The following is a 72089-nucleotide window of genomic DNA, read 5'->3' as shown; positions in this document are numbered from 1 at the left end:
ATCACTGCAATATGATGTCGACCCACCTAACTTGTACACTTGGCGAATGGGTAAAAAGATTCTTCTTCCTTGCCCGATATACGTCTTCTTGTGGATGTGATAATCACTCCCAAAAATTAAACTTTTCACACGAGGGAAGACTTGAACGAAAGACCTCTCGTTCCGCAGCTGCTCACGCTAACCACGGGACCACGGCGCTCCTGAGCTTATGTTGTCCTTGTTGTTGCATATCTTGCGTATGACTACTCAGTTTGTATATTTTGCTTATTTTTTTCATAGTTCCACGCAACTTCTTCCTGTTTTCTCGATTGATCTGTGTTCAGTTTATCAATGCCTATCAATTGTGCCAACTTATAACTAAATCTGAGGGGGGGTTCGATGGGGAGGTTCCCTTGTTAGAAGAAGCGGTGTAGAACTCACTTCTCAACTCAACTTGTCAGAGTATCGCTTACCTGCCATATTCTCATGAATTCTCCAGTCTTCGGTATTTGAATTCACGAAATTTCCACGAATAAGAGATGTGCCCCACCAAGTCACAGACCCCTTCTAGTTCTCTCGAAATCGCATCATGTTCCGACAGCACTGTAGCATCGGCTAGAAGACTGTCTAGTCCTCTACCTGTCACTAACTAGGTAGAGAGCTACCACAATGAGAAAAATATCATATTCACATACAGGATAAAATTCACAATCACACAAGGATATTTGTAGAGCACAAAGAAATTTAAAGGTGTAGCACCTACAAATCGTCGATAACAAATGATTGTCTGTAAATATTCCTCTGTACATGCCCTAATCTCCTTTATCGGATTCCTATGGTTAATGCGCTAGAAATACGACAGTGTAATTGTGGCAGAATCCTTGTTGAGAGCATAGTGTTTCGTGAGAATTACATCACCTTTTTTTCAAATTGAGCACACCTCCATAATACGAATCTAACACTATCACAGAGCTTCCAATACGCTGTCCATTGAAACAGCGCAACAGCCTTACAGCTACACACATAATTCAGAGCTACTGCAAGAACAAGGGGATATTAGGGACTTAATCACAACATTGGTCATTTTTCATCCCCACATCCCCTCCCTTTGATCTTGTATAATGCTAGTTATTTATTTAGAAGCAACTATCACACATCCAGAGCCAATTAATCAACAAGTACGGGCCGGAGCAAATCAATGTCAATGTTTTCTCCATCAACAGCAGTCACCATAGTACTTGTTACAGCTCAATCTGTAGCGCAACAGTCTCAAGGTGATATACTTGCCTCCTACACTGTCACATCTTAGTGGGCAGATCATACCCCCCTTAAAAATTCATGCAGATGAATTTGAGCTTGAGATATTCTTCTACGTTAGCTCGTCGTTTTTTCTCAGTTCTTAGTGCTCGTGTTGCGTCCCTTAAGATTCTAGCAAATGAATACGAACCCGACATATGCATTCTACTACAGCTTGCTCTAGAAGCTTACTGCTAGGCATTTTTTTTTACGGCAGTTAACGCTTCCGATGACAGTGTATGGGATTTCTAGTCCCATTTATGTGTAATAGATTTAGTTATGTTCAGGTCGACTACCAACTCCACCATAGGACTTCCCACATGCTTGCAGACAGCTCCATTACCGACGAACATCCCACATTTAAAACAAATACGCTGCAAGAGACTGTACATGGTGGAGAGCACATCACATCAGTGTCATCCGTTACTCACGTACCCTTATCTAACAAGTTGATCGAGTAAAAAATTGCCTATATATTTCCGTGTGTAGCCTAATCCACTCCTATGTTTCAGAGAGAAATAAGTCGTCTTCCCCAGGGATATTCTTCCGTCTTGTATTCAAATGGATTATGGCAAACTGTACGATCCTAGCAGCATCCACACAATGCTTTGCAGATCAGTCACATAACACGAACAGATGTAGGCTAGCAGGATTGGAGACAGGGACTATGTAGTATTATGCTGTCAAATCGATGTTATTGTTCACTGGTACGTATTTCTATCACAGAACATCGAAGTGTAGTATTAGATTCCGAGCCACAGAATTGTTCAAACATCGCCAAATGCTGGGAAATTTACAGAATGAAGTTTCCACTTAGACTGCGACCATGAAGCACTGTACATCCAATCCCAATAAAAAGCTGAAATTTTTGAAGCAGTCGTTAAATGAGCTGAAAGAATTCTTTGGAAACTAAATCTAACGGTCGACGAACGTAATGGATCCTTTCATGAACAAGAGTTAGGATAGTGCATTGCTTGATGCGAATGGCGGCAAACGATTTAATATGATGCATAACTTTGGCGAACGTTGGAACAATATTTTGATCATGATACCTCAGAAAAAATGACAATGCACGTTGCAGTCTTACACTACTGCTGTGAAGTTTATCCAGTGTCCATACGTAACCATATACTTTCTCCCCGTAGAGGTAAACAGTGTGAGCCCTGAGTTTCTCGTCACATGTACAGTGTTCAAATAACTTACAGAAGTTCGGCTGGGCGTCATAGTAGACAACTGTCGATATTTCAGCTCTTATACCTAGAAATGGTGGTTTTCGTTTAAATTCTGGAAAGAATCCTGCTCTCTCCAATGTCTTATCGATAACTTCTGACTTCGATCATCTTTGGTCTCTGTGATTGCACTTGTGTTTATAGAGTGTGTGTGTGTGTGTGTGTGTGTACGTGTGTGTGTGTGTGTGTGTGTGTGTGTGTGTGTGTGTGTGTGTGTGTGTGTGTCTTTCTCGAGTTTTCTGTAAACCGAGATTTTAAATTCTCTTGCAGAGCGTTTACTTGCTGCAGTTTTGCCTTGAAAGAGGCAGAATATGTTCCCGTCAAAATGTCAGGCATTGTTGACGTCACCCAACTGCATTCCTGTAAGTTATTTGAACAATTTATTTTCAGTCACTGCATGTGCATTTTCATTGTATTTATCACTTCAACAGCAGATTTTCGAGATTGTTATTATTGAAGGTGAGCAGAATATAGCTATCGTCACTCCAGACAGTTTACCTGGAGGTCCTGAGAACCACCTTGACATAGTGAAGCAAGTGCTGATACAAAGAATTTTCTGATGGTGGGAGGAATATACTACAAATACTATTTAGACAAATAGAAGATGAAGATCCCATTTGGTTTCAGATAAGGGACTGGTAAAAAACGAGCCAAACAAGAAGTGCATAGCTCTTTATATTCTCAACCAATACCAGTATGTATTATTTTATGGGAGAAGAACTAATGCAGAGGAATGGTTAGTGTGCATTGCTAAGCAAGCTGAAAATAAATTGATTTGACATATGAACAGAAGGCTTGAGATAAAGAAGGCTCTAAGTGCCAAAATCATAAATTTGAGGAAAATGAGTTTTAAGTATACTAGGTAATTAACAGTCATAAGTGCACTATTAATATGTTTTATTTGAAATTTAAGCGCAGTATATATCTAGTTTCGAAATAAAATTACAAACATTGTAATACAATAACATGAAAAACTGACTGAAAGTGGAAATGCAATGAAAAGCTCTAAGTGCCATAGCTCAGTATTCAGCAAAAAGATAGTAAAAGTTCATTCTGCTTTTGTAAAACTGTATGTGGTCACTACTTGTCAGGTACTACATCATTTCAATCATACTTTTATTATTTTCTTCACAGATGTGACTCGTAACATCGTTAAAAACCTTTACTCAGAAGAGGAATACCTTCCCAGGCCACAATTACATTTAAGCTTCTCCTGGTCTTAATGAGCCTCATGTTTGTCCAACCACAGCTGCTGTACGTTGGATATCTTCAGATTTGCTGAGTTTATATTACTATTTGCTGCTTTCTCGAAATATAAGAACTCAGATATGATAAATGACTTTCTCTTGAATGTTGTATCATGTCCTTTACTCCCTCTGGAGCAATACATTTGGTAATTCAAGAATAAACGTTCTGTCCAGTTATTGTGTAGGTTAGAGATCAATAATGAGACTTACACTCTGTGGTTGATGATCTTTTTCAGGAACTGATGTATTCATTTCCTCCATTTTTCAGCTTTTGCCTTCTTCCTGCCACATTACCTTTTCCTTTAGTTCGTCGCTTCTTTCGACTCAGATTGTTGCAAAAATCAGCTGCCTCAGCCATTGTATCTAATGCTGAGGAGTAAACGCATAGAACACAGAGACTTTCATTTGTTAACAGCAGTAGCTGTTAAACTGCATACTGTCTCTTGATTGTATTTGGTATTACATTTTCGTTTGTGGCCATTTTAGTCTTTTACATGTTATTGGGCTTGGCATATAGATCCCATTTCACACAAAACATCAAAATTGCTTATTATGGTACTTAGAGCCTTTGTTATTAAAAGTCTTCAATTATGCACAGGGACTCTTTAGTATAGGGTGACAATTATTGAGCTATATGAAATCGTCATAACGGTTTGTGTATGGTTGTGTATGGTTGATCGAGGGGCATGATGGGAATTAGTATGCTCTGTATGTTTTGGTTTAGCAACGAAGTCAGTAAGCAAAACTGGAGGATTTGGCGGACTGAGAGTCCGCGTTTTGCGTACGAGAAGTCTCTTCACCGTCAACGGGTGACTGCATGGTGTGCAACATCTAGTCACAGAATAATTGGTGTGATATTCCTTGATGGCAAGGAGACTACCGAATGGTATGTGAAGGTTTTGGAAGATGATTTGATCCCCATTATCCAAAGTGACCCTGATTTGGACAAGATGTGGTTCATGCAAGACGGAGCTCAGCCCCATTGAAGCAGGAGAGTGATATCCTGAAGAAACACTTGGACCGTATTCTGATACTGCAATAACCCTATAAGCATTGCTGAGATGAAAACAGCCGTTCAGGAGGTCATCGACATCAATGATGTTCCAACACTTAAGCGAGTCATGCAGAATTTTGCTATTCGTCTGTGCCACATCATCACCAATGACGGCAGGCGTATCAAACATATCAGAACCTAAATCCGAATATCTGTAGTGATGTTTACGTATTGAATAAAGTTCAATTGAATATAGTTCAATAATTGTCACCCTGTATTGTTAAATGCACTATAACACTTAATGATAACTGCTACTTCCATAATGTGCTTACAAAGTGCAGAATGTCTTCAAATCTTGTTTACTGTGACAAAGAACAAGACAAGCAATAAATGTAGGAAAGCGAACTAAATTCTTATATCCCTACCCAACTAACACATAAAAAAAAGTTTTGCATCACCCAAGTTCCCAGATCTCCTGAAGACAGACGTTGACCTGTGGATGTTGTATCACAGACACAATCCATTTGTCTGTTCAGAGATGTCACTAAACCTGCCTCAAGATGTGAACAACCATGCATGAGCAGCGCCTATTAGACAGACGGGGTCCGACAGCCGATCAGTTCCAGTCATTCCACCAGGAAGGAGGTACACTGCTCGTGTTGTCTGTAATTCAACCATGCCTAGACGGTCAGTACCGCTGTTCGATCGCGTCCGCATTGTTACTTTGTGCCAGGGAGGGCTCTCAACGAGGGAAGTGTGCAGGTGTCTCGGAGTGAACCAGAACGATGTTGTTTGGACATGGAGAAAAGACAGGGAGACAGGAACTGTCGATGACATACCTCGCTCAGGCCGCCAGAGGGCTACTACTGCAAAGGATGGCAGCTACCTATGGATTATGGCTCGGGGGCACCCTGACAGCAACACCACCATGTTGAATAATGCTTTTCATGCAGCCACAGGACGTCGTGTTACTACTGCAATAGGCTGCATGATGCGCAACTTCATTCCCGACGTCCATGGCGAGGTCCATTTTTGCAACCACGACACCATGCAGAGCGGTACAGATGGGCCCAACAACATTCCGAATGGACCACTCAGGATTGGCATCACGTTCTCTTCACCGTTGAGTGTCGCATATGCCTTCAACCACACAATAGTTGGAGATGTGTTTGGAGGCAACTCAGTCAGTCTGAACGCCTTAGACACATTGTCCAGCGAGTGCAGCAAGGTGGAGGTTCCCTGCTGGTTTGGGGTGGCATTATCTGGGGCCAACATACGCCGCTGGTGGTCATGGAAGGCGGCGTAATGGCTGTTCGATACGTGAATGCCATCCTCCAACCAATAGGACACCCATATTGGCAGCATATTGGTGAGGCATTCGTCTTCATGGACGACAATTCGTGCCCCCATCGTGCACATCTTCTGAATGACTTCCTTCAGGATAATGACATCGCTCGACTAGAGTGGCCAGCATGGTCCCTATCGAATGTGCCTGGGATATGTTGAAAAGGGATGTTTATGCACGACGTGACCCACCAACTACTCTGAGGGATCTGAGGGATTTACGCCGAATCGCTGTTGAGGAATGGGACAATCTGGACCAACAGTGCCTTGATGAACTTGTGGACAGTATGCTACGACAAATACAGGTATGCATCAATGCAAGACGACGTGCTACTGGGTATTAGAGGTACCAGTGTGTACAGCCATCTGGACCACCACCTCTGAAGTTCTCGCTGTATGGTGGTACAACATGCAGTGTGTGAGTTTCATGAGCAATAAAAAGAGCAGAAATGATGTTTATGTTGATCTCTATTCCAGTTTTCTGTACAGGTTCCAGAACTCTTGGAACTGAGGTGATGCAAAACTTTTTTGATGTGTGTATATAATTGCTCTGGATGTCTATGATGCTTTAGCAAAAGAATAAGGAGGAGAGAAATATGCTTCTATGCATCTGAAATTATGCACTACAATGACTGCAGTCAGTATTGTGATAATAAAACAGGACAGAAGTGACTATTTCATGGATGTTGGGTAACCAGATGCTATATTATCAGGCAATGAGGGTCAATTTACCTGTAGTCGATGGCGAACTTTCAGTCAGATTCAGATGTTAGAAAAAACCTTATTTCTAACTTTAATTTGAAACCAAATCCAGTGAAGACACTCTCAGGGGAAACTCATTACGAAAGTTGGAAATCAAATTCTTCTATCAAATCACAGAAAGTCATCACTCATAGCGATGTATATAAGACAATGGGAAGTGTTGTATACAGGACCATATAATTGCTCACAAAGCGTATGCAGTAGCATATTTACTAAGTTATTTAACTTTGGAATGTATTACAAATACATATGTACTCTGCAAGCCACCTACAGAGTATTGCAGTGGTACTTTGTACTACTGCTAGCCATTGTCTTTCCTGTTACAGTGTTACAGACAATGTTTACAAAAAAATCTCAGTATACACTGCTACATTCCACTAAGTGGTGCCAGACAAGTATAAATATGTGTTATAACTTTCTATTATAAATGTTACCTGAATTGCTTTACTAAAAAACTCCTCTACTTGCCTTTATTCCAGGCTCTGTGATCGAGTCAAGACAAGATGTTTCAGTGCTGTCCAGAAATACATATACTGGGCTCTGCTGGAGTCCAGCTGATGGCTAGTGGGCAGTGCACTACCAGGGAGGCAATTTTGGGGCTGATTTTGATTATTAAAACGTGCTATTAAATAAATGAAATGATGAAATTGAATTGTCTAACAGGAATATTAAAAAGTGGCATCCTTCTAGACATGTGTCTGTTGGTGTTTCAATGTACATAAGAATTCCTCAAAAGAAGTATAGTGGTACCTCTAGCAACAGAGATGCAAAATAGATAAGAGAAGATAATCTTCTTAGTCAGAATCTCTAACAGTGACCTTTATTTTCGATAACTGGCTTCTACAATCAATGTTACCATCTCCATATCTCGACATATCTTAAAATAGCAGTAATAGTACTTTTTCTCATGAAGTGGCAGGTATGTGTCAGATTAGAAGACACATCAGCATGTCAGAATTAAAACAAGTATATACACAGTTATTCGCCACATGCACATGTCTTGTACCACTCACAATGAGCACATCATTGCAGCCAGGTCATTGCTAGACAGCAAAATGATTCAAGTCTCATCTGTCTAATAGGAAACAAAGGATGTCAGTGGGAAAGAGTCCTGTATTAATCTATTAGGCACCATCAATCTGTGTACTGAGTACAATTGGTGTCCAAGAAGTTTCCATCTTAGGGCACTTACTCTTTCTTTTCTGTATCAATTATCTTTCACCAAAAACTTTAACAAATGCTTAATTTGTTTTGTTGACAGATGATACAAATATTGTAATAAATAGAAAGTAAAGAATATTTTGGTAAGACTGGTTAATGAAATTTACATGGCCATTGATAATAGGTTCCTAGACAATTATTTGTCACTAAACTTAGAAAAAGCGAGCTATATGCAATTCAGAAATATAAGAGTTCCCTCCCCCTGCCTCCCAGTGTACACCTAAAATATGATGACAGACAGATAGAAGAGGCTGACAGTATTAAATTCTTCGGTTCAAAAATAAATTCAGCTAGGAGGAGTATACCATAGAACTGTTGAAGCGTCTAAACAAATCTTTATTCGTAATGTCGATGTTGTCAGGCATAGGTGATACAAAAATTTTAAAAAAGCCAGTGTACTTCACTTAATTTCATTACTTAATGTCATACAGTATAATTTTTTGGGGTAACTCATCAAGCCACACTAAAGTTTTCTGACTCAAATATGTGTAATATGAATTATGTGCATATGCTTGCCATTACCAAGTTGGGGACGAACTAGATTAATGTATAAACAGAAGTATTGTTATTATACAGCATTTATTATGCTGACCAGTTTCAACAAACCACATTGTCATTATCAGATCTTTTGCAGGACAGTTCACTGAATCTTGATAAAATGCATATTATACCATGTCGTATCATAGAATGATACTTTATGAACATGAGAACAATAGTATATCAGCAAGTCAAGCATAAAATAACTGTTACATAAAACAGTATACATATTGCACTGACTAAACAAGCTCACATTCATACATTAGCAAAATGCTTGACTTGCTGATATACTATTAATTTCATGTTCATAAGGTATTGTTCTACGATTTGACATCTTATAATAAGCATTTGATCAAGATTCAGTGAAGTGTACAGCATAAGATCTTGTGATGGCAATGTAGTTTGCTGAAACCAGTCATCACAATAAATGCTGTACAATAACAATCATGGCTGTTTGAAGTTGTTCTTCTATTTATGCATTATTTGTGGCGTGAACTCAAGAAAATCCTTCAGAGGCCTATTCAAGGAACTGGGGCCACTAACAACTGCTTCACAATATATTTATTTCTTAATGAGTTATGTCATAAATAATGCACTTCTTTTTCAAACTAACAGTTCAGTACATGGAATTAATACTAGAAGTAACAATAATCTTCACAAAGATTTAAAATTATTTACTTTGATCCAGAAAAATACCATTAGTCAGGAACATATATTTTCAGAAACTTTCCAGTAGCTATAAAAAGTTTAACTACCCTATTAGTGAAGTTCAGTATAAGGTGAGCCTAAAGGGTCTATTGGCACTCAACTCATTCTACGGTTCTGACGAATTTCTTAGTAAGACTGACTAATGTTTGTGTGCTATTAACAATATTAAACAATGTAAGTATATGTACATTTTTCATGCAATGGTGCTTCAGCGTAAGAATTACCATATGCATCTCAGTGTACTGAATATTTACATATTTTGTGATAGAGTTGTTTTCACCTTTTAAATAAAAATATGTTTATGATTTATTCGCTTACTCCACATCCATGAGGAACCTTTCAGCTGGGATCTATAGAAGGTACATCATCATTTTTCCTTGTAAATGTGTATTATGTATTCCTCGTTTTCTGAAATATTCTATGTCATTGAGGACCTCCTCACTGTGTACCTATGGATCGAAACGTATATCTTATCCAATCTAATACAGGATATCCGTAAAATATATTTACAACTTAAGACTTTAAACTTTAAAACTATACTAAATATTGACAAGTGGTTTTCAACATGTGATAAGATAACTCATAAATTTTTTAACCTTCAAGATGACACAATTTTAACCCAAAATTGAACTTAAAAACCTGATAAAATATGGACACCACAATACAAAGCTCAGTGTGTTGTCTGGCTCAGACAGATAACGTCTGATAGCCAAGTACAACGAAATTTTCAAAGAGGGTATGGAAGGCAACCACCATTCTGACCAGCTATTTGGTTTTGGCTTAGACCGTTTATGGAAACAGGTTATGTTCTCCACAAAAAGGTAGGAGGTCGCCCATCTATTTCATATGCCAATGTGGACAAGGTGAGGCAGACACTTGCAAGGAGTCCAACAAAATCGATAGGTACAGTGGCCAGAGAGTTAGAAATGAGACAACAACAGTGCACAATGTTTTGCATAATCGGTTATGACTGTATCCCTACAAGGAGTAGCTGCTTCAGGCATTAAAGTATATGGACAAACTTCAGTGCAAACAGTTTGCAGTGGATATGCTAGCAAGACTGAGGCAAACAATGAATTTCTGGAAAAGATTTGCTTCTCTGGTAAGGCAACATTTCATGTATCTGGCAAACTGAATCGTCATAACGTTTGTGTATAGTGATCCTAGCATCCTCATGTTACCTGTGAAAAGGAAAGAGACAGTCCAACAATAGTGGTATTTAGCTGGACATACACTCCTGGAAATTGAAATAAGAACACCATGAATTCATTGTCCCAGGAAGGGGAAACTTTATTGACACATTCCTGGGGTCAGATACATCACATGATCACACTGACAGAACCACAGGCACATAGACACAGGCAACAGAGCATGCACAATGTCGGCACTAGTACAGTGTATATCCACCTTTCGCAGCAATGCAGGCTGCTATTCTCCCATGGAGACGATCGTAGAGATGCTGGATGTAGTCCTGTGGAACGGCTTGCCATGCCATTTCCACCTGGCGCCTCAGTTGGACCAGCGTTCATGTTGGACGTGCAGACCGCGTGAGACAACGCTTCATCCAGTCCCAAACATGTTCAATGGGGGACAGATCCGGAGATCTTGCTGGCCAGGGTAGTTGACTTACACCTTCTAGAGCACGTTGGGTGGCACGGGATGCATGCGGACGTGCATTGTCCTGTTGGAACAGCAAGTTCCCTTGGCGGTCTAAGAATGGTAGAACGATGGGTTCGATGACGGTTTGGATGTACCGTGCACTATTCAGTGTCCCCTCGACGATCACCAGTGGTGTACGGCCAGTGTAGGAGATCGCTCCCCACACCATGAAGCCGGGTGTTGGCCCTGTGTGCCTCGGTCGTATGCAGTCCTGATTGTGGCGCTCACCTGCACGGCGCCAAACACGCATACGACCATCATTGGCACCAAGGCAGAAGCGACTCTCATCGCTGAAGACGACACGTCTCCATTCGTCCCTCCATTCACGCCTGTCGCGACACCACTGGAGGCGGGCTGCACGATGTTGGGGCGTGAGCGGAAGACGGCCTAACGGTGTGCGGGACCGTAGCCCAGCTTCATGGAGACGGTTGCGAATGGTCCTCGCCGATACCCCAGGAGGAACAGTGTCCCTAATTTGCTGTGAAGTGGCGGTGCGGTCCCCTACGGCACTGCGTAGGATCCTACGGTCTTAGCGTGCATCCGTGCGTCGCTGCGGTCCGGTCCCAGGTCGACGGGCACGTGCACCTTCCGCCGACCACTGGCGACAACATCGATGTACTGTGGAGACCTCACGCCCCATGTGTTGAGCAATTCGGCGGTACGTCCACCCGGCCTCCCGCATGCCCACTATATGCCCTCGCTCAAAGTCCGTCAACTGCACATACGGTTCACGTCCACGCTGTCGCGGCATGCTACCAGTGTTAAAGACTACGATGGAGCTCCGTATGCCACGGCAAACTGGCTGACACTGACGGCGGCGGTGCACAAATGCTGCGCAGCTAGCGCCATTCGACGGCCAACACCGCGGTTCCTGGTGTGTCCGCTGTGCCGTGCGTGTGATCATTGCTTGTACAGCCCTCTCGCAGTGTCCGGAGCAAGTATGGTGGGTCTGACACACCGGTGTCAATGTGTTCTTTTTTCCATTTCCATGAGTGTATTACAAGAGTTGAGCTTCTGGTGTCACAATTAGAAGGCCTGCAGCATGATGTCCTATTCCAGCAGGATGGGGCACCACCCCACTGGTCCCTAAATGCCCGTCCCTTTCTAAATGAAAAATATCCAAATAGGTGGATTGGACGAGATGATCCAGTTCGGTGGCCGCCATGATACCTTGACCTCAGACCACTAGACTTCTGCCTATGAGGTTTTGTAAAGAGTATGTTTACCGAACCAGGTTAGAGACGTGCAGGACTTGAAATTATGCGTTCTATTTCATTGTGGAGATCATGAATCATATGTGGAGACAAATGGGATTCCGACTAGACATTGTCCATGCCGCCAAGGGCGCTCGCATTGATGTGTATGAATGAGGAAACAAAACTTTATGAGTTGTCTTATCCAATGTTAAAAACCATTTGTTAATATCCAGTATAGTTTCAAAGGTGTCATTGCTTATGAATGAAGGTGTGGTCCCTATAAGAGCGATGAGACAACGAAATCGCCTGTAGACCGACATGGGTGGACATCCACAAGACGGCATAGTGCGCATGTGCAGAAGTCAACCAGTCAATCTCCACTGCATTCACTCGTGCTGAAAACAGAGAAATAGCGGCTTCGAAAGAAGAACAACCAGTTTTGGTGGCCGTCGTGATGATATCAGACGTATGCGAAGAGCACTGCATGTCCATTGCAAGAGTCAAGGCATGGCACAAGCGATTCAAGGAAGGACGACTGTCGTTGGCCGATGATGCACGATTTGTAATATCATACGACGTTACTGACACCACGAGCATCGGAATTACAATGGACATGCAGCACTCTCCTAACACATGTGCCATTTTTCGATGAATTTCCGTTCCCTACACTTCTTCCGGCATCAGGAAACACACTACGCGCCTTTGCTCTTTTCCTGACGTCCATTTGTCTGTTTTCAGCACTGATTAGTGCAGTGGTCGATAGACACAAGCACATACTCTCTCTGTCGCCACTCAAGTGTGTCCCTATGTGCCTCTAGCGGCGAGTTTGGGGCTCAGCGCTCTTAGAGGGACAACATCTTCTTCCGTAGGCAATAGTATTACGTTCCCTTCAGCAGTTTTCATTTTACAGCCTCCTGTTCATGTCTTTTTGAATGGCTCGAATAATATCAGGAAAAAGGAAACTAGCGCTGAGGAAGATTGTTTGTGATAAATCAAGTGTTATAACGCATGTCCTTGACAAAGTTTATATGATAAAGTATTTAGAAGGAAACTACAGGTGAAGTGCTGTCCAAACACCTTCAAAACACCAACATACAATTGACAGAAAAAATGTACATGCAAAGAGTTGTGACCGTCGTGTTACGAGATGAATGAACAGTTGGGGACACATTAAATACCGTACAGAAGAACCATTACAACATAAATGTATTTATTTACAATATATTCATTATAATCATGTGTAACTTTCTATCCTTGAGTCTCTCTGCTTCCTATTTCTCTATTCCAGTAGCCCTGGTTATCAATATTCATTATCAGTTGGAGTAGCAAAGGCGTCGAACTAGGTTTGTAAAGTCTCACTGGCATCGTCTTGCGTTCGTAAGATCCCACTGCACTATTGTCTGTGCGCTTAGTGTACTTGGAGAGAAGTCCGATGACAATCTGAAGATAAACTGAGGAAATCTGACTCGGAGTTCTGAGTGCAGTGGCTTAAAAAGACGTGTGGTGTGGTGTATCGAGAGGTTGTAACAATGGAAAATTGTACTGAAATGCAGGAGGATCTGCAGCGAATTGACGCATGGTGCAGGGAATGGCAACTGAATCTCAATGTAGACAAGTGTAATGTGCTGCGAATACGCAGAAAGATAGATCCTTTATCATTTAGCTACAAAATAGCAGGTCAGCAACTGGAAGCAGTTAATACCATAAATTATCTGGGAGTACGCATTAGGAGTGATTTAAAATGGAATGATCATATAATGTTGATTGTCGGTAAAGCAGATGCCAGACTGAGATTCATTGGAAGAATCCTAAGGAAATGCAATCCGAAAACAAAGGAAGTAGGTTACAGTACGCTTGTTCGCCCACTGCTTGAATACTGCTCAGCAGTGTGGAATCCGTACCAGATAGGGTTGATACAAGACATAGAGAAGATCCAACGGAGAGCAGCGCGCTTCGTTACAGGATCATTTAGTAATCGCGAAAGCGTTACGGAGATGATAGATAAACTCCAGTGGAAGACTCTGCAGGAGAGACGCTCAGTAGCTCGGTACGGGCTTTTGTCAAAGTTTCGAGAACATACCTTCACCGAAGAGTCAAGCAGTATATTGCTCCCTCCTACGTATATCTCGCGAAGAGACCATGAGGATAAAATCAGAGAGATTAGAGCCCACACAGAGGCATACCGACAATCCTTCTTTCCACGAACAATACGAGACTGGAATAGAAGGGAGAACCGATAGAGGTACTGAAGGTACCCTCCGCCACACACCGTCAGGTGGCTTGCGGAGTATGGATGTAGATGTAGATGTAGACCAGTCGGAGTTGAAGCAGTGAAGTGGTGTGAATACGGCGTCCTCTGGCGGCGTAGGTAGGGCGACCGTGCACCGGCTGGTGAATCCTCTCTAGCAGCAGCTCTTGGTGGCCGATTCAAATCTGTTTTCTGCAGAGAGGGGAGTGGCGCAGGACACACCAAGTTTGATCCACTAAGAGACCGTCAATACCACATTCCTCCTTCTCCTCCCTCCCCCCCCTCATTCCCCCCCCCCATAACTGCACACCATAGTGTGAGTGCAAGCGAAGACATGAGGGGGCGTCAGTGGCGTGTTGCGGCCAATGGAGTTCAATGTGATGAGAGAGCAAAAGGTGTCAACGAACCCATGTTCCGACATTTGTTTTGCAAAGCACCGAGAACATCTACCAACGAACCTGAAGTAAGACGTCCACACAACAGCAGAGAAGAGTGCAGCATTGACGCTGCTGTGGACGCCGAAGACTGTGCAGCAGTCTCGATGCCTGTGACTGTGCAGTCTCGATGCCTGTGACTGACGCCGCTGTGAACAGCAGCAGACGCTGTGGTTCAGGAGGTAGCAGTGGCTGCGTATGTGGGCAAGGATCAACCTCCGTGGCATGACGTTCCTTGCTTTCAAATGGCAACGGCTGCTCAGGGGCAGCAGTCTAGGACGCAGGCAGAGTTTCTGAATCATGGAACTCTACAGCAGGTTCACAATAATCACGAACACGTTGCTGATGTTGGTGCTGTCAATAGTTGTCCTATTTGCCACGAATGGACAGTCATCTGCGTGATTCTCAATTATGGCGCTTGTTAAAGACCTGGTGGAAAATTTTGTCCTTTGTGCGGAACTTCATTATGAAGTTGGCATCTGAAGCAGGCTGTTAAGGGTGAAATAGATGCAGCAGAGTCCGATGATGACGAACATGTAATATTTCCGCCGATGAAGCGACGTGAAAAGGCAAAATGTGACAGATGCTCACAAACAACGGATAAACATTTTCCCACTAGTATGGAGCACGAAGTTTGGGCATCTGAGCCTTGAAAGTGCTGATGAAACATTCGGCTTCACCGTTCGAGTGAGGAGAGAATGGTGCTTTTTAGATATGATAAATCCCATTTTGTCGCAGACTGTTGAAAATCCATTGAAGAAAACTGTGAACCATTGGCTAAAATGATAGTTTATGGCAAGCCTTCTAAACAACAGACAGAAGCAAGTGCTTTTATAGTGGTAGCGCTAGTTGTCGAATTAATTGGAAAGACAAATGGATATCTACTGTATGCATCGAAAATAATTAGCCCCCATGTGTTCCATAAAGGACAGCAAATCGATGTAAATGCGTTGCGAAGGACTGTCAGGTCGAGGCCAATTGAAAAATTCCTGGCGCAGCACTGCCTGACATCTCAGCATGTGTGACAGTGGGCAGTCATCTGTTCAATCTACTTGTCAAGCCCGAGATATGTACAACGCTACAGCACTAGATACTTATTTCTAATGATTCCCCAAAGAAGATGGTCGAATATTAATTAACATGTTGCTGTTGTGAGCATGTATGGAAAGAGGCAGAAGGAGAAAGAAACTACCATTAGGCGCTAAATGCTAGGATGTCCACGACTCTTCGCAGAATGTGGGGTTCGGGGGCTTGTCTGCTCTTAAAATAGGATAGATGGTGATCTGTGAAGTATCTGCTCAAAGAGCGCAATGCTGGTGCATGCACAAGTGTTTTGGATCACACCATTCATGATACATTGTTGAACAAGGAGCTCCACAGCAGATCATCCCTATTTGTTCACATGTTGGCCCAACGACGTCGTCAGTTTCGATTGCAGTGTGCAAGAGACCATCGGGATTCAACTGTCGATCAGTGGAAATGTGTCAGCTCTTCAGGTAAAACATGTTTCTGCTTCACTAGGTCGATGTTTGTCTCCACAAACGCCGTCATCGAGGTGGATGGCGGCTCGAAACGCGCAGTGCGCTACGGACGCAGGTTGGTGGGAGCAGTACTGTGCTGTGAGAGACATTACCCTGCGCTTGCAGTACAGTAGTAATCAAAGAAACGCTGACAGTTGTGAACATCTGCATCCCTTTCTACTGAACGTCTTTCCCGGCGGCGATGTCATCTTTCGGCAGTGTAGCTACAGTGGTTTGAGGAGCAGTATAGTGAACTCACATTGATGCTTGGCGACCAGATTCACCTCATGTAAATCCTATGGAACCCATCTGGGTCGTTGGCGGGCTCCATCACTGAGAATGTAAATCAGTGTCCCGTTATATACATGAATTACCTGCGCGTAGACGTCTAATGCCACATACCTCCACAAACCTACCAAGAAATTGTTGGATCCCTGATACACTTAATCAGTCATGTACTCTGTTCCAAAGATGAACAAACAAGTTATTACGCAGGTGGTGATATTGTTGTGGCTGATCAGTGTAGTAGTTGAGTTTACCCAGAACTGCCTGTAGTTCTTATGCATTTTGAGGAGGAGGTAATCTCCAGATGTCCTCAAAGTGCTTAGTCGATGGACAGGTGCCTTGGCCTCAATGAGATATCCCAAATACTCAATTTCAGTACTGAAAATTGAACACTTCCGCAAATTACACTTAACCCTGCGTCATTTACAGCTTTGAAAAGAGATTCTCAATTTCTGAGATGGTGTTTGTGTGTTTGTCTGGACATAATGAAGTCATCCAAAAAATCTGAAAATTACGAAACTTTCGACATTACTTGTTCAAGAAACCATTGAAATAACACAGGAGCAGATGCGCTTCCATTTGAACGCACCGGTACTGACACAAGCTGACACTTGTACTGACCACCACAAAACTTTTAATGCCTTCATCCACAGGAAGTTGAAGGTAGGCATGAGATAAATCAGTTTTAGAAAAGAATTGTCCACCTGATAGGTGATCCATAGGCTCCTTAATATGTTGAAGTGGGACAGAATCAATAATCATTCGACTGTTACCTATTGTCTTACTGCAAATGTAAACTCTGCCCACAGGCCCTAGCAGACCCGGCAGTACGGACCAGCCGCGGTGTCATCCTCAGCCCGTAGGCGTCACCAGATGCGGATATGGAGAGGCATGTGGTCAGCACACTGCTCTCTCAGTTGTATGTCAGGTTCCGAGACCAGAGCCGCTATTCCTCAATCAAGTAGCTTCTCAGTTTGCCTCACAAGGGCTGAGTGGATATCGTTTGCCAACAGCGCTCGACAGACTGGATGGTCATCCACGCAAGTGATAGCTGAGCCCAACAGTGCTTAACTTCAGTGATCTGGTGGGAACCAGTGTTACCACTTCGGCAAGGCCGTTGGCAACTATCGTTTTAAAGGTGGCCACAAATCTAATATTCCCGTTGGTCATTTTTTTATGATGACCAAAGGATATGTCCATTGACTATTAGAAATAGGTTTCAAGACACCAATTTGTTCTAAGCTGTTGAGTTCAGAAGCAACTTCATTGCGAATGGCTTGAGGCACTGGATGTGCATAGTAAAACTGTAGCTGCACATTGTCATTAAGTATAATGTGAGCTTGAAAATTCTTTGCTACCCCAATGTACCATCGAACCAGTGTCCATATTTTTCACTCAGTTGATGTATGCTAGCAAGGGAAACTTGCATATGAATAACATGCACATTGTTCTGAATATCTAATCCAAACAAATCAAATGCATCCATACCAAATATATTAAGATTTCTGTAAGGTTGAACAACTGTGAATGGCACAGATACAGTCCAATTTTGATATTTTGATTTCAGAGTGCACATGCTGGCAGAGATACTTTCACCATTGTAGTCTGTGAGACACAGATGTGTCCCAGTTGCCCAAAAGTAGTTTTACTGAGCAGTGTGACTGAAGTACCAGTATCTGTTTGAAATGATACAGAGTGATTGCAGATCTGTAATAATATGAATAGTTTGCAATTTTTTCCTGAATATACTGTCATTTCCAACTTTTGGAAGTCCGCTTTTATCTGTTTTGTGAGAGACAGAGTCGTTTCCTATTTGTCTATGTAAGGAGAGCCGATTGCAACTAGCCAACATTTGCATTCTAGTGTGTCGCTTTGTGAGTCATGTCCTTATGTCTATCGTTTCTGTGTGTATTGCCAGGAGTAGCAGGTAAAGATTCAGAATGTGATATTATATTAATCTCGATTTGCTCAGATCTAGATGGAAGTGGAATAGAGGGTGTTCTGATTTGTGACAGTGTAAGCATTCCACTTGGTGCAAGAAACAGTGTTTGCGAGCATGTGTGACATAAAACTTGACACTCGACTTTGGAGCTCATGAACTTGCAGTATAAGTGGCCAGGCCCCTTATGCCCAGCTATGTTGTGGTGTGTGGGTACTGTCAACATGAGTTGTGTGGGGTAGAGCATGCTTAGAACTAAGCTTGACCAGTGCTGCAACAACAGGCACTTGAAAGTCAATTTGTGCGAAATCTTGTACTTCCTGAACTTCGATTACATTAAGTACATCATTGTACAAGGACTGCGATGCTTCAAAATCTCAGCTTGCATTCTGCTGTCTGCAAGATTCTGCATAATGACATCGTGAAGCATTTCCTCGTGAAAAGAAGCTCTACAAGTTCAGTTAAACTTACAGTTCCTAGTCATGTCCTTGGGTTCAGTAATCTATTCCTTGTAAAACTGATGATGTGTATGAATAACTTTGAAATTAGTGGCAGCTACGTGAATCTGTACTTCTAAAAAGTCATAAAGTTTGCTAACGACTTCCTCATATGGTAGGATTTGGAGCTCTACTTAGGGAAACAGCTTAGGATGCAGAAAAAAAAGAATGTCGTGAGTCTCCTGTGATTCTGTAGGCTGTAAATGTTGTTCAAGCTGGCTGCAGTACTCTGTTCATTCCTTTTGCTTTTCATCAGAAAGAGAAGGGGGAGAAGTGCCACCTGGCCACCAGAATTCTGTGCTTCAATAGTAGTTTGTTGTCCTTGCTGCGCATATAACAGTACAGTAATGCTCGAGAATAACTCTCGAATTTGTTGGCTCTGAATTAAATATAACTGCAGAGAGTGTTCAGTCTCCAGAAGTTGCCAATGCATACGAAATTTAAACCACTTCTAGATTAGATATAAAGAATTCATAAACACTTTTATAGTAATGAAAACCTAAAGAAAACCAGGCACTTTCCGCTAATGGCTGTTTCTAGAAAAGAAAAATTTCCATTCATTCCACCAACACTGAAAGAAATATTGGTTATTTTAGCATGCAGAGATGTTGAAACACCTTCCATAGATTTATGTAGTCACAGATCACAAACTCATCACTATAAATATCTGTTGCGTCCATTAGAGTAATAAGATGGATGAACACACTGGAACACGTCAAACACTGTATGAGAAGAGGGATTAAAACATAACTGTATTTATTTACAATATATTCGATACAAGCACACATAACTTTGTTTCCTTGAGTCTCTCTGCAGTCTTATACTCTGTTCCACAGCCCCTGGTTACCAATATTCACTAGCAGCTGGAATAGCAGTGATATCGAACTAAGTTCAGAAAGTCTCACTGGCATGCATTGTGTTCATAAGATATCACTGCACTATTGTCTGCACTCTCGGTGTGATCAGAAAGTAGTCTAATAATAATAAAAAGATAATCCGAGGACAACCTGAGGTGAAACTCTGAGTGCAGCAGTTTAAAAAGACACGCAGACCAGTAACAATTGCAGTCACTGTGGCGGTGTGAATATGGTGTCCTTTGGTGTCATGTGTAGCACTACATGGCGGTGTGCTGCAAGACCTATCTAACAATGGCTCATGACAGCCGATTTAAATGTTCCTTTTGTGAGGATGAGAGCAGCATGGGATACGCTGAGTGAGATCGACGAAGACACTATCCATACCATGAAAAACACATCAAACATTATTTACAAGCAACACATAGAGCTTTTTGCCACAGTATTTTGATTCCATCTAAGTATCAAATAACGTCAAAGTAAAATGTTATTTACGCAAAGTGTAGGTTGTAGATATCTGACTTCTTTTGTGGAAAAACTCTCGTGGAGAAAATACTCAGATCGTCATGGAACATATTCAATGTGTCACTAAAACAAAACAAACAATAAAATGAATACTAAGAAAACAATTAAGCATGAGATCACTACTATAACATAACAAAGTGCAGCAAGAGTAGATTAACTTCCGATGTTAGCAGACGATACCATTCCTCCTTTCCCCCTCCTTCCCCGCACCGCTCTCGCAGACACACTAATATCGACGTCATAAACTTTCTTCCCGAGGAACCTACAGTTTGAGGTCCCTTTTCCGTTCCGTTGACGGTTTGTGCGAATGCTACCACTTGAAATGCATTATGGAATGTTTTGACGTTCCGTTTCATTACGTTCTGTCAAACATGAATTGACTAGAACCAAAGTCATCTCGTCTCACTAACTTCATGTCAAAATATTCCTTACGACAACTCTTGACGTCGACCTTCTATTTTTGAAGGTGTATGTACATGCCACCATTTGAAACTGATTGTGGTATGTTTTTTACGTTCCTTCCGTGACGACCAGAATATAGATCGAGTCGCATTCTGAGAAAGGTCTATGACGGTTATAAAATAAATTTTACATTACTTCTTTTCAAACATTATATAAGAAGCATTTTGGTACTTCATACGGTAGTAATCTAACAAAGATATTAAACCGTCCTTAAGTCGAATTTTCCATTGATCTTTGCTTAAGTCATTCTCGTTGTTACGCCAAAGTGGTCAGTCTTCGGTTCTGCTGCCTTTGGAAAGGTCTTTAGCATCGCGTACCCGGCAGGTTAGCTTTGCGGTGCTGATACTGAAAAAGCGAGGAGGTATTTTAAAGGTAAAGATTGCAACTGAACCATTTTAAATTGTGATAATTTTTGTAATGAGCGTGAGGGAAATTTAAATTTCAACTAATTATCTATGGAAAAGGCCAATTCCGTTCTATGAAAACAGGCGAGGCAATGACGCCACCAGAATGGCGGAGGTATTCATTGGATCTATAACGCAAAATTATATTTGTTGTATTTTCTGTAAAAATAGTTTTAGGGAGGTTATCGGCGTTATTAAATGTATATTTAAAGTAGATTTTGATGAATTTTTAGAGTGAAATATAGTCTACTTTAATTTTTTAAACTTTTGCCGCCATTTTTGTTCAGTAGTGCTGTGATGTCGTGTCTCTTGCCGGAATTATCGACGGGATGTACTATTTCTCTCATTAAAAATTGTTTCGAAGGAATTTGTTACACTTGATTTCATGTACGTTTTGATGGATTTCTGAGAGATTCAGTTGCAGTGGGAACTAATCTAGTTACCAGTTAACTATATGCTGGCAATGGCCTATAGTGTGGGAGTAAGATTTTTTGTTTTTATGATAGCCTTTTGTTGACCAAACTATCTACACAGAAAACGTATTTACTGCGAAGCTGATGTGAAATGGACATACAGGCTGCACTGTTGGGTCCCACAGTAAAAAATAAATAAAATAAAATTGCCAGCCCTTTTTTTGTGCCTCTTTATCGTTACTACATCGTGCATTGAGTTTGGAAAGCTTATTCTTACGGGATCGTGTTAGTGGTTTAGGATTATCGTACAATACTGTGGAAATATAACAAATCGAAATTGTGTACGGTAGGAGTTGGGCGGTGGCCGTTATAAAGAAATCATTCTGCCATTCACTGAAGTGTTGATGTGTAATTGGGAATAGCGCCCCCCCCCCCCCCCCGTCGTTTAAAAGAGTAAATGAAATTTATCTCGTGTTCTGGTCAGACTAAAAGTATATCGTCTGGCACGTTTACAGTAGGACTATGGGTGCAAATCGGCATTTCACATCTAAGATGTGGGGGGGGGGGGGGGGGCGGTAGTGTTGATTTACACAAAATCGCATTACTGGAAGTATATTTTTGTTAGTGACAATCATGCAATGCTTCATACTAGTCCATTCGTTTTAAATTGCAAGAACCAAGAGGAAATTTGTTAAAAAAAATTTTTATAGTAACTTTCGCACCAAATTAAAACAGAAGATTGGCTGGAAGATTGTTGGTGACTTAGAGGCATTAAAGTGGTGTAATGTGTATCTACCTTTATGATATTTGGCTTTAGTTATTTGCCACTTTATTGGAATTGGGCATTTGGATACTAACACTGTTAATGAATGCTAAATTTGGAGTTATGAATGCTGCCTGTGCCAGCAGCCATCAAACATTTTGTTCCCAATACTTTCAATTAACTGACAGAATTGTTAAGTTCCATCCTTGATTTTGATGTAGGCTAAATTGACATGTGCTGTGCAAAAATTTCTCGTATGTTCTGTACAATAAAGCTGTTGTCTCTTCCAGACAACTTTGTTGTGTATTCTTTAGCTATCAGGTTGTTTCCTAAATGCTGTTGAAGTCTCAAATTTGGGTCATTCCATGTTAGTGCCCTAGTCAAGAACATCATTCCAGCTTGACCAGTTTTGATGAAATTTATAGTCTGTACCCGAGGGACCTACATGAACTTCCTCAGATTGAGGTTCGCCTGCAACTTGGTTGAGGTACTAGAGCCATTTTTGTTAAGGCCACTTTGGAGACTGAAAAGTAACAAAGAAGTCTTAAAAGTTTGGCATGCCACATATCCTAATCTAAAGGAGCTAGCTGCTTCGGTGCATGGTAGTACAACTTTTTGTGCTCAGCACATGAACTATGCAAGTTAAGTTCCGAAAAGAATGCTTTTGATGTAATCTGTTTCAGCTTCTCCTTTATATGGTGAGTGGTCAATTTCCTTTTCATAATATTGTGAAATTTGTTTCTAATGTATAAAACTGTTGCTTATGGCAAACTGTATTGCCACCCTAGGGTCAACAGAAGTGTCAAACTCCACCCATCAGCTTTGACCCATGACGTAAGGGTGTTGTGATGTGTGGCTTCATGACGGTTCAGAGTTAAGTTTGTGTGTGTTGTTTATAATGTCGTTTTGTTGTGGTTGGTGGTGTGTTCGGGTTGGTGTATTGGGTTTATTTTGGTATTGCTGTTTGTACTGCAAGGTATTGGTTTTGATTGTGTTGTGACAGGAATTGGTTTCATTGAGTGAACAATTACCAGAAAGTGCCAGACAACAGGCTGTACTGCGCATGCGCAGCTAAGATGACGTAGGCAGCCGGTGCTTGCTCTGCTCATACGCTTTTCGTCGTATTTCTGGTGGAATTCCGTGCGTTGCATGGTAGGGCATCACATGACCATGTGCAGCCCTGCGGCATGTTGTTGAGCCGACATACTAGGTTCGTTTGAGCAGTTACCAGAAAGTGCCAGACAACAGGCTGTAGTGCGCATGCGCAGCTACGATGACGTAGGCAGCCCGCGCTTGGTGCTTGCTCTGCTCATACGCTTTTCGTCGTATTTCTGGTGGGGCATCACGTGACCATGTGTAGCCGTGCGGCATGTTGTTGAGAGGACATACTGAATTGTACTTCGAGCAATTGTTTTATCATATCCCACACAGATAAAGGATGCAAATAAGGAAGCAGTTCTTAGCAAAATATCATTTCAAAATTAAGCTCCACAGCTCGAAGTACTTACAGAACACAGCATGTTGTTCTCAATGGAGAGACATCTACAGACGTTAAAGTAACCTCTGGCGTGCCACAGGGGAGTGTTATGGGACCATTGCTTTTCACAATATATATAAATGACCTAGTAGATAGTGTCGGAAGTTCCATGCGGCTTTTCGCGGATGATGCTGTAGTATACAGAGAAGTTGCAGCATTAGAAAATTGTAGCGAAATGCAGGAAGATCTGCAGCGGATAGGCACTTGGTGCAGGGAGTGGCAACTGACCCTTAACATAGACAAATGTAATGTATTGCGAATACATAGAAAGAAGGATCCTTTATTGTATGATTATATGATAGCGTAACAAACACTAGTAGCAGTTACTTCTGTAAAATATCTGGGAGTATGCGTGCGGAACGATTTGAAGTGGAATGATCATATAAAATTAATTGTTGGTAAGGCGGGTACCAGGTTGAGATTCATTGGGAGAGTCCTTAGAAAATGTAGTCCATCAACAAAGGAGGTGGCTTACAAAACACTCGTTCGACCTATACTTGAGTATTGCTCATCAGTGTGGGATCCGTACCAGATCGGGTTGACGGAGGAGATAGAGAAGACCCAAAGAAGAGCGGCGCGTTTCGTCACAGGGTTATTTGGTAACCGTGATAGCGTTACGGAGATGTTTAACAAACTCAAGTGGCAGACTCTGCAAGAGAGGCGCTCTGCATCGCGGTGTAGCTTGCTCGCCAGGTTTCGAGAGGGTGCGTTTCGGGATGAGGTATCGAATATATTGCTTCCCCCTACTTATACCTCCCGAGGAGATCACGAATGTAAAATTAGAGAGATTAGAGCGCACACAGAGGCTTTCAGACAGTCGTTCTTCCCGCGAACCATACGCGACTGGAACAGGAAAGGGAGATAATGACAGTGGCACGTAAAGTGCCCTCCGCCACACACCGTTGGGTGGCTTGCGGAGTATAAATGTAGATGTAGATGTACCATAAAATTTTGCTAAGGGGTGACTTTGACAGATATTTTTTTTTTTTTTTTTTTTTTTTTTTTTTTTTTTTTTTTTTTTTTAATTCGTACTCTGCAATAGTATTATGTAGCATTTCCAACTGGTTTACATCTACACAGCACCACAAAAAGCTACTAGGATGGAATACAAATTACTTGCAACAAAAAAAGACAGTTTCTTGTGTAGCTTACACTGGAATAAAGGACAATAAATTTCATGACTATTTCAAAATGTGAAAAAATTAACATGGTGGTCTGAGGCAAAAAACTGTACAACTGACAGTTTATATTCTATTCTAGCAATAAATATGAAGCCGTGTGGGGAGTTAAACGATAAAACATGGTATGCTGCCAGTCTAAAATTTAGCATGGAATGGCATTCTATAAATTTTAAGACGTAAACACAAATTAAGAAATAACTTCAGGCCCAGAAGTAGTACTAGACAAGTGCCTTGTGATCGAAAAACACTTTCACAGAAGGCAGATCTATAATTCTGCTACAGCTGTCATTATATTTGAAACAAAATATTTAGTTCAAAACTATTGAGCAAATTTGCCTACTTAGCTTCAAGTCAATGTTTGCGTATGTTCGTACGTATGTAGAATAAAGAGATCTTACAGTGTCATAAAAGGAACAGGGCATCAGAGACCACTCCAGCAGCATCAGAATTTCATAACCCATACTAAAATGCTTCATTCCGCTCTAATTGCACATTTCTATGTCCAGATGGACTCTGAAGTACCTGATATTCAGTGTTTCATGTGGTTCTTGTGATAATAATTTTCTTGGAGGTCCAGTACTGTATTCTCATCTTTGGTTCTGTATTATGGTATAACGTCATTCGTCCCAGAAGATGAAAATTTGCACTTTAAACTGAACGAGGCTGAAAGTGGCCAACAGTGCGGAATGAAATACTTCGTTTCAACTAAATTGCCTCAGTGGAAAAAAAATTAACTGAAGCAAATTTTTCTATAAAACGGACAGAAATAGCTTCATTAAGACATTAATGGTTGATTGCTAATAACGTGGAAATAATATAAAATCAGAAAATTGAAACTACTAACTTATTTTGGTCTTTCATGGTTATGAGAATGTATATTAATTCACTTGATGGCTCCCAGCCACAGAAATAAGTTTTTTCATTTGACGTGGGAGCTGTAAACGAAGACATGGCTACGGGTCACGTGGGGAAGGTCCCCCCCCACTATAACTCAGCTTGCTCTGCGCATGTGCGGATCTGGCAGCTTGGGCGCGCCAGGAAAATTTTCCGGGTAGCTTCTGGCTGCTTGCTGCTACTGCTCATTCACCAAACAGCCACGGTCCAAGTAGCCAGAAGCGGGAGGAAGGCACTGCTCATACGCGAATTCAGCTCTGCGCATGTGCACTAGCCCGCTGGCAACTGCTCATACGAACCTATTGAGTTGTGCTTAGAGCAATTGTTTTATCATATCCTACACAGATTAAAGATGCAAATAAGGAAGCAGTTCTTGGCAAAATATCATTTCAAAATTAGACTCCACAGCTCTAAGTACCATAAAATTTTGCTAAGGTGTGACTGACAGATTTTTTTAACTCGTTCTTTGCAATATTGTTATGTAGCATTTCCAAAAGGTTTGCATCTACACAGCACTGCAAAAAGCTAGTAGGATGGAATACAAATTTCTTGCAATAAAATACAGTTTCTTGTGTAGCTTACACCGGAATAAAGGACAATAAATTTCATGACTATTTCAAAATATGAAAAAATTAACATAGTTGTCTGTGAGGCAAAGAAACTGTACATCTGACAGTTTATATTCTACTCTAGGAAGAAATATGAAGCCATCTGGGGAGTCAAAACGATAAAACATGGTATGTGGCCAATCCAAAGTTTAGCATAGAATGGCATTCTATAAATTTTAAGACGTAAACACAAATTACGAAATAACTTCAGGCCTAGAGGAAGTACTAGAGACAAGTGCCTTGTCATCGAAAAACAGTTTCACAAAAGGCAAGATTTGTGAAATTTTTCTGCAGCTGTCATATTTGAAACACAATATTTAGTTCAAAACTACTGACCAAATTTGCCTACTTAGCTTCAAGTCAATGTTTATGTATGTTTGTATGTATATAGCATTAAGAGATCTTACAGTGTCATAAAAGGAAAACAACATCAGAGACTACTACTGCAGCATCAGAATTTCATAAACCATACTAAAATGCTTCATTCCACTCTAATTGCACATTTCTATGTCCAGATGCACTCTGAAGTACCTGACATTCAGCTTTTCATGTGGTTTTCGTGATACCATTTTGTCTTGAGGTCCAGTACTGTATTCTCACGTTTGGTTCTTTGTTATGGTATAATGTCTTCGTCCCAGAAAATGAAAATTTGCACTTTAAATTGAATGAGGTTGAAAGTAGCAGATAATAAACTGCCTCAACGGGAAAAAATTAATAGAAGCAAATTTCTCTGTAAAACAGACAGAAATAGCTTCATTAAGACATTAATGGTTGATTACTAATAATAAGAAAATCTTATAAAATTGAAACTACAAACTTATTTTGGTTTTTCATGGTTATGAGAAGTATATTAATTCACTTGATAATTCCCAGCCACAAAAATATGTTTTGAATTCATTGGACGTGAGAGCTGTAAATGAAGACATGAAACTTACACACAGGTCACATGGGGAAGGACCCCCACTATAACTCAGCTTGCTCTGCGCATGCACGAATCTGGCAGCTTGGGCGTGCCATTAAAATTTTTCCGGGTAGCTTCTGGCTACTTGCGCTACTGCTCATACAGCAAACAGCCACACTTCAAGTAGCCAGAAGCGGGAGGAAGGCACTGCTCATACGCGAATTCAGCTCTGCGCACGAGCCCGCTGGCAACTGCTCATACGAACCTCTCGTGTTCATTTGTTTAATTTAATTTGTGGCTGCTTTCGTTAGGTATGGATATGACTGATAAATTCAACGGCACTCGTTGGCTTTCGGAAATAGGGGACAATGTGTTGTCCCTTAAAAAATTTTTGCAATTGTATATGTGTGTGGCTGTGTGTGATTGTAGTGGCTGACCTAGAGTGCAGTGCCGGAACTTTTTTGTGGTAGGTAGTCATTCTTTTCAGTGTACCTATGTTTAGTGTGTTATGGTGGTTTGTGGGGTACTTCTGTGTTGTTTGGTTGGTGGTATCGGTGTATTGCTATCATGACTTGCTGTTGACCTATATAGGTAAAGGGGAGTGTCAGACTCCAATGCATGGTCGTAGCTATGGGTGTTTTCATATTGTGAGCTGCTGTTGAGCTACATACGTCAAGGGAAGTGTTAGATTCCAATTTTGCTTGTCTAGGCATTCGTTTTGTGGTACCAATAATTGTGGCGATGATGTAATTTTTGGAGGTTTATAATGTATCGACAGTTCTGGTTGAGCTATATAGGTGAAGGGAAGTGACTGATTCCATAAGGTATTGTGTGTAGTGGAATTTGGGAATTTCGTGTTGTCAATTTATTCCGCCGTTTTGTGTCGTTTGGTATGGTATTGTTTGTGTTAAAATTTTATTTTATTCCCCACCCAAAAACCCCCAATTTCCTTTCCTTGTCCCATTAGTTTAATTATATTTTTGGAGGAAGATGTGTTGGTTTTTCTATCTATTTTCATCTATGTTGTCGTGTTTACATAATGTCATAGGCGCCATATTGGAGTCATAGTGAATGGTCGTTTCTGCCATATTGGTGACGTCATTGGTCAAAGCAGATGGGTGGAATCGCCACCCTATTATTGATGCAGCTGGAACTGGAATGACTGCAATTTCTGTTCTCGAATCCAGGCCAATGAAATGATTGAGCAGATCCATGAGGATATATGAAACCATTTTCACACACACATAAGCAACGTGCTGGAACATTTGCTACAGAGGATAAAGTATCATTTGGTACTCACTAGAACTGAAGTTGCTTCTCATAAATTGACACAAAATGGTGATGCTCTCTAGTACCAAAAACTGTACATCTGTCCTCAAAATGCTCTATAAATTTTTTGTATCTTCAATTTTTTTGTGTATAAATTCAGTGCCATGCCCATTTGCTTTGGGCAAATTCCTGTCAAATCAACAAGTGCTACAACCTGACCCTTCAGATTTTTAAAAATTAAGTATGCATATGATGTTGTTGTTGTCTTCAGTCCTGAGACTGGTTTGATGCAGCTCTCCATGCTACTCTATCCTGTGCAAGCTTCATCATCTCTCAGTACCTACTGCAGCCTACATCCTTCTGAATCTGCTTAGTGTATTCATCTCTTGGTCTCCCTCTAAAATTTTCACCCTCCACGCTGCCCTCTAGTACTAAATTGGTGATCCCTTGATGATGCCTCAGAACATGTCCTACCAACCGATCTCTTCTTCTAGCCAACTAGTGCCACAAACTATTCTCCCCAGTTCTATTCAATACCTCCTCATTAGTCATGTGATCTACCCATCTAATCTTCAGCATTCCTATGTAGCACCACATTTTGAAAGCTTCTATTCTCATTTTGTCTAAACTATTTATTGTCCATGTTTCACTTCTGTACATGGCTACACTCCATACAAATACTTTCAGAAATGGTTTCCTGACACTTAAATCTATATTTGATAACAAATTTCTCTTTTTCAGAAACTCTTTCCTTGCCATTGCCAGTCTACATTGTATATCCTCTCTACTTCGACCATCATCAGTTATTTTGCTCCCCAAATAGCAAAACTCCTTTACTGCTTTAAGTATCTCATTTCCTAATCTAATTCCCTCAGCATCACCTGACTTAATTCGACTACATTCCATTATCCTCGTTTTGCGTTTGTTGATGTTCATCTTATACTCTCCTTTCAAGACACTGCCCATTCCGTTCAACTGCTCTTCCAGGTTCTTTTCTGTCTGACAGAATTACAATGTCACCGGCGAACCTCAGTTTTTTCTTCTCCGTGGATTTTAATACCTACTCCAAACTTTTCTTTTGTTTCCTTTACTGCTTGCTGTATATACAGATTGAATAACATCGGGGAGAGGCTACAACCCTGTCTCACTCCCTTCCTAACCACTGTTTCCCTTTCATGTCCCTCGACTCTTATAACTGCCACCTGGTTTCTGTACAGATTGTAAATAGCCTTTCACTCCTTGTATTTTACCCCTGCCACCTTCAGAATTTGAGAGTGTATACCAGTCAACATTATCAAAAGCTTTCTGTAAGTCTACAAATGCTAGAAACGTAGGTTTGCCTTTCCTTAATCTTTCTTCTAAGATCAGTCGTAGGGTCAGTATTGCCTCATGTGTTCCAACATTTCTACGGAATCCAAACTGATCTTCCCAGAGGTCCGCTTCTACCAGTTTTTCCATTCGTCTGTAAATAATTCGCGTTAGTAATTTGCAGCTGTGATTTATTAAACTGATAGTTCGGTAATTTTCACATCTGTCAGCACTTGCTTTCTTTGGGATTGGAATTATTATATTTTTCTTGAAATCTGAGGGAATTTCGCCTGTCTCATACATGTTGCTCACCAGATAATAGAGTTTTGTCAGGACTGGCTCTCCCAAGGGTATCAGTAGTTTTAATGGAATGTTGTCTACTCCTGGGGCCTTGTTTTGTCTTAGGTCTTTCAGTGCTCTGTGAAACTCTTCACACAGTATCATGTCTCCCATTTCATCTCCATCCTCTTCCATTTCCATAATATTATCCATCTGAGCTCTTGATATTCATACAAGTGGTTCTCTTTTCTCCAAAGGTCTCTCTAATTTTCCTGTAGGCAGTATCTATCTTACCCCTAGTGATATATGCCTCTATGTCCTTACATTTGTCCTCTAGCCATCCCTGCTTAGCCGTTTTGCACTTCCCTGTCGCTCATTTTTGAGACGTTTGTATTCCTTTTTTGCCTGCTTCACTTATTGCATTTTTGTACTTCCTCCTTTCAGCAATTAAATTCAGTATCTCTTCTGTTACCCAAGGGTTTCTACTACCCCTAGTCTTTTTACCTATTTGATCCTCTGCTGACTTCACTATTTCATTCCTCAAAGTTACCCATTCTTTTTCTACTGTATTTCTTTCCCACATTCCTGTCAGTTGTTCCCTTATGCTCTCCCTGAAACTCTGTACCTCTGGTTTAGTCAGTTTATCCAGGTCCCATCTTCTTAAATTCCCACCTTTCTGCCGTTTCTTGAGTTTTAATCTGCAATTCATTATCAATAGATTGTGGTCAGTCCACATCTGCCCCTGGAAACGTCTTAAAATTTAAAACCTGGTTCCTAAATCTATCTGAAACATTCTAGTATCTCCAGGGTTCTTCCATGTATACAACCTTCTTTCATGATTCTTGAACCAAGTGTTAGCTATGATCAAGTTGTGCTCTGTGCAAAATTCTACCAGGCGGCTTCCTCTTTCATTTCTGAGCCCCAATCCATATTCACTTACTACGTTTCCTAGTCTTCCTTTCCCACTGTTGAATTCCAGTCACCCATGACACTAAATTTTTGTCTCCCTTCACTACCTGACCGATTTTTTATCTCATCATACATTTCATCAATTTCTTCATCTGCAGAGCTGCTTAGCATATAAACTTGTGCTACTGTAGTGGGCGTGGGCTTCGTGTTTATCTTGGCCACAGTAACGCGTTCACTATGCTGTTTGTAGTAGCTTACCCGCACTCCTATATTTTTTTATTCATTATTCAACCTACTCTTGCATTACCCGTATTTGATTTTGTATTTATAAACCTGTATTCACGTGACCAAAAGTCTTGTTCCTCCTGCCACTGAACTTCACTAATTCCCACTATATCTAACTTTAACCTATCCATTTCCCTTTTTAAATTTTCTGACCTACCTGCCCGATTAAGGGATCTGACATTCCATGCTCCAACCTGTAGAATGCCAGTTTTCTTTCTCCTGATAATGACATCCTCTTGAGCAGTCCCCGCCCGGAGATCCGAATGGGGGACTATTTTACCTCCGGAATATTTTACCCAAGAGGACGCCATCATCATTTAATCATACAGTAAAGCTGCATGCCCTCGGGAAAAATTACAGCTGTAGTTTCCCCTTGCTTTCAGCCGTTCGCAGTACCACAACAGCAAGGTTGTTTTGGTTAGTGTTACAGGGCCAGATCAGTCAATCATCCAGACTGTTGCCCCTGCAACTACTGAAAAGGATGCTGCCCCTCTTCAGGATCCACATGTTTGTCTTGCCTCTCAAAACATACCCCTCAGTTGTGTTGCACCTACGGTACAGTTATCTGTGTCGTTCAGGCATGCAAGCCTCCCCACCTTATGGTAAGGTCCATGCATATATTACTCATAAACCATGACACAAGTTAATTTTTTCACATTTTTCTCATGAAAAGTTACCGAGTAATGGACCTTCAAAAATTGAAAAGATGACAAATTTTTGACTCTTAGAACAATGTTGTTTTCTTTAAAACTCGTTCAAATTAAGCTAGAACAATAAAATATACATTGGAAAGCTTGTTTAAAGAGCTTTTATATGATACCAATCATTAAAAACATTGTTGAATTTACCAAATTTTGAAAGACAGTATTTTTAAAATTCTCAAAAATATATATGTGAAAGATACACTTTACATCTACATATTCTGCAAGTTTCAACTTGGGATGAGCATGGGATCACTATCAAAAGCAATTTTATGTTAAGGGTGGTGCTTTAAAAATTAGTAAAAACTAATTTATTTTAGATATTAGGCCTACTTCTCACCAGCTGTATGTTGTTGTAAAATGTGGAAATTAAAAATAACTTCTAATTGACAAGAAAACATGTTTTATGCTTCTGTAATTAATAAATATAAAATGACAACATTTCTGCACTGGATAACTTAAATGTTTGTCCTGCAGCACTTTGAAGGTTCACGATTGCCACCACTTCCCTACTGCTTATGGAAAGAATGTCTGAATGACTCGGAAATGTAAAATATGGTGACGGTTGATGTGGATTTAAGAAACTGTGATTTCATCCTTCTCCTGATTTTTTTAAAGTACACAGGTTAACCACCACAAGCAACATATCCTTTTGTCTTTGAACGGTATTGTATCACTGTCAGAAACTGTCACCAGTTCAATTTTACTATCATCAGAGTTTGAATACACTTTTGTTATTATTTTGCCCTTGCCAAAAGGAATAAAAGTGTGAAGTTGTGTCCCTACAATTTTGCAGCATTTCTGAGAAATCTCTCCATAAGTTTCATTTCTTCATTTTTGTGATCTTCTTTAGTAGCATACTTGAAGTTCATTCCTTCTATGTTATCCTTGGCAAACATATAAAGTTGTTTTGGTGTCATTATTTAATCACTGTATGGCCGTTGCAGACTTGCTCGAGCTGCAAGTCACTAGCTCCCTTCCCATGCGAGGTGGCTGGAAAATGCCATTCAGCTTCAGTTTGGAAATCTTCATGATGACACATTTTTATAATGAGTTGCTGCTCCATCAGAAATAATATATTTGTCTTGGTTTTCTAGTGAATTTAACAGTCAGGAAGTCCATCAAGTACGATTGGAACAAATGCACAGCAACAGTGTCATGTGTTAGGCATTCTGATATGATTACAAGACGTGCTAGAGTTTGTTCCCATCCTTGTAATAAGCAACAATGGGATGAGTCATTGCTTGCAAGTTTGTCCAGTGATAGCCTTGAACTTCGTCCTGGATGACAAAAAGAGTAATTCTCAGAAAAGTCACAGCTCGCTAAGACTTGGCCTTCAAGTTCATTTCTCAGTCTCTTTTGGAAGGTTGATTCTTGACTAGCAACAAATGAATGTCGTGTAAGTGGTTTTAATTTATCAAAAAAACAATCAGTAAAGTTGTCAGATGATTTTATGATAGTTTCTAGAGATGTGTGATCAACGGAAACCATTGCTGATATGTTATATTATCAATATAATTAGTATTAAGCAAATCTTGTAAATATGTCTTAAATGTTTCTGGGCCAGGGCAGAATTTACATTCACCAAAATGACAAGCAGGTAATGAAGGATTACATGCAACTCTTGCATTGCAGTCTTTGTTAGTTTGTATTGGATTATCTTCATCCTTTGTCAGGAGGAATGTTCCATCCAGTCAGCATGAGTTTGAAGTTTTGATGGGTAGTACACACTCTCTCTCTCTCTCTCTCTCTCTCTCTCTCTCTCTCTCCCCCCCCCCCCCCTCCCTCCCCGTGTACCACTACTTCCAGCTAAAACACAATTTTCGAGACGTAGGTCTGCAAACTTCGAAAATCCAATGTGGACCTCTGGATGGTTGTCTTCAAAGTTCGTGTAAATTTCTTTCGAATTACTTAAAACTAGCCGTTTTTGTACTTTGTTTTTCTCCGTTCTCTCACAAGTACAAATACTTTTTTCCCATGCTTCTCATCAGAACAATAAAAGTTTTTAACAATCAGCAGTAGTTTGATCAAGTCTTGCCAGGTTTTGGTTTTGGTGAAGACAAAATTCCCTTGGCCTTCACCAAATCTTTTACTCTTCGGGCCATGTAATTTGTTACATTAAATTCATCTTGAAGCTTCTTAACACTCCAGCTTTTAGGTAAAATGGTATGAATTTCCATCTGTTTACTTCGAGATGTACATGTACGAAATTTATCTTCTAGCTGACTGATCATCTCAGATTCTGCATGATCGTGTCCCTCTTATTTTTAGGAAGGAAGCAATAATACCTTTGTTTGAATTGTTGAAGTTCATTCAGTTAGTTTTTTCTTAGGATATTTTGCTTCACACAGTCATTTCTCCTTAGTTGGCGATTCACCAATGGACTGCAAAGAAGCATTCAACCTTTCTAAGGCCTCACTTGCTGAAATGTCTTGTACGTCACTATCACATAAAGCCTTTTCACTTTCTTGCTTGACCTCAGAATACAGTAGATCATTGTTTTCTGTGCTGGATGTACCACAAATTTCTACTCGTGCAATTTTTTTACAGCAGTTGTCACACCCTTTTTGATTTAAAGTTAAGAAAGGTTTTCTTGCTATCATCCATTGTGAAACAGGCCGTAAGTTTTTCTTGTGGTTATTGTGGCCCTTTTCATTACATTGTTTGCAGCACAAAGATGAAATTTCAGGCATTTTATATTTCTCAAGTGAGCAAACTAATTAAAAAATGTTTTTGAAGTTGAATGCCCCAGCTTTCTATATTCAGTATTATACAATATTACTTCTCTAGTCTTTCACTTCCTGTAAAAAAATATTTCATTATGTTAATAGTATGAAAACATTAACTGGTTGTAGGCATACAAACTTTCACTTAATTTCACTACAGCTGCCTCACAACAAAAGAATGTGTGGATCACTTTCAACTATAAGTGAAAATTGCTGACAATATTAACCAGAGATAAAATACTGAATAGATTGCAGATAGTAACACCAAAGAATCATTTTATATATAATCTTTAAAATGGGAGATAGCTTCCTCTTTTCTTTTTTCCCTGTGGTTTTGCAGCTATTAATAAATAGTTAGCACTAAAGTTTAATAAGCAGTTATTCGCTTCAAAAGTACAATTTGTGGACCATGTAACAAAATCTAACAATGTAATATTTTCATGTGTAGGAAAATAATAGAAATTCACCTATCTGACTGTGATTTTGGAGAATCGTGGTAAAAATAAAATTGGTTTTGATAGTGATCCCATGCTCATCCCAAGTTGAAACTTTCAGAATATGTAGATGTAAAAGTGTATCTTTCATGTATATTTTTTGAGAATTTTAAAAATTCAATAAATTCAACAATGTTTTTATAAACTCTGTGTGTGTGTGTGTGTGTGTGTGTGTGTGTGTGTGTGTGTGAAAACTAATATTAAACTAATGTTGTTTGGTATGATATAAAAGCTCTTTAAAAGAGCTTCCCAATGAAGTAAATTTTATTGTTCTAGCTTAATTAGAACAAGAGTTGTAAAGAAAAAAACATTGTTCTGCAAGTCAAAATTTGTAATTTTTCAATTTTTTGAAAGTCCATTACTCGGTAACTTTTTATCAGAAAAATGTGAAAAAAATAATTTGTGGTACTATTTATGGGTACTATAGGCATACTTAATATCATTTAAATCCAAAAGGGTAAGGTTGAAAACAATGGTTTCATTTGTTGATTTGGTGTGGAATGACCACTTTGCAATATTCAAAAAGGATCAGTTGGTGTTAATAGGTTTTCAATTGGACATTGAAGACTAGTGCTTGCTATTAAATGCTTTACTGTGGTGCCAGTTCCATAACATGATTTCCTATGGCTTGTTTCAAAAGAATTCCATTCTGCAACAATGCCAAAACTTTTTGATGATGGCAAAGGTTTAGGGAGATCTTAAAATTTCTGTTCTGGGCAGCAGAACTGTAACTAAAATAATGAATATGTTTCTGTGAAAATGCTCTGCAGGGATTTGATCAAGTAAGTTAAAAACATGTGCACTGCAATTGTATAACAGAGAATCACTGAGTGAGGAGTAGCTGATGCTTCTTGGTTCTTCATTATCATTGATGTAAATGACGGATGTAACATAGCTTGGCTATTTTCTCAATGAAATCCTTGACTAAAGGAATGCTTTTCAGCAAAATCCATTGATGTAATTGTCATGGTTTGAGACCTTCTTTAGTCAATTGCAAATACTGGCTCTGATGTTTTGCAATGTAGTGGTGAGTAGAAAGGGCGAAAAGTATTGTAACGAATTCTTCAATGAACTCAACTATCATTACTCTGGTTTAGAGTTTGTGTGAATCCATTGTTCAAACTGAATTGGATCCTCAGGATCAGCTTGTGCAGAAACACTTTCAAATATTCTGTTAGAGCTTCTGTTCTTCTACATACTACACAGTGATGAAGCATGCAGTACTTCTCAAAATTAGAAAATTTTGCTCAGTAAAATTTTATGATCTTTTATTTCACTGTGTGCTGACATTAGTTGTAACAAGCACATTTGTTTTTGAACCTTGTCTTCATCTATTTGAATAATAATACAGTCCTTTTTACCTGGACAAATCTGGCAAAATTCATCATAAACATATTGCGACTCTTGTCTCTTCACAGCCTCTGCAAGTTCCCACATTTACCTTTGGGCTGTGCTACTATTCCCTGTTCAGCTTTTAGCTTTCTAGCCTTTTTACTATACTTTCTGTAACATGCAATTCTTACATGGTCTTTTTAATAGACCAGCTTTGGGAGGGGGGATCAAAATCTGAATTTTCTCATGATTTGATACGTATCTTAATTTTTCTTTAAATTCTTGTATCAGCTGGCTGTAATGTAAACAAGTCAAGCATTGCTTGCTTGTGCGTGGTTGCTCCAACTCACTGAGATCTGATTCTCCAACTGCTGCAGTTTTATTAATAATTTCACCTTAAAGTTGATGCATGTTTTTACTTTGCATGTCCTTTTGTATCCCTTGCACAAATTCGAAGTTTTAATGGTGATATTCCAACAGCCATTAAGCTTGCATTTAAATTGTGAGAAACATTAGTTTCGCCATCTTCGTCTGAGGTGAAACGTTCATTTGTAAATATTTCATTCTATCAAATTCTTTTCTACAGGATGGGCACATTTTTGGCCTTGTTTAATATCAAATGTGGTTATCCTGTTTAGCTGGTAAGCTGTTCCCAATGTGCTTGAGTGCAAAAAATTTGGAGCAGTATGATTTTTCTTGCCAAGAGGGTTGCAGGTTGAACAAAAATTTGTCTTTGTAGGAGTAAAGCTTCATGATGGAAGCACACGAGAGTGTTTTTGGTAGTGTGTAAACCAGTGTTGCGTAAGCAATTATTGTTCTTCTAATGAAAGTTCCGTGACAGCTTTCAGTCCTTTTAGGGCACTGTCATTAAATGGCATGGGGATTACACATTTCTAATAAGTAAATACACGTGCTAGGCTCTAATTTGTGAAATATCTGACAGCCAGAAAGACAATAGTTTGACGAAAGACCATGTCCATAATGCCCTTTTCTTACTACTTATGGCTTGTGAAACTATGGGACAGATTTGTTGAGACATGTGTTGCTCACTTTGAACTGAGATTATGCCAAAAGCATTGCCTTCTGAACTTAACTTTCCTTGTTTATGTGCTGAGAACATAATGTTGTATCACTATGCCCAGAAACATAGATTAGGAAAAGTAGCATACCAAACTTTGATTTCTTTGTTACTTTTCAGTCTCCTAAAACGGGGTATTTACATAACTGGCTCTAGTAACTCAACCAAGTTATAGGTGAACTGAATCTCTGCAGTTCATGCAGGTCCCTCAGGTACAAAATGGACATATGCTGAAGGTTTTTGTGGCTTTCCTGTTGTACGCTGTTGCTTGTAATGATTCTTGCCATGAATTGGGGCAAGGTGATGTAATGAACCAGGGACCACGTGTAGGAAGCCAGAGATCTCATTCGTAAATAAAGTTACATGGAATATTGCTGTATTAAGTCATACTTTAAACATGTCAGTAGCATTTTCAGGAAAATTGGAAATAGTTACATAAGTAGGTTATTCCAGTGATGAACGTTGGGTTATGTTATATAGCAGTCCACACGATGCTTCTTTCGTTGTGTGCAATTGCAGATGTGTGGGAATGAAAGGGCATGCACACAAATTTGTGGAAAGAACACATGTACGCGTGTGTGTTCATGTGTCCACATGCTTCCTCATTGCACAAGCAGTCTGTGAATCAACTTCTTTCTTGGGAGCTTGCATTGGGTTTGTTGTGATGAAGAGGTGACAGAAAGAGCAAATGGGAAAGGGACCAATTAAAGAAGCATATAACCAATAGAGGCACTATAAATACAAAATGACATTTTGTCTGCAAACTTCAGGTCAGAGATTTTTGATTTTCTGCTTGGGAAACTCTAGTGATAAGGCTGCCAATAAAATTTTGTTAGTGAGTAACTGGCAACTTGTATACTTGTTGGAAATATTTATTCCCATTTTCAAAAGAGATTTTAAATTGTTAGATTTGTAGCTTATAATGTTCATTATTTCATTGTTTTATACCTGTAAGAAATGCCCAAGCTTGTCATTTTGGTGTAATTTGTTCCTATACAATATTGCAGTTTATGTGGATTAGCATTACACTGAAGAGCTAAAGGAACTGGTACACCCACTTAATATCTTGTAGCACCCTGCGAGCATGCAGAAGTGCCACAATGTGACGTGTCATGGACTGAGTAATATCATAGTGGTAGAGGAAATTGACACCATGAATCTTGCAGGGGTGTTCATAAATCCGCAATAGTACAAGGGGGTGGAGATCTCTTTTGAACAGCATGTTGCAAGGCTTCCCAGATATGCTCAAGTGGAAATGGAGCCAGTCTCTAGCAATTCTGGGCATGTGGGGTGCCGCATTGTCCTGCTGAAATTGCCCAAGTCCGTTGGAATGCACAATGGATATGGATGAATGCAGGTGATCAGACATATATAGACAAATCAAGGGTATCTTATCACTTCCACTGTACATGGTCCACACCATTACAGAGCCTCCACCAGCTTGAACAGTCCCCTGCTGACATGCAGTGTCCATGGATTCATGAGGTTGTCTCCATACCTATACACATCCCTCCGATCGATGCAGTTTGAAATAACTCATCTGGCCAGGCAACATGTTTCCACTCAACCGTCGTCAGAGTTGACGGAACGAGGCGAGGCACAAGGCTTTTTTGTTTTGCATTCATAAAGGGTACACGAGTGGGCCTTCGGCTCCAAAAGTCAGTATCGGTTTCGTTGAATGATTTGCACACGGACACTTGTTGATGGGTCAGCATTTAAATCTGCAGCACTTCTGTCGCATTGAATGATTCTCTTCAGTCATCATAAGTCCTGTTCATGTGGGATCTTTTTCCAGCTGCAGCGATGTCGGAGATCCGATGTTTCACCAGATTTCTGATATTCACAGTACTCATGAAATGGTCATATGGGAAAAATCCCTACTTCATCGGTATCTCAGAGAAGCTGTGTCCCACTGCTTGTGCGCCGACTAAAACACCACATTCAATCTCATTTAAATCTTGATAGCCTGCCGATGACACAACAGCGATTGATCTAATAACTGCACCAGACACTTGTCTTATATAGGTGTTGCCGACTACAGTGCTGTTCTGCCTGTTTACATCTCTCTGTATTTGAATATGCATGTCTATACCAGTTTCTTTGGCACTTCAGTGTATAAGTACTGTTCTTATGTATAATGGTGGCTTGTTCCATATCCATGCAATTTGCCTGCACACTAGATCAATGGGACACAAACAAGTAAATAAATAAAAATAAGCGATTATTCCTGAAAAAGAGAACTTGAAGGTTATTAGTTGTTGTGAAGGTTAATTTACTTTCACTATGTCATTTAATCATGAAGTGTGATATGAAGATTAACATCCTCAGAATCAACAAATTTGATAATTTCAGAGATGCCAGAATCTGTTGGAATGGGAGTTTTGTTATGCGTCATAAGTGTGCTCCATTTCTGTTTTTGATTGTTCGTTGAGGAGCTACACATACATCATGACTTCTTTTGTTCAGATGTCAGGCTCCTCAGTTGTTTTTTTTTAATTTGCCAGAGTCTGAATATTTGACAAGTTTCTATATAAACTTTTCATAAATATTTGGCTTATTGTACTGTTTACCTACTTCAGAACTTACAGTATCTTATTCTTTACAGAAATATGATCAGAGACTTTTATGTAATATGTGACACTCAGGGCAACACGTAGAATTATGCAAAGAATCTTCAGAAGTGGCATTCCATATGACTCTTTTGTTTGTAATCACCTGCTGCTTCCTTTGAAGTCAACAGAATTATTGCATGTAAATCGCTTTTCAGCATAACTCCAACACATTACACAATTAAATGCATATTGGCCCCAGCTGCCTCTTGTCTGCGAAAAGGTGCAGAGATTCCCACCAAAGGTGGCTAGCAGTGCCCTTTATGCACAGCCTCTATTTCCAGGAAATTATAATGCACAAATGTGGATGCATAGTTGCTGTCGGAAAATTATGAACATGCACAAAGTTGAAAACAAAGGTGTTGTGTGGATGCACCTTTAGGACAGTGGCAGTCGTATTTTCATGTTGAGATTTGTTGGCTTTGCCAACTCACAAGGAATTGTTCATGTGCTAATCTAGTATCTGTGTGCAAGACAGGTCAGTCAGCAGAGTTTTCTTTCATTCTTGTTTGTTGGATTTGCAGCTAACAACCAAATTTAGGGTAGAGGAGAATTTGATACTAGTTGTTGGATTTGGCCAGTGAAACAGTGTTGATAGCTGCTGTGTCCTGACCAGTGACACAATGTTAGTTGCTGCTGTGACCTCATCTTTCGGTTTGTATTTTCATTTTGGTTGTTAATTGGTGAAAACATTGAATGTGAAAGAAAAAAGCCAGATTTTGATAGCTTGTTCTGTAGCTTAGTTCGTTGGAAAAATAATTGCCACCAATCACCAGATTGGCTGCATCTGATGCATATGAATTGCCAAGGTCAGCATGCAGTGCAGGAGCTGCACTATAACCCACTTTTCAAATTGTTGATCTGTTTCAATGCTTAACAAACAAAGAAAATGGAAAAAGAGAATTTATGCTACTCTTTTTAAAAAGCTTTTTTGTGAATTGTTAGTCTCCAACAACAATCCTTTGTTGGATAGCATAGTTAAACATGATCCACGATAGATAAAGTAATGAAGGGTGCTATTTTGAAAACAGTTCTGGCCTGCTAGAACAGAATTCTCTTCTTAAAATGCTTTATAGTAAGATCATTAACACTGCCGGTTAAAGTTCTGTGTTTAGAAAAAGTCCTAAAAGTTACCTCAAAGGAGACGTAAGTTTAGCAGTGGAAGGTTCCATTTCGAACTGTTCAGTGCTGTGCACGTTCATTGTAGCTACTTGGCAATCTCTTTCTTTTTAAAAAATCATTATCCACATAGAAATGTTTCACAATTAGTCTGAAATGATTCTTATTTTACATGTACTATGTCAGTCTGTTTAGCATACATATGAACAAAAGCAATGGTTTTGTAATTTCAGATGTCGCAGAATCGTAACTATCGCCGGAATGATAGGCAGTCTTACCAGATGAATGCCCCAGGTGGTGGCTTTGGTGGTAACCGACCATCCCAAATGAATGTAAATCCATGGGAAGGTGGTCTTGTACCTGGGAACCCAAGGGGAGGTGGCGGCTTAGCAGGACTGCTGCCAACTCCAACACAACAATCAAGCCTTGTTTCACAGTTATCTTCAACAGAAGCTCAGCTTGCTATTGCTAGCAATCTGCTCACAACACTTCTTAGACCACAGCAACCAGCACAACCACAGGTATGATATGTATTATTAGTGTCCAGAATTTTGTGAACCTCAGGTTGACTTAATGTATTAACAAGCTTTTCTCTGTAGTTACTGTGCCTAGTAGTCTACGTGAATATTTTTTACAAAATGTAAAAGTTCTTAGTTAGCAGAATTGTTAAGAATTGAGATTGAAATAAATGACAAGTGTTGTGGTAAATGTTGGTATTAGTGATAACATGATTCTTTGCTTTGAAAAATATAAGCACCTAATGTTAGTGAGAAAATTAGAGATGAAAAGGCTTGCACAGAATAGACTAATTTCAGGTGCAATGGTTGCACAAGAGGTGATAATTCCAAAGAGGCCTGTGAACTTGACTCCTGCCAATGCTGATAAGGATAATACTTCAAAATTTGATACTGATGTTTCAGTTGTAGTGCATCATAACATCTAGCAACCTTAAGCACAAGCTTAATTGAGGAGTCAAAAGGAAATATAAGAAATATACTACAAATAATATTCAGAAAGTAGTCAGTCCCCAGCATCAATACTTAATGATACAAAACTGATGGCGTTACAAAACTATCAGATACTGCCACTGGTGATGAGAATATTGGTGCAATGACACTGATTGCACCTCCCCCCCCCCCTCAATAGAAATAATGGAAAACTTCATAATGGAATGAGAGTTGTACTTAAATGGAACAAAAATCTCAATTGTAACCTAAGTGAACACTATAAAGAAGTGTACCCAAAAGTAGATAATATGTATAATGTACATTGTACGCATGTAATGGCTGGTGGGGGAAGGGAAAGGATGTGAGGGGGAGGGGTGTCATATATACTATGTAGAAGTTGCACTATTGACAAGTTAATTCTTGTGACGTATTTGGCATTGGTGTGTCTCATCAAGAATAGAGTGGAGAGCTACATCAGACTAGTATCAGGACAGAAGACCTAAACAGAATTGATTCACAGAAAAGTCTGTTCAGTTTCATGTAATCCTTTTGTATAGGTATTAAGATTAGTGGCATTAAATCAGCTTCTTGTGGACTGATTACCTACTTTTTACTAGTAGTGGTGTATAAATGTTAAACCTAAAGTATATACATTTGTATGATCAGGTTATCAGACTAACTTATGACGTTCAGTCCATTATGTGGGAAATAAATATCCTCGCCACCAGGGTTTCTTAAGGTCTTTATGGAGGCATAGTGTAAGTAGTAATATTCTTTCTATATTATTTTGTTAGGCTTGCAGTGCAGTCTTCTGGAAAGGCATGTCAGATGAAAAGGCAGTTCATTCTTTTGGTTTGTGAGTAACTTGCAGAGTTCAATATGTAGAGGACAGTAAGTGTTCGTCCACAATTTCACAAAAGCATTTTAAGTGGAAAGTTGGAACATATATGAGATTTTGGGAAAACCTGAATTCATCAATTCATGTCTAGAGAATTGCAAGCAACAGGATACAGATTCAAATATCAGTGCTATGTTGTAAAGTGGTTGGGAGGTGTTCCCATTGGGTTCTGTTTCTGTTATCTCTTATTGTATTAGTCTGTAAAAAGTTCAGACAGTGAATGATACCCTCTATGGTGGAAGTTATTGGGAGATCCATGTGTAGTAATAGAACAGTGTGCAGTCAGCTCCAGATCCCTGGGATCTGGGTTGAGGTGGTGCTTGGTTCCTTAAAGTGCTACAAATTTGAAACAAATAAAACTTTGCTGAAGTTAAGTCTGTTGGATAGTTTAGAAATGACTGTAGGCCCCTGGCTCGTAGCTAAGTTTGTGTGAACCAGAAGCTCTGGCAACACTAATAACTTTTTGTGACACACACAATTTTGTGATCTTCAGTCCTAAATAGGTTGGGGTGCACTTCCCATAACAAAAGAGCTGGTTGTTGCTGTGGAATGCATGCAGGTGGTTTTTTAATAGGTGATTTTTCCATCCAATCAAGATAAACATTGTAACATATAGTACCAAGATACTCTGGGGATGCCCCAAATAGATGGGAATTTCCCATTAAATACTAAGCATGCTATTCTCATGTAAGTGAGGTTTTTGGGAATTGATTGTACAATTCAAATTTTACTTTTTAGTTTTGCAGGCAGATAATGAAGGAATTTACATTTTGTGATTGCTTTTTTTTCTATGTACTAGGTTCCTCCATTGTTAAGTCTTGGCACTTTGGGTCAACTTGGTAATATAGGCCAAGGCTTCAGGCAGCAACAGCAATTTGGTTCAGCTCCAGGTAGATTTCAGGACAACAGAAGACGACGGCTTGATTCTCGCAGGACTGAACCGTACAATAAGGTATGTCAACTGTGGTATAGAAGTATATCCTGTCAAACTATTGATATACAAACAAATTCTACAGCTATGGGAGTACGCCAGCTGGGGGGTGGCAGGTTTTTAATAATGTCACAACTATTAACTTACTGATATTAAACAAGTTGCCCTCCTTTTTAATTGGATTTTAGGCTCGAGTTACTTAAGGAAGCTGAAGCTTGTCACTCTAGCAGCCTCTTTGCTGGAACTTTGCATTCAGTGGCTTCATTGTAGTTAAGACATTTCATCTCGTTCATAAGATGGAGTATGCATGAGCATTTTTCTCATTTGCTCATTACCACTCAGAAATAACTCACATACTTCATTGGCAGTGGCCAGTGCCGTGATGTTGAATGTGACTTGAGGTCACTTCTGATCGGTTTCTAGATCTGTCCGTTGGGAGAATGTTGGCTATGAAGCAGGCATTCTCGGTAATAGTGCCTGCTTAAGAACATCTGGATTTCTGGCCTCGAGATTACCAGCTGTGTACTGTTAACAGCCTTATATGAACATTAAACTAAGATGTTCCTTAACATTTTCATTTTTTGCATTTTTTGAAGCATTGATATTACAAATTCTTAATTCCTTATCTTCATTTTATTACACTTATGCCATGTGTATACACTGTTTCAGTGTTCTAATGTAAACAACTTCTATATGTTAATGCCTGTTTTCCTCATGTTTATGATTTAATACTACTGAATACTTCACAGTAAAAGCATCAGTTAAATACTTCAGCTTGAGTTGCTGTTAGCACAGCACACCCAAGACATGCTGTCATAAAATTTGTATGTTTGCAATCATGTACTTGCATTGCAAAATAACCTTTTTTTTACTTATATGTCAACTTTCTAGTTTCACATTTACATGTTATGTCACTCTGTGAAGGCTTCAATGAATTGTTTCCCTATACACACACAACCAACCACCTTGAAATTTGGCCATTTTAATTGCTTTGAAACTGTTCCCAGTTATTGATCCAGAAATATCCGGATCATCCTTTTTACTCAATTTGGCCAAAGAATTGTGGTTGTTGCTGATGTTGTTGCTAATTGTGATTACAACCCGTCCTTGCGACGTGGCAGAACGCACAGGGCCGTCGCTCCACCCCTTCGAAGGGTGGCCCCGAGCGCAAGCCGGGAGCTCAAGGGTTTCGCAGTCCTGTAAGGAAGTCCCGGCCAGGTGCGGGCAGCAAGCTTGGGGGTAAAGCTGATGACAAAGAGCATAAGGATAAAGAGGAGGAGGATAAGACAAATGGAGATGTGCAAAAAGCAGATGAAGAGGATGGGAAAAGGTAAGCAGAACTTACTGCTTCATCATTGTTCTATCTTACTGTTGTAAGTTTGTACCGTTCACTTCTGAATTCTCAGCATCTTGCTGGGATACCTTTCAATGGCAGCTTGCCATTCTTTCTGCAACATAATCTATTGCATCTTGGCTTCCCACTTTCTGTTAGTATCTTTGTGTTCCTGTAGAAGTAAATATCTGGTGGAATGCACACTTGTCTTCATACTTCTATTGACCTTAAGTATTATTGTGTGCAGACGTATATATTATTTTTATTAAGTAACAGTTGCAAAAGAAATTGACAGCACTTGTTTCTGTTCAAGAGAGAAGAGTTCAACAACAAAACTCAGTAGTAATGCAGGCTTTGAAAGAAATTACTTTTTTAAATCATAATTTTTGAATTTTAATTTTAAGTGTCACTAAATTAAGTGTAATAAGCACATAGTGTCTTACACTTGTTTCTGGTTAGCAGCAGTGTGCTAAATGATGTATGCTTGCCTCCATTAATCATTCTGCAGATTCCTGAATTAGTGTTGGTTTAAAGTAATTGATGTCCAGCAGCTACTGATTTCTGGAAAGCTTCAGAAAAATTTTCTGTAAATAACTTCTGAAAGCTGTTTCACTGTTGATTTTTTTCCATTTCATGATTATCTTGCAAATTTGAATTTGCTTATTTTTTAGTTGGTTTTTGAACTAGTAATGTGGAAACACACTTCCATGACAGTAATGTATGTTAACCAATTTAGTGTTAATGTTCAAAACATTAATTGGAAAAATTGGCATCATCAGATTATATAACTGAACAGTAAAAGGGGAAAATGTCTAAAAGACATGTTAACATGTTGAGAATTAAATATTTAATGAATCTACCCTGTTGCATTGCTCTCTGTTTGACTTAGTTACAAGAGTTTCTCAACTACCACTTTTTGCCCCTTATTGGTAAATACTTGTTTCTACTTAAAATTCATCAAAGAACATTGCATAAGTAAGCCTGTAGATATGTGATGACTTTTACTTATGGCAGTTTGTATTGTTCAAACATTATCTATACTTTTTGTAGTCTTAAGATCTGAAGGACAGTGAATCTTTGTTACGTAAGATTGGGGTAGACTTAATTGAGCAGCTTCTCACTAAAGTTCTTGTGTTGCAGTTCTTACTGTTAACATAGGGAAACTTGTAGGCAGGGATTGAGCTGCTAGGGAAGTAGATAAAGTGCTTTACAAATGTGGGGTCTGTTATGTCAGTCAACTTTTCCTTATTGCACATAGAGGATGATGCAGTTGATGCATAGTCAGTGAAATCATGTAAGCTATTTGTACAGTGAACTGCAATAACTTTTTTAAGTTGTCATGTAATTGCATTGAAATAACTGTGCAGAGATTTGTGGTGAAATGAAATTGAAGAAAGTGCTATAATTGTTAATAACTTTGCTTTAATGTCAAATTGTCACTTAAATGAAAAATGAAGCTGGAAACTAGAAATCAAAACTGTTTGGTGTTAAACAGGTTACTTCTAAACTTACGAAAACTTACTGCTCTTATGCAAAGTTGTGGAAGTTAATCAATTTTTCTTGATAGTGTTACAAATATTTCAAATAAAGCTTTTAATGCCATTCTGTTGGTCAGTGTTGCCATTTTGATGTTCCATATTGATTCCCAAGTTTTGATCAGTGACACTTCATGTCAGTGCTCATAAAAAATTTAACACTGTAAAATCATCATTAATTTTAAATTTTAGAGGAGGGTAGTAGCATAACAGTAACTGATTTCATTAACAGGGAGGAAGGTGAAGGAGGTGATGATAAGAAGAGAGATTGGAAAGAGGAAAGGAAACCAGAAGATGGAGAAATTGTGGAAGAAGAAGACAAAGGTGATGGTGAAACTGAAGAGGAACGAGAAGACGATGATGATGAGGTATATAAAATTAGTGCTCATTTTTATTATTAATTTTGTTATGAATGTGCATTAATTAAGTTTCCTTTTTATTAACAGGAAAAAGGAAATAGATACAGTGGTATACCAAATGCTCTCTTCTTCTGTCATGTGTGCAAGAAGCATATGTGGGATGGTAATGTAAGTACTTATTAGTCCTAATTCACTTGCAGTTGAAGAGCAAAAGATAAAATCTTACTTACTGTGGTCATATGACATACTGTTGAATTTTTACATTCCTAGTTAAATTCAATACACACAGAAAGTCTGTCTGTTGTGATCATTCTTAAGTGTGTATTTGCACTTATGCTTAAATTTGTTGAGACTGATGTAGGTACAGCAAGTTTTCAGACTGTATATAACAAATTATTTTAAGATATTTACTGAAAACATATGCTTTCAAACTATATTTATAATTTTTTGTGGACGTGTGTGATGTCCTTAGGTTAGTTAGGTTTAAGTAGTTCTAAGTTCTAGGAGGCTGATGACCTCAGAAGTTAAGTCCCATAATGCTCAGAGCCATTTAAACCATTTTTTGTAATTTTTTGAGGTTTCAAATAATTAATTTTGTTTCAGTCCTTTGAAAGCCACTTGAAGGGCAGGACACACCAACTGATGATGGATAAGTTAGAGGAAAGCAATAAAATAAAGGTGGAGTTAATGAGACATAAATTAAAAGTGAGTACTATAATTAAACTTTGTACAAACATTTCTCATAAAGGTAACACTGTAAACTGCAGTACAGACAATAATGGGTTACCAGTGTCTTTGTTCTATAATTCATTTTAAATTAGTTTACTAAATTGGCAACAGTATTTACTTAGAATCTATTTCTGTTGTACTGAATTGTATAGTGGATTTACTGTTGTATTACATGATTGTTATAAGTATTCCTAGGTGTTCAAACATTCCTAGGTGTTCAAACATTTGCCTTAAAGACTGTCATGGTTGGATTCTAATTGCACTTGTGCAGTGGGTGGTTTCTCTAGTTACCTGAACTGCATGAAAATGAGGGTGCTGAGCAATGAAAATAGTGTTAAAGCATTGTTATGAGATTCCCTTCTCACTCATAATTCCACTTAATGTAATTCTGTACTCCCTCTATAAATGTTATGCTGCTGCCTCATTTCATATGTGTAAATTGTCTTAAGTGTTGCCATTGTAAGAGCTAAGTGTGATTTTGAAATTGTTGTAGGTCTTTGATGTAATGAAATCTGGTTGTGCCTTTTAACAAGTTAATTGTTCCACAGGTTGCTGAACAACAACGTGAAATAGAAATGGAACGCATGAAACGACAGGGAAAGAAAGTTCACATGAAAACTAGAGAATATTGTACAATGTGTGATCTACATTTCTATGGTCACCTAATGGTTCATCGCCGCAATGAGAGACATCAGGTTTGTGGATATCTAAAAATGTATGCAAAACATTAGGTCAGCCTCTACATCTGTGCAGTATCTCAGTTGTTTTTAACATTTTCATTGGTTGGAATGTTGAAGCTTCACTGAACCAATAAAAATTTCTCTTAAAAGCATTTACTTGACCATGATTAAATGAATGTCCCAAAGTTTGGAAGTAATCATTCTTCTGTGACACAAATATCAATAGCTGCTGCAGTTGTGAAGATAGATTATTGAAGTGAAGTGTTAGTGACTACCTATGAAGCGAGACATGACACTTAAGTGTCCTGGGTTTGGCAGTAGTGCTCATGTTGAGTTAAAAGAATGCAATGCAAAAATTGTTTTATTAAATCCTTGACGCCAACTGTGGTGAAATTCTTTACACACTGTCTGTGATGTGCAATGTCTCTTTTCATATTTTGATGAATCTCCAACTCTTTGTGTATTGGGAAAAGAATAGAATCCCACTTAATTCACAACTTTTCGAAATAATAAAAAAGTGACATTGGTGGTGATTGGGCAGATTTAGATTTAGTTTCTTACAGAAACTACATTGAAGCACAGGGATTGAAACATTAAGTACTTTATTAATCAAATAAAACTGAATATTACTGACACCTTTACTTCTGGTTGTCTTTCGGTGATTGCTATAGAATTTGCCTGCTGAAAGTAACTGCTGACCATAATTTCCATCTTATGATATATTAGTTGTCTTTGTTGTGCCCTGCAGACATTTGCAAAACTGAGATGTGGCAATCTTCTATTGGGCTTGAGATTTGAACATTGGAAATTGATTGGTAGGAGAGGAAAAATATCCTTATTTTGCTAAATCTGGTGATCAGTAGGAGACAATCATGACAGGTCACTTGTCTATTAGCAGTTGTCTTGAAATTTTTGCCTTTGTGTATTACCAGTAGATGTTGTGCTCTTCAGTCAGAAAACAGTTTGGTGTGTGCAAGCATCATCTCTGAATAACTACTGCAACCTACATCCGCCAGAGTCTGTTTACTGTATCCATCTCTTGGTCTCTGATTTTTACTATCCAAACTTCCCTAGAGTACTAAATTGCAGTTTCCTTGGTGTCTCTGAATGTGTCGTCAACTGATCCATTCTTTTGGCCAAGCTATGACACAATTTCTTCTACCTGTCTAATCTTAAACATTCTTGTTTAGCACCACATTTCAAAAACTCCTTTTTGTCTAAACTGGTTGTCTCCCATCCTTCACTTCAGTACGTGGCTACACTCAAAACAAATATCTACAGGAAAGATTTCTTAAACGTCTGTTTTTCGGAACTGCTTTCCTTGCAATTGCCAATCTACATACTATATTCTCTCTGCTTGAGCCATCATAAGTTCCTTTGCTGCTCAAATAGCAAAACTAAATCTACTACTTTGTGTTTCCTAATCTAATTCCCATCGCGTCATGTAATGTTTTGCTTTTGTCGTCTTATATCCTACTTTCAAGACATAATTCCTACTCCAAATTTTTCTTTGGTTCCCTTCACTGCTTGTTCAGAATACAGACTGAATGATGCTGGTATAGGCCACAACCCTGTCTCTCACCCTTGTCAACCACTGTTTCCCTTTCATGTCCCTCAACTCTTATAACTGCCGTCTTAGTTGTGAAGAGGACTTTGCTACCTGTATTTTACCCCTACCATCTTTAGAATTTGAGAGTATTCCAATCAACATTGTCAAAAGCTTTCTCTGAGTCCACAAATGTAAGTTTCTTTCCTTAACTTCTCCTGCGTCATAGGGTCAGTATTGCCTTGTGTGTTACCACATTCTCTGGAATCCAAACTGATGTTCCCTGAGGTCAGCTTCTACTAGTTTCTCTATTCTTCTTTAAAGAATTAGTTAGTATTTGGCAGCCATGATTTACTAAACCCATAGTTGGGCAATATTCACAACTTTCAGTAACTGCTTTCTTTGGAAGTGGAATTCACTACATTCTTCTTGAAGTGAGGGTATTTTCTCTCTCATACAGTTTACATGCCAAACGGAAGGGTTTTGTCATGGCTGGCTCTCCCAAGACTAACAGTAATTGTGATGGAGTATTATCATCTCCCCCCCCCCCTCCTGCGAAGGCCGAAGGCCTTGTTTCGACTTAGATTCTTCAGAGCACTGTCAAATTCTTCTCGCAGTATTTTTTATTTCTCTCATCTTAGTCTACGCCGCTTCGCTTTCTATAATATTGCCTTCAACTTCATCTCTTTTGTATAGACCCCCTTACAGTTCTTACACTTTTCAGCTCTCCCTTCTTTGCTTAGAACTGATTTTCCATCTGAGCTCTTCATATTGATACAAATGCTTCTCTAATCTCCAAAGTCCTCTTTAATTTTCCTGGAGGTGGTTTCCATCATTGCCCTAATGAAATACCTTTCTAAATCATTTTGTCCTCTTGGCCATTCCGGCTTAGCTATTTCCTATCACTCATTTTTAAATGTTTGTATTCCCTTCCACCTGCTTCATTTGCTGCATTTTTAAATTTCTCCTTTCATCAATTCAGCATCACTTGCGTTATCAAAGGATTTCTACTACGCTTTGTCTTTTTATCTATTTGATCCTGTGGTCGCCATTACTACATCTTTCAAAGCTATCCATCTTCTGTTCTGTTGCATTCCCCTGTTTGTCACCTCTGAATCTCTCAACTACTTCTGGTTCTTTCAGATTAGCCAGGTCCCATCTCCTTAATTTGCTACCTTTTTGTAATTTCTTCAATTTTAATCTGCAGTTCATAAATAATATATTGTGGTCAGTCCATGTCTGGTCCTGGAAATGACCTAAAATTTAAAATCTGGTTCCTAAATCTCTGCCTAATGATTATATAACCAATCTGAAACATTGCTGTGTCTCCAGGTCTCTTCCACACATACGAACTTTGGATTCTTCAAGTGTTGGCGATGATCAGATTATGGTCTGTGTAAAATTGTAATAGGTGGCTTCCTCTTGTATCCCTTCCTGCAGTTCACATTCACTTACTTTCTTTCTCTTCCCTTTCCTACTGTCAGATTTCATTCCTCCCCATCACAATTAAGTTTTCATCTCCTTTTACGTTGAGTAATTTCTTGTACCTCATCATACATTTCTACAATTTCTTCATCTGTGGAGCTAATAGGCATGTGAACTTGTGCTGCTATGGTAGGCATGGGCTTTGTGTCTTGATAACGTGTTAACTACTCTGTTCGAACAAGAGGTTACCTGTGTTCCTGTTTCCTTATTCATTATTAAACCCATTCTTGCATGACCCTTATTTGACTTCATATTTATAACCCTGTGTTCACCTGGCCAGAAGTCCTGTTCCTCCAGCTACCGAACTTCAGTAATCCCTGCTATATCTAAATTTAGATACAGTTTTTAAAATGTAATGAAGGTGCATCATCATCGGTATATTGTCTAGCTCTGCTTTGCTTTTCAAAATCGTCGCACAGTTCATTAAAGTCTGCCTGTACTGCAGAACTGTCATCATGACAAATCCTGATGTGCCATACTTCTGGTGTCTGTGGCAGCATACAGGAGAGTAGTCTCAAACAGCAACTGATGTAGACCCACAGCCAGTAGTTGTTAAATTGTACAACATTGCAAGCACCAACAAACATGTACAAAAAATGTATTCCCATGACCCTTTTGAGGAATGAAATTGACTTAAACATGATGGCTTTTCTATATTTAGCTTTCACAGGATGAATTACACGTCTGTCTGCAGGTGACACATGTAGTTATCAGGAAGAAACACATCAACATTCATGTAGCATGATAACAGGGCAGCTGTCAAAAATAAAACAAATGTTTCTGCCTGGTGCGTCTGTCGGCAACAAAACTTCCTAAGAAACTTAAAGTTTAGCATTACATGTTAAAATCATGTGCTGTTGTGTGTGTGTGTGTGCTTTGAAAATTCTGATGTAGACTCTAATCTGTCTGTCTTGTGACTATACAGCCTCCATACTGTCGGGCCCATGTAATATCGTACTTCGTTTTGATAAAATTATGATTAATCTGTCTGTAATGTATTTCTAAATTTTATGATTATTAATGGTGGCACCACTATCAAAACACAGCAGGGTTGTCATTGCTTTTATGGTTTCTGTGCTCTGACATTTTCCCACGCACACAGTATATTTTTGATGGAAGTCAGTTAATACACAAATTTCATAATCATTGAAGATGTCTGGGCTCATATTTCAGTCAAGACAAAATACTCTTCCGTTCTTAACTTTGCATGTCCATTACCTCATGTTCTACGCTTAACTATTGGTTAGAGAAGTTATAACTTTTGTTGTTCAGTGATGTGGCCAGCCGTTTAATTTACTGAAATTTTCATTTGCTTCACTCACTAAATACCTCACTGTAGGAATGCATCCATTTGTTTCCAGTTCAGGAAACATGACATCATAAATACTTAAAAGTGAAAAACTGCCACATTGTGCATGACATTTAAAATTTATTATGTCTGTCTACAAAATATATTGCTAGGAGTAGCACAATCTCCTCCACATATGCCACTAATGTACCTACAAAATTATATTGTATGACACACAGACTGAAGTACAAATGAGTCTAAACCAATAGCCATCTATAGAGCAATGAAGAGGTCTTTCCTTAGATATTTACAAAGTACAGTTCCATCATAAATGCATGAAGTTAATTGAAGTAATAAAATACATAAGTTGTGGGCAATAAGGACTGCATATACATTGAGAAACTTTATCTGGTGCTAATTGTGTTCTCTTATTACAGCAACTTAAAAAATTTCTCCATCCACGATGTCATCTGTGCAAAAAGGAGTTTCCTACCAGGATTGAATGGGACCATCACCGCTTGACGCCACTTCATCTCAAGGTAAAGATTTTAATGTCATCTTCAAGCTTGTCACACACACTGTGTTTATAGTCCGAACCAAAACACCAAAGTTCTAATTTCTGTAGAGATAAATTGAAATTTAATGACAGTTTTATCATTAACTGTGGCACTAATTGTTGATTACAATTACAGAAATCTGCAGAAGCTCGTAAACATCGTAAAGATGGCTCAGATGATGACTTTTTGCCAGAGGAGCTTGACTCTGACACTGGTAGCTTAGGTAACTTGAGATGAACATATGTGATGTACTAATTCAGAGTTGTGTGGATATTTAGTAATTGGGTTTTAATTATTCCAGATGACGATTTCAAGAGGAAAGATATTAAGGTTAGAACTCGTGAAGAGGAGGAAGAGGATATAAAAGAGGTTGATAAGAATAAGGAAGAAGGTGATAAGGATGAAAAGGGAGAGGGAAAACAAAAAGAGGGTGCAGAAGATCCCACACCAATTGATGAATTATCAGAATTGTCTTTCAGCAATCTGCGGACACGAATACCAAAATATAATCCTGATGTTCCAATTGGTAAGGATTCAATTAAATGCTGAATACAGGGAAAATTCTGTAAAATAAATAAAAAAAGTAATTCATGCAATACATTTAATTTTTGTAGGTCAGAGTGCACTCAAGAAACTAACAGGAATAAAGTGCCGTGCTTGCTATCGTTTCTTCTTGAATGACGATGATGCAAAAATTCATTGCCGCACATTGACTCATTACAATAATTATGTTACTATGTTGAAAACAAAGGTAAGCAAAGATGCATTTTTATTGTTGAATCATATTTTATGACTATTTGCTGCTTGCTTAGTTATATTCAGTGTTTTGACATACTGATATTTACAGGCAAGAGTTGTTGAAGCCAGAGAGAGGAGAGAGGCTATGGCAGAAGAAGCCAAGAAGAAGGCAGAAGCTAAGGAAAAAGCAGAAAAGGTGGGTTGGTAGACGGATATTTCAAACTGAGATTGATTGTCTCGCAGTCAGTCAGTCAACATGATGAATTCTGTTGTAACTTGACATAAAAATCTCAACTTGAATAAGGTGGTGGTTTATAAGTAATGGAATAAAGACAATTGAGTGATAAAAGCAGTCCAGTCTGTGGCCAGAGACAGTGGTCATGTGTGTATAAGTTGTGCTTGTGTGAATGTCCTGTTTGTCTAATTTAGAAAATGGACTTACAGGTGAAAAGCTCAACATGTGGCAGTCTTTCAGACTTTTCTCTTATATATGATAAGAAGCAATCTTTCCTTTTCCTGATATGTTGATAACCAATCAGTGAATAGACAAGGTATGGAGTGGCAGACACATGATCCATTAATGATTTTCCAGTTGTGCACTTGTGGTGGAAGTGCTTTACACCATTGTGTAAGCAGGTATGCTCTTTACTGCAGAGTTGGTTCTGTTCTGCACATACTCCTTCCAGATCTTGTTTCACAGGAGCAACTGACAGTATCGTGGGCTGCTCTGTACCTTTTTCTTCTAAAAGTTCCTTTTCATGCAGTTTTCTTGAGTGTTTATTCCAGCCCCTTTACATGTGCTAACCCCTATTCTTAAGGGAAGGGTGGTACAGAAATTGTGAATGAGAAGAAGCAGAAGCACAGATTCTTCAGATGAAGAGGTTGTGAAAAGTAACTTTAGAATGTCAGACCAGTCAGTGATGGAAAATTAGATGGGGAAAATTTGTATAGTTGCAAATTTGTTTACAATGTTTGGAGAGTGTGTCGTGAACAACATAAAAATCCTGACTAAGTGCAGGGGGGTGAGGTGGAATGGAATCTAAAGGTCACTTTTCTTAAGTAATGTGAGAAATGCAGCTTCCAATGAAGTGAAGTGTTTGCTAGTACAAAATTGAATTCCCTACAAGGTAAGTCTTGTTAATTTTTTCTCTAGGACTAATATTTTCTGCATTGCATGTTTCACAGTCATATCAACCCTTTCTCAGCTTGCCCTATGAAGGCAGTATGCAGGTGCTACATACTGCAAATCAGTCACTGATAATGTAATGCAAGAAACACACACACACACACAGACAGAATCTATGTAAATCTCTGAATGAATGCTGCTAGAGAAATTCTTCTTAGCCATCCTGTATGACAGCTGTAGAGTTCTTATGGGAAGATAATTTCAACAATCAATTTAATACCATAATTGTACCATTTTTAATAATCTGAGATGTTACTTTTCCACCCTCTGCAATACAGAAAGTTAGTCTTAGAAACAACGAATGTGACTTTTTGTAGGGAATTCAGTGTGGTTTTGATTTTGTGCTGGGAAGTGTTTTTGCTAAAAGCTGTGGGTTGAGTTACTCGAGGAAGATAGTGATCTTTCAATCCCACATTCCCCCCATGCTTGCACCTCACTGGTATATTTGTGTGGCACTCCCCATACCAAAATTTTAGACAACACTAATTTTTTTCTGTTATTTGGCTTTTGTCTTTGTTGGCTTGGCTGTAAAGGTGGATGAGAGCAATGCCATAAATCAAAAACACATTTATACTTTCAAAACTGTGATGGAAATATTTACTTTGGTACCCCATAAATGCCTAAAATGTAGCAGCAGTTCCTTGTAGGAAGAAAAATTCTGACAATCATGGCAAGCATGCACAATGTATGAACGGACTGAGGTAGCAAGTGTGCTAAATGACTGATGTTGCGAGATTTAATAATCTTGTTTACTGTGGTTGTCCTCTCCCCATGCCTGCATACTCGCTGGTGGGACATATGCACAGTGTGTGGGATGTTCACATGTATAAAAGGTATCCCAAGCAACTTTGCATCAGTCCCATTGCTATGTCTGATAACTTGACCTGTTGAAATACTGGGCATGTCTGCCACTATGTTCTGGTTGAATGACTAAGACCTTCCTCTCCATAATATATGCCAGGAAAAGTTAAAGAATTTCAAAATTCTGTTCAGCAAAAATTCTTTGCACTGAGTTGACAATGTTGGTATTGATTTAATTTGTTGAATTAAAAGAAGAAAAAGGTTAGCTGGCGTAAGTGAATGTAACTTTTATCAAAGGCTTGTTGAAAATTTTCAGCAACTAATTTTAGTTTTGCATTTTGTCATGTGTGAGATGAATTCTTTGCTTATTCACATAATTCATTTACAGCAAGGCAAACGTACAAATGAAGATGAGACTACAACCTATGAAGAAGGTAATGTGAAGCGCCGTAAAGTGATTAAAGAAGAGGAAGATGGTGAGGCTGGAAAGGGGGATGGGCAAGAAGAGGAAAAAGATGGTGAAAATGAAGAAGAATCAATGGATACTTCTGAAGCTGATGAAAAGAAGGTAACAATTTAGTGAAGAACAATTCTCATTAACCTGAAAATAAGATTCACACTGATGATTTGTGAGCTACTTAAAGTGATATTATACGTGCAATGGAACTAGGTCCTAGGAAGTCAGATGACTTAAGGTCACTACAGGTCGCCAACATGTGCTATGAAACAGTGAAGGTGGTGATTCTTTCCTAAAACTTAGAATTCTCAGGGAATTAGATTTTACCTGAAAAATCAGGGACTTCCAGGAATTTCATAAAATCTCAGGAAATTCTGCATTTTGAACCTAACATTGAAATTGAATTTTGAGTTTCATATATAACAAATTTTGAAACTTGAGATATTCAGGTGTTAATTATATGAATATTATTTCATGAATTGTCAGTGCTTAAAAACTAGTTAAATTACTGTTTATGGCCAGGATGTAGCTCAGATGAGAGTAAAGTCATTATTGTGGAAGGAATTTTTTCCAAATTGGAGTAGCCATCCTGGTTATTATGCACAAAAACATTGCACTGTGAATGCAATTTTAATTTCATTCTGCTGTCTCCCCTGTGAGAGGCAAGGCTTGTTTCCTTACACCTGTTGTGCTGCTTCAAACTATGCATTACTGTGTATTTTAGTTCCCAGCATCCCTTGCAATAGGGCCAAGGTACATTACATCTATAGCTCATTGCTTTTTATTGCTAATATATTATCACTAAAGCTCTGTGTTTACAAAGCAATGAGCACTCATGCAATGAAGCTTATAAATCACAGTGAATCCTCTAAAAACTATTGCTCTATTTGGTTAGCTTAGAGTATAATTTATAGTAAAGAAATACCTGAAGGTCTGACAAAGAAGTCTTTGATAACCTTAGGCCAACTGGTTTCATAAGTATTAAAAGAAAGAGTGGTAACCATGTTGACAGTACTTGCCAAGTTTAGATAGGAACATGCTCATTGTTACTTTTTTGATAATGTGAAATATTTCAGTTGAGTGTTGAACTATGGAATGGACACATTTTTAAATTAGAATAGAACTTAAAAGTATGCTTGCATCCCTTACGTGCCATTGACAATTTGAAGTTTTGTTGTTTGTAGTGGCACTCATTATTTTGTAACAAACTAAAAGCACACCATTCAACTTTTTGCCTATGGTCAAATGGTATTTGAGATGATATTACAGAAGATAAATGCTGTTCTCAAGTAATTGGATTAAAAACACCGGTTTTCTGTAGTCACATAGTACTGCTTTCATAGTGTCTGAAAGAAATCTTTATCTAATTATTATAAAAACTGATAATCTGTTCCCATTACTCCTGTTAGTGTACTAATGCTCTTGGCCTGGTTGTGAAAAGCTTAAGTGATGTGTGACCAGAAAATTGACACATTTTCTTAGCTGAATTTAAATTAACTACAGTGGTCTGACATTTGGGTTTGTATTGGTGGAGTATTCTTAATGGAAGCTAAACCTTTGCTCTCAAATGTTAACTGACCTTTTGACAAACTAATCTGGTCACTTGTACCTACAGCCATATTTTGAAAGTTGTAGAATGAAGTCCATGGTCCACTATGTACAATATAACAAGCAGTGGTGGTGGTTGGACCAAATACCCAGTCAGTCCAGACATTTGTGGCCCAGTAACAGAGTAATTTTCATTGTTAATGGTAGAGTTAAACAATCATACAGTCTGACTGTTCCTTTGTTCTACAGATACAATAAACATATCTAGTTTTAAACTGGTGAATTGAGGTATACCCTAAAATTTTCTTAGACACTGATCAGCCGGAACATTATTACCACCAACCTAGTAACGATATGAACCTGTCCAGGTGAAAGCACCACCTGGTGAGGAATGACTGCTAATGAGAAACACGCAGGGTGTGTGTAATATCAGAGTGCTGTCCTTTTTAGGATGGGGAAGGCATGCAAACTGATTTTGATAGAGTGCAGATTGTGATGGTCCAGAAGTTCAGCATGAGCATTTTGGAAACGGTACAACCTGTTTTGTGTTTGAGGAGTGCTGTGGTGTGTGTCAACACGTGATGAAACAGAGGTGAAACTACATCTAGATGTAGTGGGGTAGGGTGACTGCCCTTCATTACAGATGTTAGACTCGTAAGCTGGGCAAACTGGTAAAATAGGTCAGGTGGCAAACAGTGGCATAACAAACATCAGATTTAAAAGCTGGACAGATTAAAATTGTCTGAATACACAGTCCACTGAACTCAGCAGCCAACCCATATGCATGTACCAGTGTTAATACCACGACAATGGCAGAAATGACTGAAATGGGCATGTGACCATTGGCACAGAGTTGGATGGTCTGATGAATCCCGAAACCTTCTCCATCACACCATTGGGAAGCATAAATCTGTCTGAGAGGAACAGCTCCTTGACACCTATACATTGGGGCAGTGGCAGCACCATTATGCTCTGGGGAACATTCGCGCGTGCATCCATGGGTCCAGAGCAGCTCGTCAAAGACACCATGATGGGCAAAGAGTATTGTACGTTGGTTGCAGACCATGTACATCCCCTTAGTGTCGTGTGCAGTGACATTTTTCAAAAAGATAATGCACCATGTCATAAGGCCAGGAGTGTGATGGAGTGGTTTGAGGAACACTGATGAGTTCCAGTTGTGCTGAACCCCTAACTTGCCTGATATGAACCGGATTGAAAAATTTGGGATGTGGTTGAATGTGTCGTCAGAGCTCATTGCCGTCCCACCCTCCCCGGAATTTGAGAATTAGGTGACTTGCGTGTACAGGTGTGATGCCACCTCCACCAAGCAAACTACCAAGGCTGCATTGATTCAGTGTACTGGCTATTATGTAGGTGGTATAATGTTCTAGCTGGTCAATATGTACCAATAATGAGGAGATTGAAGAAATGTGTGATGAGATAAGAGAAATTAATGGGACAAAAATTTAGTAGTCATGGGGGACTGCAATTAGATAGTTGGAAAAGTAGTAGGTGAATATGGACTGGGGTAAGGAATGTAAGAAGTAGCTGCCTGGTAGAATTTTGCTCAGTGTAACTTAATCATAGCTAACACTTGGTTTAAGAATGATGAAAGTAGGCTGAGTACATGGAAGAGGCCTAGACACTGAAAAATTTTGGTTAAACTATATAATGGTAAGACAGATTTAGGAACCAAGTTTAAATAGGAAGACATTTCCAGGGAGATGCGGACTCTGACCGCCTCAAGTTATTGGTTATGAACTGTAGATTAAAACTGAAGAAACTGCAAAAAGGTAGGAAATCAAGAGGATGGGACCTGGGTAAATTGAAAGAACCAGGGGTTGTAGAGGGTTTCAGAGTATTAGGTAATGATTGACAAGAACAGGGGAAAGAAATACAGAAGAATGGGTAGCTTTGAGAGATGAAATGGTGAAGACAGCAGAAGATCAATAGGTAAAAGATGAGGGCAAGTAAAAATCCATGGGTTTCAGAAGAGATATTGAATTTAATTGATAAAGGAGAAAATGTAAAAAAGCAGTAAATGAAGCAGGTGAAAAGGAATGTCACAAAAATGAGATCAACAGGGAGTGCAAAATGGCTAAGCAGGGGTAGCTAGAGGACAAATGTAAGGATGTAGAAGCATGTATCACTAGGGGTAAGATATTGCTTGCAGAGAAATCAGAGAACTTTGGAGAAAAGAGAACCACCTGTATGAATATCAAGAGCTCAGATGGAAAACCTGGCCTAATCAAAGAAGGGGAAGCAAAAACATGGAAGAAGTGGGTCTATACAAAGATGGAAATTGAAACAAGGCCCCAGGAGTAAGACTACATTCCATCAGAACTATTGGTAGCTGTAAGAGAGCCAACCATGATAAAACTACCATCTGAGCTAGATTTATGAGACAGGCGAAACACTTATTTCAAGAAGAATATAATTTAGTCCCAAAGAAAGCAGGAGTTGACAGATTTGAAAATTACTGAAATAGCAGTTTCATAAGTCACAACTGCAAAATGTTAACACAAATTCTTTACAGATGAATGGAAAAACTGGTAGAACCCAACATTGAGGAAGATAAGTCTGGATTCTGTAGAAATGTTGGAACACGCAAGGCTATACTGACCCTAAGATATAAAGGAAAGGCACACCTAGCTTTTGACAATCTTGACTGGAATACTCTTTCATAATCTGAAGGTGGCAGGTGTAAAATACAGGGTGTGAAAGGCTATTTAAAATTTGTACAGAAACCAGATGGCAGTTGTGAGTTGAGGGGCATGAAAGGGGTGCAGTGGTTGAGAAGGGAATGAGACAGGCTTGTAGGAATTAAAAAGCTGTAGAGAAGAAATGACTGCTTCAAGAAATAAAAACTTAGTTTTGCTGACATTCTAATTCTGTCAGACGGCAAAGTACCTGGAAGAACAACTGCATGGAATGAACAGTCTTGAAAGTAGGATATAAGATGAACAACAACAAAAGCAGAATGAGAATAGTGGAATGTAGTCAAATTAAATCAGGTGATGCTGAGGGAATTAGATTAGGAAATGACAGCTGCAGCAGTAGATGAGTTTTGCTATCTAGGAAGCAAAATAACTGATGAGTCGAAGTTGGGAGGATATAAAGTGTAGACTGGCTATGGCAAGGAAAGTGTTTCTGAAGAACAGAAATTTGTTAAGATTGAGCATAGATTTAAGTGTAAGGAAGTCTTTTTTGAAAGCATTTGTGTGGAGTATAGCAATGTATGGAAGTGAAACATGGACAATAACTAGTTTGGACAAGAACAGAATATAAGCTTTCAAAATGAAAGATTGGGTGGGTAGATCACGTAACTAATGAGGTAGGTAGGACATGTTCGGAGGCATGAAGGGATCATCAATTTAGCATTGGAGGGAAGTGTGGACAGTAAAAATTGTAGAGGGAGACAAAGAGATGAGAGATGAATACACTGAGCAGATTCACAAGGATGTAGGTTGCAGTAGTTACTTGGAGACGAAGGCTTGCACAGGATAGGGTAGCAAGGAGAGCTGTGTGAAACCAGTCTCTGGACTGAAGATCACAACAATAACTGCTTAAATAAAGACATTCATTTGCAAGATCTTTCTGATTGATGTTGTGCTTAGGATAGTGGCATTCTAATAATATATATTTTTTGTTTGCAATATTTCATGGTACTCCTAAGGGGAGGGAGCTCAAACTGTTAATAGAAGCAGATAGCTGCCCCTTCAAAGTGTATAGAATGTCTCATGTAAATATCCCATAGGAAAAGAAGTAACTCTAAATATTTGTGACATATTTGAGCAATAACAATGGTCAGGTGCACACTGTAAATTCTCCCCTTTGGGTAAGGTTCCCACTGCTATTGTGATTTTATTATTATTCCTCCTCACACTGTTGGTACCTGTTGTTCTAATGCTCATCACTTGCTCATAAGCCTTGTGCATCCTGAAATATTCCCCATGTTCTGGAGTTCATGAATGCAATTGTTATTTTTAGAGCCACCTTGTTCAATTTCTTTCCTCCAGATTTGAAGATAAATTGTGATTCCTGATCTCGGAAAAAGATCATGGGAACTTCCATTTCAGATGAACATAAGTGTAATTGTTGCCCATTTCAGATGAGCATAAGCATAATTGTTGCAACTACGTACCAGACGAGGACACCAAAGTACAAGAGAAATATTAATTAGGCTTGAAATTGCTGTCGTTCCATCTGTACTTCAAGAAGGAACCTGTTACATATAGAACACTGTGTGCAGTTCATATGTGGTGGGGGAGGGGGGGCAGAGAGAGAGAGAGAGAGAGAGAGAGAGAGAGAGAGAGAGAGAGAGAACATTCAAATTTTGTAAGAAACATCGTGACAAATTTTATAATTAACAGTTTGTGAGGAGTAACATAAAATGGAAAATCACTATAGGAGCTGGTATCGAACCAAAGGTGGCAGATTGACAGTGTGCATGCTTGACCACTGCGCTTCAGAACTGACTTGTTCGTTGCCTCTCATCTGTTCACAATCTTGTTAAATCTTTAATGTGTCGTCTGTTCCTCTGGCCTACTAGATGAGATACTGTAGGTATTTGGAAAAGGGATTACCTTGCTTCTATTCATAGTTTGAGAAAAATGGTCAGTCTTGTCCTGTGCCCCCCCCCCCCTGTCATTTTATTGGAAATGATTACTTCATGTGTTAATGTTAACTTTTGAAAACTCTTCCAGTTGTTACCAGGAGAGGAGAAGTATGATCCTCTAGAAGCAGATGCGGAGGGATCCCCTGAAGGTGGAGAGGAAGATGATGAGGGTGCCGAAGGAGCTGAAGGTAAAGTTAAGCAAGAAAATGAAGAAGATAATATTTGGGCTGAAGTAGACCATGATATTGGTACACTTCTTGATACTGTAGAAGGAGAAGCCGAAGGAGAAAGCGGAGCAGAGGTTACAGAAGATGATTCAGCTGCTTCATCAAAGGCTGAAGGAGCAGGTGCAAAAGGAAAGCCGGGTACAAGAAAAGCAGCTGCAGGTGGGTCACCAGCAGCTGCTACACCTACAGGTGGTACAGCTGGGTCACCTGCTGCAGGAACACGTGGCAGTGGGGCTGCCATAAGAGGTGGACGTGGTCGTAAGCGCACCAAATAAGACTGAATTCCTCACTGACTAATACAAACAAATGTGTTTGCTTGACTGCACCATCTTTTCAAAGACGGCAATATTCACCTTCAACACAGTTACTTATTAGACTAATGATTTTTTCATGATATATGTATGTTTAAGTATTTGTGATGTGTGGGCCATTCCTTCTGCCTTAGACATGTGAAAACATGACCATTAGGTAGAGTTGTAATGCTGTTATTTCACTGGGGCCTTCCGTATATACATTTCCCAGTTGTCAGTAGTGTGTAGCTTGTTTCTTGATGCATAAACCAGAATCAATTTTAGAATTAATGTAACTCTTGAGCTTCTGACTAAATTTGTGAATGTAGTAATCAGTTTGTAAGACCGTGTTGTAAATTTTCTTTCTGGCTTTTATCGCTTTGTATTCCATAAACAATGCCCTTTTTATTTGCCATCTTGAGGAAAGAGAGTGGCATTTGTGTAAGTGTCGTTCCTTCAGTTTTCTATTGTAATGTTAATGTAGGCTATTAAATAAAAGACTACATATGTGACCATAATTTTTTGTAAAACTGTATACCTTCAGTCTTCCTCCTAAAGAAGTGCTGCTTTTGAGAACCGTCACACAAAACTGAGATTGATGTTCCTCCTACAGAAGTGCTGCTTCTGTGAACTGACACAAAACTGAGATTGTTGGGAATTCTGGTTCTCGTTCGGTTAGTGCTGTACAGTATAAAGGATCTTGTGAGCTGTAGCACATGAGTAGCTGCATGTTGGAAGTTGACATATGAGCTTCCTTGTTGTGCATTATTCTGATAATTCATGGAGTGTAGGGTTGAATGTGCAGAGTTCAGTGTGTAGCTGAACACTAGGAAACAAGACTTACTTCTGTGGTACACTTGCCTACATGCATTTACAGTCCAGTCCATTGACAATTATGACCTGTTTCTGGCCCACAAAACAGAGTTTATGAAATGGATGAGTGTAAAATTCTTGTGTTAGTGAAATTTCCTTCCTTGTTACATGCTAATCATGTTGTGTCTGTAGTATACATAAATAAAAGTTTAAATATCCATGAACATCTTGAAAGGCAAAGTGTGATGTCCAGTCGATAAGGAAATGAGTGTACAAATGCTGCATTACAAACGGTGTGATACAGATCTACAGTAGTTTTTTCGTACAATGAAAAGTACCTAGTCATTTTTACTAAACTACTGTTCCTATTCAGTAACAGAATCTTTAAAACGTGCAATACAAAAGTTGTAATAAAAGTAAAAGATATCTCACTGCAAGTAGTGCACTTTGTTTTGTATGTGAAGCCATTTGAAAATTCTTTCATTAGAAAGAGCATGTATATATTTAAAGATTATATTGCAATAATAAAATATCGGAACCTGTCAAAACGTGAAAAGTCGAGGAGAAAAACATTGGTTCCAGTGAGATGGGAATTGGCAACACATACCTCCTTAAAATTCTGCATCTACTTGTTACACTACACTGCAAATGAATTAAAACTGTACTTGCCATCTCCTGAAAGCTGTAATTGTAGATATTAACTGAAAATTAATTGTAATGACTTTTAGAGAGACTGTCAACAGCATTTGAGCTAAATTTTAGCCAGTGTGGAGTCACAGCTACTGAGGGGAGAGTACCATGTGACAGGTGGTGGCCTTCCATCTCATTGGTTTACATTCATACACAAGTGTACAATTATCTGACATGCTAGGTATGGCACTACATGTACAGAAAGACTCCCCAACATGCTTCTTCCGCATGGACATCAGAAACTCTGCACACTCGATGTTTGAATGCATGACCCATGTTGTCAGCTTGAGAGAATTTTCTTGTGAGTGTGTGTATATATAAAGAAAGATGATGAGACTTACCCAACAAAAGCGCTGGCAGGTCGATAGACACACAAAACTCTAGCTTTCGCAACCAACGGTTGCCTCGTCAGGAAAGAGGGAAGGAGAAGGAAAGACAAAAGGATTGGGTTTTAAGGGCGAGGGTAAGGAGTCATTCCAATCCCGGGAGCGGAAAGACTTACCTTAGGGGGAAAAAAGGACAGGTTTACACTCGCGCGCGCACACACACACACACACACACACACACACACACACACACACACACACACACACACATATCCATCCACACATACACAGACACAAGCAGACATTTGTAAAGGCAAATGTCTGCTTGTGTCTGTGTATGTGTGGATGGATATGTGTGTGTGTGTGCGAGTGTAAACCTGTCCTTTTTTCCCCCTAAGGTAAGTCTTTCCGCTCCCGGGATTGGAATGACTCCTTACCCTCGCCCTTAAAACCCAATCCTTTTGTCTTTCCTTCTCCTTCCCTCTTTCCTGACGAGGCAACCGTTGGTTGCGAAAGCTAGAGTTTTGTGTGTATGTTTGTGTTTATTTGTGTGTCTATCGACCTGCCAGCGCTTTTGTTGGGTAAGTCTCATCATCTTTCTTTTTAAATATATTTTTCCCACGTGGAATGTTTCCCTCTATTATATTCATATCATTAATTTATATATATATATATATATATATATATATATATATACCTAAAAACAAAGATGATGTGACTTACCAAATGAGGCACTGAGAGCACAAGCGGACTAACCCCGGAGAAGTCAATATGGAGGAAACAGGTCTCATAATACGGGCCCACAAATAATGTATGTTTGTGATACATTGCAGCCTTGTAACATGCATATGATGTAACTGTGGTTTTATTGAACAATATTTTGACATAGATAAATTACAAAAGTACTATATAGTAGAATATTAGCAGTTTTGTTGTGGCTTAGTCCATTTTTGCTCCAAGTAGTTGAACATTCTCAATGACAGGTCCGTTAGTACGCTGATGCATGTGACAATAGTATTCATTACTAGTATACATTGTACACATTACATGTACCATTTTACATTGGTTTCTGTAATGTTACGCATTGTGTTACATTTCAAAATCGTCCACAGGCAATGTTTCTACAGCATTTGATGACGTTTGTAAAGTTTTGTAGAAATCATGATGAAGTGGAGGTACATACGGAAGCAAACTTAGCAGATCCTTCTTTTTTGCCTCTGTAATTACATTTCCATTAGGATAAAGCAGTTCGAGATTGCTGATGCATGTGGATGTTCGTTTGGCCACATCAATTTCCTGAAATGGCTCTTGGTTTTGGTTCGAGTATTTATACAATATTTTGAATCTGTTGGTTGCTTCATACCGCAGCCACTGTATGTTCAACCATTGTACTTTACAATTGCCAGAAGACATTTTTCGATTCGTGATGTTTCTTTCGAGTTCTTTTGTTGAAAAGAAACATTCCGCATTCATATTAATTACCTTGAATGGATTCCTTTTTCTGGCACTCACTACCACATCATTCCAGTGTTTAGGACGGTAAATATTAGGAAAATACTTTTTTCGTTTCTGAACTAAGCCAAAATCCTGATCACAGGGCAGGTACGAGTGTCCGCTAACTAAAAATTTATGGTCTATTTCCTTCACAGAGAACTCTGAGCTGTTGACAATGTATTGGCACAGTACAGCAACCTTTGTTTCTATTCTGGCCTCCGCACTGATCAGAGTACATAATTAGTTTTTCAGTCCTGACAAAATTGCGTATGAAGTACAGCAAACAAGAACCAATTTCTTGTGGCCCTCTCGACGCAATGGATTCATGCCACAGAAACATGTATACATCATCATTGTGCATATTGTGGATGCCAAAGCAATATGTCCACAACTGACGTTTGTAATAGCAAACTCCAGTTGAGATGATCGGTAGGCAAAGTTTTCATCAAATCAAATGTTATCACTGTAACATTACCATCTGATTTGCTAAGCAATGTATCACTATGTAAACCTGCCCGTGCATACTCAGCTTTTTGCTGATGGAATTCACGTTCTGCAATTAACTCCGTCCTCTCCTTATCATTATCGGCAGCTGTTATTTTTACCTGCAAAGCATCACATGTTCGACAAGAGTCGGACACTGGTGGATGAAATGACAAATTGAAGTTTTCGTAAAAAAAAATTTGCGGAAAATAAAATGAGAAACGGGCATTTGCTCCTCTGCACAGTACAGTGAATACATGACTGATAAATTTAAATCTGGTCCTAAATACTTTCTACCGTTATTTTTATGATACGCATAATGGCTTTCATACGCCGGGAATTTTTCTATGAAACGTTTTACTACATCAACTTTGTGGCGAGGTGTTTTATTACCAGGTTCACCTTTACCTCTACCATCACGAGGAGGGGTGGCTTTTTCCCCTTTATTCTTGAGTACCCTATCGATTCTTCCAGCAGATACGGCTAAAGTATTCTGAAAGAATCTTTTGCACACCCTCGTTTCAGACCCATTTGAATTGAGCAAGTAATACAATCTCGTCTTCTCCCTACGTGAATGTTGCTGACCTACGTAAGACCGTGCTTTATCAACGACTTTAATCATGGTAAACAGGAAAGCCGACTGCAGATCGTGGCTGCCTAAATTATAAAACTCATTGAACACTTGTTCCTGCTGTTCTTCGTTGATGTGTTTGTGGCACTCATACCGGCACGTACACTCGCTGATTTTCCGCAATTCCTTTCGAGGTACAAGGTTACCCTTACGGTTTACATACTCTTGACCTAGAGCTCTCCGTTCTTTCCTAACGTTACGAAGCCATTTATCTTCGTTTCTAAGGCGCTTCTTTCCTCGGCTCCGTACCACGGCATCGTCGTTCGTCTCTGGCACGTCCTCTGGAACAGTTGTTGCTGCAGCCGTGCTCGCTCTCGCGTCTCCCGGCACGTCCCCATCGGACGCAAACATCTCTGTAATAACAATATCCATCCCTCAATGTAATATTAACTACACTACAGTAATGGTAAACGTGTGCATTGGTATCCACAGGCGAAGCAATTGCTCAACACAACTCGGCGGGCGGTAAAACATTGTTGTACACATAACATTACAAGTGATCGTTACTTGATTACACAAAATAGCAATACATAAAGTATTGTTTGTATGTCATTCTGTTTTCGTATGGAAAACAACCTGCATTTTCTGAACAGTCACCATTCGAGATACGGTACATCTAGACGTGTTTGCATATGAACGCGTTAGTGTACAATCGACAATGTTATCCGCAAAAAAGGAATGGAACACAATACAAACTAACCTTCCAATTGCTCCTCCACGCTTTTCGCAGGGGCTGCCATGTTGATCAACTGAAATACACGTCCACGTGGTCACTGGTCCAATACGTTGTTCCACACTAAATACACAAGTCTTTCGTTCGCCGGCGTCACGCGCAATGGCAGTGGACGGAGAGCATAGAGCACAAATGGACTACGACGCATAGTCCACCCCTGCTCTCAACGGTATCTATCGGCGGTTGAGTGCAACAGCAATGTTTACGTTGCTACATTAGACAAACCTTCAGATAAACAAACAGATCAACATGCATTGCATAATACTCGTATACTGTTATCACAACATGTCAATACCTCAAAGTCACAAAAAGTGTGGGTTAGTCCGCTTGTGCTCTCAGTGCCTCAAATGAAAGTGCTGGCAGGTCGACAGACACACAAACGAACACAAACATACACACAAAATTCAAGCTTTCGCAACCAACGGTTGCCTCGTCAGGAAAGAGGGAAGGAGAGGGAAAGACGAAACCCGCTCCCGGGATTGGAATGACTCCTTACCCTCTCCCTTAAAACCCAAATCCTTTCGTCTTTCCCTCTCCTTCCCTCTTTCCTGACGAGGCAACCTTTGGTTGCGAAAGCTTGAATTTTGTGTGTATGTTTGTGTTCGTTTGTGTGTCTGTCTACCTGCCAGCACTTTCATTTGGTAAGTCACATCATCTTTGTTTTTTGGTTATATATATATACCTAAAAACAAAGATGTGACTTACCAAATGAAAGTGCTGGCAGGTCGACAGACACACAAACGTACTCACAAAATTCAAGCTTTCGCAACAAATTGTTGCCTCATCAGGAAAGAGGGAAGGAGAGGGAAAGGCGAAAGGATGTGGGTTTTAAGGGAGAGGGTAAGGAGTCATTCCAGTCCTGGGAGCGGAAAGACTTACCTTAGGGGGAAAAAAGGACGGGTATACACTCGCGCGCGCGCGCGCACACACACACACACACACACACACACACACACACACACACACACACACACACACACACACACACACACACACACACATCCATCCACACATATACAGACACAATGTGTGGATGGATATGTGTGTGTGTGCGCGAGTGTATACCCGTCCTTTTTTCCCCCTAAGGTAAGTCTTTCCGCTCCCGGGACTGGAATGACTCCTTACCCTCTCCCTTAAAACCCACATCCTTTCGCCTTTCCCTCTCCTTCCCTCTTTCCTGATGAGGCAACAATTTGTTGCGAAAGCTTGAATTTTGTGTGTATGTTTGTGTTCGTTCGTGTGTTTGTCGACCTGCCAGCACTTTCATTTGGTAAGTCACATCATCTTTGTTTTTAGGTATATTTTTCCTTCGTGGAATGTTTCCTTCTATTATAACCATATATATATACAATAGAGGGAAACATTCCACGTGGGAAAAATATATTTAAAAAGAAAGATGATGAGACTTACCAAACAAAAGCACTGGCAGGTCGATAGACACACAAACAAACACAAACAAAGGCCTTTACAAATGTCTGCTTGTGTCTTGTATGTATGGATGGATATGTGTGTGTGTGCGTGAGTGTATACCTGTCCTTTTTTCCCCCTAAGGTAAGTCTTTCCGCTCCCGGGATTGGAATGACTCCTTACCCTCTCCCTTAAAACCCATATCCTTTTGTCTTTCCTTCTCCTTCCCTCTTTCCTGACGAGGCAACCGTTGGTTGCGAAAGCTAGATTTTGTGTGTTTGTTTGTGTGTCTATCGACCTGCCAGCGCTTTTGTTTGGTAAGTCTCATCATCTTTCTTTTTAAATATATATATATTTATATATATTATACACACCAGCCCTGAATAATATTCAGGAAACTGTCACAGCTGCCTTCATTAGGGCTGTTAGCTGCCTCTTCCCACCATGGTAAGAATTATTTACTTGTAAAATACCAGCATTACTGTTTACAATGCAAGGAATACAGATTGCTGCCTACTGCAAAGGTAACACATTAAGTTGCGGGTGGGTACAGCTAAAGACGTACACAGTAGCTACAGGGCACAGCCTTCATCACACATACATACATACATTCGCATAATCAAGCACATCTTGTTTACAATTGCCATGTGTCAGCTTGGACCAGAATGCAACTGTCACATAGTACGAAGCAGTTATCCAGAGGGGTGGGGAAGAAGGGATAGCAGTGTATGGGTGGGGGGAATGTGGAGGGACTACACTGCCAACAGGCAGTGTGTCTAGGGCAAGGGGAGGGGGAGATGGAGTGAAAAACAAGAGAATGGGGAAAGATTGGCAGAGGGTGGAAGATTAGAATAGGGGAGTTGACAGGGTGCAAACTGTTGGGTGGAGGATGTTGGGACAGTTACTGTAGGTTGAGGATGGAATAATTTTGAGAGCAGAAATATGTTCAAAGGATGACTCCTGCGTCTGCAGTTCAGAAAAGCTCATGGTGGAGAGGAGGATCCAGATGGCTCGGGTAATGAAGCAATCATTCAAATATCGGAGGATGTTGTATTCAGCATATAGTATATGACTGCCAATACAGAGCTAGTTTACAACTGGGCTGCTTTTACAGGTGGCCCAACCTCTGATTAGGCGGTACAGCCCTGTGATGACTGGAATAGGAAGTGGTGGGTGGGTGGACTGGCCAGGTTTTGCATTTGGGTCTTCACAGGGGTGTGATCCTCGTGGCAAGGGATTGGGATTGGAGGTGGGCATGGGGGATGGAAGAGTATGTTGTGAATGTTGGATGAGTGAGGGATCACCACTTCAGAAGGGGTGGGAAGGATCTTGGGTAGGATGTCCCTCATTTCAGGCCATGATGATAAAGCCCTGGTAAAGGATGTGGTTCATTTGTTGCAATCTGGGGTGGTTTTGTTGTGAAGGGGCAAGGGAATTCTTGTATGGGATTGATTTATTTTTTTTGTGTGGAAGGGATGACAGCTGTCAAAATGGAGGTACTGTTTGTGGTTGGTGGGTTTAAATTGGTCATGGATTGTCACTGAACCAGCTAGGGATGTATGGTTTGGTAGGCTAGGAAGTTCTCTTCTAGATGGCACAAACACATTGCCATC

The 72089-nt window shown here is 39.5% G+C and overlaps 1 protein-coding gene across 2 annotated transcripts; it reads left to right on the top strand.

Moving 5' to 3' along the window:
• Positions 1 to 21202: 21202 nt before the first annotated feature.
• Positions 21203 to 64417, top strand: LOC126187811 (zinc finger protein on ecdysone puffs-like). Of its 2 annotated transcripts, XM_049929098.1 has the most exons (16): positions 21203 to 21308; positions 41980 to 42267; positions 44391 to 44543; positions 45644 to 45852; positions 47623 to 47758; positions 47837 to 47917; positions 48353 to 48454; positions 49027 to 49173; positions 53915 to 54016; positions 54170 to 54257; positions 54336 to 54560; positions 54649 to 54785; positions 54882 to 54968; positions 57148 to 57327; positions 63471 to 63570; positions 63652 to 64417. In XM_049929098.1, the coding sequence occupies exons 2-16, from the start codon at positions 41980 to 41982 to the stop codon at positions 63882 to 63884; spliced, it is 2268 nt and encodes a 755-aa protein (XP_049785055.1). In that variant the 5' UTR covers positions 21203 to 21308; the 3' UTR covers positions 63885 to 64417. The 2 variants fall into 2 exon arrangements, with proteins under 2 accessions (XP_049785055.1, XP_049785053.1); XM_049929096.1 differs by having other exon boundaries at positions 63471 to 64417.
• Positions 64418 to 72089: the final 7672 nt, after the last annotated feature.

This window comes from Schistocerca cancellata, chromosome 5 (genome assembly GCF_023864275.1).
Source record: "Schistocerca cancellata isolate TAMUIC-IGC-003103 chromosome 5, iqSchCanc2.1, whole genome shotgun sequence".
Classification (NCBI taxonomy): Eukaryota; Metazoa; Arthropoda; class Insecta; order Orthoptera; family Acrididae; genus Schistocerca; species Schistocerca cancellata.
Note: the sequence above shows the minus strand (reverse complement) of the source record. Positions and strands in the feature narration are given on the sequence as shown.

Excerpts from the sequence above, each read along its gene's own strand:
- LOC126187811 (XM_049929096.1), top strand. The coding sequence starts at position 41,980 with ATGTCGCAGAATCGTAACTATCGCCGGAATGATAGGCAGTCTTACCAG. Across the intron at positions 49,174-53,914 it reads GCCGCAATGAGAGACATCAG|CAACTTAAAAAATTTCTCCA; the intron begins GTTTGTGGATAT and ends CTCTTATTACAG. Across the intron at positions 54,969-57,147 it reads CTAAGGAAAAAGCAGAAAAG|CAAGGCAAACGTACAAATGA; the intron begins GTGGGTTGGTAG and ends ATTCATTTACAG.